The sequence below is a fragment of the Marmota monax genome, unplaced genomic scaffold (assembly GCF_021218885.2).
Source record: "Marmota monax isolate L192 unplaced genomic scaffold, Marmota_monax_Labrador192_F-V1.1 WCK01_AAM20220418_F8-fsc00299, whole genome shotgun sequence".
Taxonomy (NCBI): domain Eukaryota; kingdom Metazoa; phylum Chordata; class Mammalia; order Rodentia; family Sciuridae; genus Marmota; species Marmota monax.
This window is the reverse complement of record NW_026694371.1, coordinates 857,527-929,615: the sequence shown is the minus strand read 5'-3', so window position 1 is coordinate 929,615 and position 72,089 is coordinate 857,527. Positions and strand designations below refer to the sequence as shown.

Below are 72,089 nucleotides of genomic sequence, written 5' to 3'. Positions count from 1 at the left end.
GCCTTTCCTCCTGATTGGGGTATCCTAATGATCCTACCCTGCTGTGGACCTGTGTAGTTGATGATTTTGTGCTTCCAGGGGTAGGAAAACTTGTCAATAATAGATTCACTCTGCCCACCTCTTAAAGGTTAGCTATGCAGACATAGCACTGCAATTAGAGGCATGAGGGCAAGAACATTCTACGGTGTAACCTGCAAGCTACAAATTCAGCTCATTCTTCTCTACCTCCCTCTACAACCTCATTGTTTGACCAGAAGATTAAGAAAAAAATGTTAGTAGGAGAACTTTTTTTTTCTCTGCAGTGCCAGTTCTGTAGGTAACCAATAACATGTTCAGAAAAGAAACACAGTGAACTCAACTATATAAAAAAATAAGTTAATTTTAAAAAAACTGGGACTGGAAAGGAGGTGATGTCCTTTGTTGGTTAAAATTGCTAGTCACAGAAGTGAACACAGGCATGGCGAGGGTGAAGAGGCTGGAGGAAAAGGGATAGAGCTCTAAAGGACCAGCTGCTCTTTCCTCCTTCTTTCTCCTTTGCCATCTCTGTCCTTGGCTGCAGCTGGCTGATCTCCTTCCTGACACGACTCTCTCTCTCTTTCAGGAAGATGAGACAGGCCGCTGGTGCCTCACAGCACATTCCTTAAGAAGCTTTAAAGATACTCAGAACATCCTGAAATACCTATAGAGTATGTAGCATGATCTTATTTGTAAGGGAAATGGCTAAAATTTTTGAAAACTTTGAGCATTTTTTTTCCTTTCTGAGATTCACTTGTAGGGAATTTATAGTTTGCTTTCTTCCTATGTAGAAGATAAATTCTGAAAGATTAGATTCTAACCTACCAGAAAACTCAGTCTGCTTGCATAAAGAAAGAAGGTCAGGAGTCACTGGTGCCAATCAATTTTTCTGCTCATATTTATAGACAACAATGATTTAAAATAATATGTTAAGATTCCCAAGTCCTATCTTAAGGCAGCTGTTTGTTGAATGAGGTTCATGGTTATTAATGAGAGGCCCCGTTCAGAAGGACAGTGGTTCACAAGTCCTAACGGTGACTGGAAGGGCACAACCCCCACTTCTACATGTCTCTGATTCTGTTTTCCTGCTGCCTGCCACCCCATCCCACCAGCCTCTTTGCCTTTCCCTGCCCATCTGGGTTCCTTATGCCACTGAGAATTTTCAAAGGTTATTTCTTCTCCCTGGAACTCCCCACACAGCTCACTCTACTCCTGTAGGGGTCAGTTTCACTGTTATTGCAATAGGGCCAACCTACACTGGACATTGCATGAAGATTGTAACCACTCTCCTCAGTCCCAGTACTCCAGATCCCCTTGACCCATTCTTGGTCTTTTCTCCATCACACTTTTCACTTTCTAATTAATCAATATCATTGTGCTCATTGTTTTATTGTTTGTTTCCTATAACTAAAATATAAGATGTAGGAGGGCAAGATTATTATCTGCTTCCCGCCCACTGATGTATAACAAGTATGTATAATAGTGTCTGATATGTTAAAAGTATTACATATACTTTTACTGAATGACTGAATAAAGAGTACCTGTTTTTTTTTTTTTAATCTCTAGAATAAATCTGGAGTAAGGGCTGGGGTTGTGGCTCAGTGATAGAGCACTTGCCTAGCACGTACAAAGTGCTGAGTTCAATCCTCAGCATCACATGAAAATAAATAAATAAATAAAACAAAGGTATTGTGTCCAACTGCACTTAAAAAAAGATTTTGAGTGAGTTTCAGGCAGACTTGATGTTTTCATCCTACAGTACCTAGCATAGCTAGAGTGCAGAGAAAGTGCTCATATTTTCTGCTCAGGTTAGGAATCCTTCAAATGTGTATCTTCATGTCTTCTCAGGCATTCATAGAGCTCTGTGTAAGTTATCTCATTTGTTTTTGTGTTAGTTGTTAAATGCTTTTACTTCTACTTAGACATGAAACTATAGCACACCATGAAATAGATTTCAGTTTCCCACTAATTGTTAACTAAAGTGCAAATATAAAGAATGGATTACTATGGTATGAAATCCCACAGGTTCCCATATATATATCCCTTCTATGCCCCTTTCCTCCATACCTGTGCTCTGTGCTCTGGGGGCTTGGGATGATTGAGGCTGCCTCCACACCTCCCTCTACACCCTGCTCCACAACCCAGTCTTACATCCAGAAGCCACTGGGCTACCTGCAGTTTCTCCTCTTGGACCAGGGCATGGCACACACCAGGGATACATTCACTTGTACAGCACATGCAGGTGGAGGTGGGCATCTCCACCCCAGATACTATAAAGTATCAGTCCATATATCCAACTGCCAATTTAGCACCTACTGTAGCGTTTACTTTGGTCCTTCTCCAACAGTCCCCGACTCAGTCCATAGTACCACTTCCTTCCAGTTGTCTATGTCCAGAAACCTTGCAATGATCCATGTAACCTCTCACCCAGCACCCCATATCCATTTATAACACTATACTGTCCATTTTGCCTGCAAAATATTTCAAATAACTTTTATCTTTAACCCATCATTGCTCTGCAAACATCTGATCCATTCCCAGAGCCACAATAATCTTTTCAAGGCAAAGATGATTAAGCTTGCTTAAACATGTCTGGCTAGTAAGTCCTGAAGGTCTATCTTGTGCTTGTTTCTTATGTATTACTTTACTTCCCCCCTTCTGCTAGAAAGATTCTGATTTTTACATCCTTGGACCCTCTGTTCCCCTTCTTATAGGGAATGTAGTTAATCTCTGACCCATAGTATATTAGCTTCATGGGGCAGGGGCCTTATGCTTTTTATTGGTCATCATAATGCCTAGCCCAATATCTGCTATTAAGTGCCTTAAAAATCTGTCCAATATATGAATATCTGTGTTTGATCTACTGGCTGAAAACTTACTTGGAAATATATTCTAGGCAGTTGAAAATGCAAGAGATAAAAGTTAGACGTAGAAATGAGTTGGGGACCATCCTCATATACCTGATATCTGAGGAAGGGGAAAATGAGCATGAACCACCAGGGAAATTCTGTAATCAGAAAAAAATAAATTCAAAAATGGACTCTCAGTAAGACTCTCTTTGAATAGTTAGCTAGAAAGGCCAGAAAAGTAACTGTTATGTACTTAAAAGGAAAACTAACATTTGAGAGTGAAATTTTTCATAAAGGAAAGGTTGACAGTAGGGTCAGACACTATGATGAGACACAGAATATGAGCAATGAAGTAATGGATTTGGGAAGCGGATTGTCATTTATTAAGGGGACTGTGGACTAAGTAAAGTATACCGATAAGAAGTACCCCATGAAAGTTCTGGTTAAGGATATTAGAAGAATAAATAAATAACTGATGTGTGTGTCACACAAACACACACGTGTTCTGTTTAAAGTTATATGCCATCCTAGTTCTTTATTATACAGGTAAATTTCATTACTGCTTTCATTTTCAGCCAAATGCTAATAAACACAACCTAAGCAAAATATTCAGCACACATCTGTCCACTAGATTTTCACATAAGTACTTTTATCCTCATGGCAATCAATTGCTGTGTGAAAGAAATTATATAAAACAATTATATTGAGACTCAGATAATATCTTCTCCAGTGCTGGGGATGGAAACTTCTGCCTCCTGTGTGCAAGGTAAGTGCTCTACCACAGAACTATATCTCCAACCCTTCAGATCTTTTGAATCAGCTGCTGAGGGCCACCAAACCAGTGAGAGGGGGAGCGGGGTTTGAACCTGCTTTCTATCAATGCCTTCTGCTTTTGTGGGTGTGGGGGAGGTAGAACAAAAATTGGTACAGAAAATCTGTAAGAGCATTCCATTTAAAATCATAAGTTTTTAAAACCCCCGTGGGAAACAAGCGTGAAACTTATGACCCCCAGAACTGGAAGGGAGAGGTATGACTCACCTCAAAACTCTACGTCAGCCCATCGCCCATGCCAGGCATTTTGGTATCTGTATATCACCCTTGAGGTCCTTTCACTTGCAGAAACCTTTGGTTACTAATGAGGTCTGAGTTGTAACTAATTGTAGCCAGGCTTTCTGCCCTTCTTATTCTGTACTCTGGTGTACTCTGGTGCTACATCCAAGCAACATCACCCTCTCCCCAGTGCCCAAAACAACATACAGGGTACTGCAGGCAATAACATTTGTTGGGAGGACAAATGGTGGAAGGATCTCTGTCCAACAATTCTGAAGCCCCGGTTTTAGAGTGGCCCTGCTAATCAGCTGAATACCTTGAAATAGACCACAATCTCTCTGTAGATTTCAGTTTTGTCATCCAAAATGGTGGCGCAAAACAGTCAATTTACTATGCTCACAGTTTCTGAGGGTCAGGAATTCAATAGCAGGGAAATAGATGGGGACTGAAATCATCTGGAACTTCATCAGACTCATGCCTGGGGCCTGAGCTGGGTCTACCTGCAGGCTGGGCTCCCTGGGCAGTGTTGAACAGAGTGCCATTGTGTGCTCTCCCACACAGCCTAGGCTTCCTCACAACGCCTCAACCGGACCTCTTCAGACTTGGCCTTGGCATCATGAAGCATTACTTTGACACACTCAGTTGTTGTAAGCAAGTCAGGAGGGCCACTTCAGGCCCAAGAGGTGGGGCTAGACCATACTTCTTGATATCGGAAGGCCAGGCACACTGCAGAAGAGCAGGTTACACAGGCAATACTGGGGCAGCCAGAGACATTCCTTGAGGACTCCCAGAAATACTTGGAGGCAAGATACTTTTCAGTGGCCTAGAGTCTGCTTGTCATGCTGGTGAGATCAGATTGCCAACTAAAAGCCTCTGAATTAACCAGTTCTTCCTCCGAGGGAAGGTAATGGTTTGAATTATGTCCTCCCAAAATTCATATATCTAAGCCCCAGCCCTCAGTAACTCAGAATATGACATTTGGAGATAGGACCTTTAAAGAAGTTATTGAGTTAGAAATAAGGTAATTAGGATAGACACAATTCAATATGACTGTGACTTTGTAAAAAAAGGAGATCAGAATACAGACCCAGAGAGAGGAACACCCCTGTGAAGACACAAGGAGACCATATCTACAAGCCCAGGAGAGAGCCCTCAGGAGGAATCAACCCTTTCTACATCTTAATCTTGGACTTACAACCTCTGTAACAGTGATAATAAATATCTGTTTTTAAGCTCACAGTCTGCACGGCACTTTGTTAGGGAATTCCTAGAAAATGGATCTGGTGAGTGACTGGGCACGTTTTAGCCATGTGGGAACAGTCCCTAAGAACTGCCATGCATTAGTACCTTAGGATCTGCCATTCTTGCTTAAGGGACACCTTGCATGCCTGTGCTCTATGGCATTTATGACTCAACTGGACAGTTCACCTCAAATTTGCTTTTTAACTGTTGGTATTTTTTCCCTTACGTATGGGGCTTATAGTTCTTGGAGAGAAATTTAAGGTTTTGTGTATAGTTTTTACATTTTACTCTTCTGGTATATTCAATTAGGAACTGAAACAGAGTTTATCTACTCTATCATTCTGTAAAGGTACTAGCTAAAATAGGAATGTGAACTTTATATATGTGTCACTAGATAGATAAATATCTCCTTAATAAAGTTCATCTTATTTGCCCAAATTATGCTTTGACCAGTATATCTCTAAAATAAAATATCTCTAAATAAAAATGTCTACATGTATAAGAATGATTGTCTCTGAATTTTGGTAATAGGAATAAATACAGTTAACCAAAATGTCTTAAAGTATTATTATACATTATGGTTTACTGCTTCATGGGTACCATGGAATAATCTATATTTTCAAAGACTATCTAACGGCAAGGAATCATGGTGAAGATAGTGTAAGTGGCAAAAATTGTACACCATTTTTTTCTTACAAAATTTGGAATAAGTGGGTATATATTAATTTTTTAAAATATAAAATGTATGAAGGAAATTAAGGAAGAAGGGAAGGGAGGAAAGAAGAAGGATGGAAGGAGAGAAGAGAGGGATCAAATAATGGGACAGATGCAACAAGATACTTGTGGTGGTATTCCTGTATAGAATCATAGGTGGGTATTTCTTTAGAATTTTCCTTCACTTCTAAGAATTCTAAGGTGATGTGACCTTAAAATGTGTAAGTAAACTACAGAACATAAGAACTGTTTTAATGTGTGGGTGATGGTAGTAACTCTCTTCCTCCAGCTGAGGCTAAACTCATATTGAAAGGTGATTCCAGTGTTTAGAAATTCTGCCTATTCCCACCCTCTTCTTCCTCTTTCCTCTGCCTTTACATCCTAGAGAACGTTACAACTGAGTCAGCCTCTGTTCCTGCTGGTTTCATTCTGGGATTGACAATGGCAACAAAAAACATTTGGCGGGAGGTCAAAGAATCACAAAATTTTAGAGCTGGAAGAGATCTAAGAAAATATCTAGTGCAACAGAGCTATCCTGATGTTAGCTGAAAAGCAAGAAATGCACAACAGAACATATTACTTTGCCATCATAAGCAATTATAGGTCTCTGAACAATAAAGTTGCCTGCATGATTTTTGAAGCTATTTGTATTTTCACGTCTGTATCACTTTCATAAATCTGTGAGAAAAGCCTCCAAACTGCGCTATCATCTGGGAGCACATAGTGGTGGTCCAGAACTGACACTGGGTCAGTGTGGTGTGCAGGAGCAGGGACTGAATGTGGGCTAACTGACCACCACTGGAGCAATGTTTTCAGTTCCTGGTGGTACTGCTTATGAGAGATAGCCACAGGGAAGAGCAATTTTCATGTGACATGGTTGATGGAACAAAAGACGTGGAATAAAATGGGAAGATAGAAGGTGGATCTGTGGGATGAATTTAATCCCTGATTGTGTGAAGAAATTACTGAATTACCATAAGACTAGGGGGTGAGCCCTATCCTGTGGCCATTTGCAATTTAGTTTTAGGGAGATATTTTCTAGTATTTGAAGCATTCCATGAAAATTCTACTTTCGGAGGTAGTAAGTTCCCTGAAGGTGGTACAAGTGGAAACGTCTAGTTTTAAGGGATGTGACAGAAAAGAAAACCAACAGGAAGAATGTTGATTTTGAGCATGTTAAGATCCCTCTTAACTCCCTGTGTCTCCTATTTATCAACTCTGTGATAGCACGTATGGGTGCCATCACTGCATTCACTAAGTTCCCTTGCTTCTCTTACCTTTTATTCCTTCCCTACTTCCCCCGTATCACACAAAAACTTCAGCTAGTGTATGTTAGATAGAAATCCATTAACTACCTCTGTCATTACTTTTTATGTATGTATGTATTTTTGCATTACAATTCTCAATACACCTTTATACCAAAATTTATCATATCTCTGATTATATATAAGGTATGTTGACACCAAATTCACATCTTCATATATGTATTTTGTATAATGATGAGGGTCTCCTTTCACCATCCATGCTATTCCCCTTCTTCTTCCCTTTCCCTCCATCCCCTATTCCCTATCTACAGGTAATCTTCCTCCCTTGCTCTCCCTCCCAATCCCATTTTGAGTCACACCCCCCCAGCTTATATCAGAGAAGACATTTTGCATTTGTTTTTTTGGTACTGCCTAACTTAGCATAATCTTCTCTAATGCCACCCATTTCCCTGCAAATGCCTTGGTCTTATTATTTTTTATTGCTGAGTAATATTCCATTGTGTATAAATGCCACATTTTTTATCCATTCATCCACTGAAGGACATCTATGTTGGTTCCACAGTTTAGCTATTGTGAACTGTGCTGCTATAAACATTGATGTGGCTGTGTCCATATAGTATGCTGTTTTTAGGTCCTTTGGGTATAGTCCAAGAAGACGAATAGCTGGATCAAATGGTGTTTCCATTCCCAGTTTTCCATGGAATCTGCATACTGCTTTCCAAATTGGCTGCACCAATTTGCAGTCTCACCAGCAGTGTATGAGTGTACCTTTTCCCTGCATCCTCGCGAGCACTTGTTGTTGTTTGACTTCATAATGGCTGCCATTCTTACTGGAGTGAGATGGTATCTTAGCGTAGTTTTAATTTGCATTTCTCCGATAGCTAGAGATGATGGTCATTTTTTTGTATATTTGTTGATTGATTGTGTATACTCTTCTGAGAAGTGTCTGTTCAGGTCCTTCACCCATTTATTGATTGGATTATTTATTTTGGGGGTGTTTATCTTGTTGAGCTCTTTATATACTCTAGAGATTATAGCTCTATCTGATGTGTGAATGGTAAAAATTTGTTCCCAGGATGTAGGCTCCCTATAAACCTCACATATTGTTTCTTTTGCTGATAAAAAAAACCTTTTAGTTTGTATCCACCCATTGTGGATTCTTGGTTTTAATTCTTGTGCTATAGGTGTCTTATTAAGGAAGTTGGGTTCTAGCCCCACATGATGGATATTAGGACCTACTTTTTCTTCTATTAGATGCAGAATCTCTGGTTTAATTCCTAGATACTTGGTCCATTTTGAGTTAATTTTGGTGCATGGTGAGAGAAATGGATTCAGTTTCATTTTGTTGCATATGGATTTCAAGTGTTCCCAGCAACATTTGTTGAAGATGCTATCCTTTCTCCAGTGCATGCTTTTAGCCCCTTTGTCTAATATAAGATAGCTGTAATTTTGTGGGTTAGTCTCTGTGTCCTCTATACTGTACCATTGGTCTACAAGCCTGTTTTGGTGCCAGAACCATGCTGTTTTTGTTACTATTGCTCTGTAGTATAGTTTAAGTTCTGGTATAGCAATACCACCTGTTTCACACTTCCTGCTTAGAATTGGGTTAGCTATTCTGGGTCTCTTATTTTTCCAGATGAGTTTCATGATTGCTTTTTCTATTTTTATGAGGAATGCCATTGGGATTTTGATCAGGATTGCATTGAACCTGTATAGTGCTTTTGGTAGTATGGTCATTTTAATAATATTAATTCTGCCTATCCATGAGCAACATAGACCTTTCCATATTCTAAAGTCTTCTTCTATTTCTCTCTTTAGGGTTCTGTAGTTTTCATTGTAAAGATCTTTCATCTCTTTTGTTAGGTTGATTCTCAAGAATCTTATTTTATTTTTTGAGGATATTGTGAATGGGATAGTTTTCCTCATTTCCTTTTCAGAGAATTTGTCACTGATATACAGAAATGCCTTTGATTTATGGGTGTTGATTTATATCCTGCCACTTTGATGAATTCACTTACTAGTTCTAGAAGTTTCTTGGTAGAGGTTTTTGGGTCTTCTAGATATAGAATCATATTATCAGCAAATAGTGCTAATTTATGTCCGTCTTTTCCTATAGTTATTCCTTCAATTTTTTCATTTAATTGCTCTGGCCAGTGTTTCATATTTCTATGTTGAATAGAAGTGATGAGAGAGGGCATCCTTGTCTTGTTCCAGAATTTAGAGGAAATGCCTTCAGATATTCTCCATTTAGAATGATGCTAGCCTGAGGCTTAGCATAGATAGCTTTTACAATTTTGAGGTAAGTTCCTGTTATCCCTAGTTTTTCTAGTGTTTTGAACATACATAAAGCCATGCTGTATTTTGTCAAATGCTTTTTCTGCATTGATCCAGATAATCATATGGTTCTTATCTTTAAGTCTATTGATGTGATGAATTCATTTATTGATTTTCCTATGTTGAACCAAACTTGCAACCAGGAGATGAATCCCAATGGATCATGGTGCATGATCTTTTTGATATGTTTTTGTATCTGATTTGCCAGAATATTATTGAGGATTTTTGCATCTATATTGATTAGAGATATTGGTCTGAAGTTTTCTTTATTTCAGGTGTCTTTGTCTGATTTTGCAATCAGGGTGATATTGGCCTCATAGAATGAATTTGGAAGTACTCCCTCTTTTACTATTTCCTGAAATAGATTGTAGAGCATTGGAATTAGTTTATCTTTAAAGGTCTTGTAAAACTCAGCTGTATACCCAACCGATCCTGGGATTTTCATGGTTGGTAGTCTTTTGAAGGCTTATTTTATTTCCTCACTTGATATTGGTCTGTTTAAGTTGTGTATATCTTCCTGACTCAATCTGGGCAGACCATATGATTAAGAAATTTGTCAATGCCTTCACTATCTTGTATTTTATTAGAGATTAAGGTTCCAAAATAATTTCTAGTTATGTTCTGTATTTCTGTAGTGTCTGATGTGATATTGCCTTTTTCATCCTGTGTGCTAGTAATTTGGGTTGTCTCTCTTCTTCTCTTCGTTAGCGTGGCTAAGGGTCTGTCAATCTTATTTATTTTTTCAAAGAACCAACTTTTATTTTTGTCAATTTTTCCATTTGTTTCTTTTGTTTCAATTTCATTGATTTCAGCTCTGATTTTAATTATTTCTTGCCTTTTACTGTATTTGCTGCTGATTTGTTCTTCTTTTTCTAGGGCTTTGAGATGTAGTGTGAGGTCATTTATTTGTTGGCTTTTTCTTCTTTTAAGGAATTAACTCCATGCAATGAATTTTCGTCTTACTACTGCTTTCATAGTGTCCCAGAGATTTTGATATGTTGTGTTTGTGTTTTCATTTACCTCCAAGAATTTTTTAAAATTCCTCCTTGATGTCTTCTGGTAATGCATTGTTCATTCTGTAGCATATTGTTCATTCTCCATGTGATGTGGGAATTTTTCTTCCTTATTTTATCATTGATTTCCAATTTCATTCCATTAAGATTGGATAAAATGCATGGTAGTATCTCTACACCTTTGTATTTGCTAAGAGTTGCCCCGTGACATAAGATATGGTCTATTTTTGAGAAGGATCCATGTGCTGCTGAGAAAATAGCGTATTTGCTTAATGTTGGTTGATATATTCCATATGTCAATTATGTCTAAGTTATTAATTGTGTTATTGAGTTCTATAGTTTCAACTTTTTTTGGAATATCTGTCCAGTGGTGAGTGAGGTGTGTTAAAATCCCCCACCCATGATTATTGTGTTGTGGTCTATTTGACCCTTGAACTTGTGAAGAGTTTGTTTGAAGAACATAGCTGCACCATTGTTGGGGACATATATACTAATGATTGTTATGTCTTGTTGGTGTATGGTTCCCTTCATCAGTATGTAGTGTCCTTCTTTATCCCTTTTGATTATCTTTGGCTTTAAGTCTATTTTATTTGATATGAGTATGGACACCCCTGCTTGCTTCCAAGGTCCATGTGAGTGGTATGATTTTTCCCAACCTTTCACCTTCAGTATGTGTTTGTATGTCTTTTCCTATCAGATGATTCTACTGTAGGCAGAATATTGTTGGATCTTTTTTTTAATCCAGTCTACTAGCCTATGTCTTTTGATGGTGAGTTTAAGCCATTAACATTTAGGGTTACTATTGAGATATGGTTTGTATTTCTAGCCATATCTGTTTATTTCTGTTAATTAACTTGATTTGTCTTTCCTCTTTGATTAGTTTTTCCTTGTCTGTACTACCTCCCACTGTTGATTTTCATTGTTATTTTTTTCATTTCCTCTTCATGTAATGTTTTGCCAGGGAAGTTTTGAAGCGCCGGTTTTCTACCTGCAAATTGTTTATTTTTTGATTATCGTGCAAGGTTTTTATTTCATCTTCAAACCTGAAGCTTAATTTTGCTGGATACAAGATTCTTGGTTGGAACCTATTATCTTTCAGCATTTGAAATATGTTGTTCCAGGATCTTTTAACTTTCAGAGTCTGTGTTGAAAAATCAGCCATTAATCTAATTGGTTTATCCCTAATTGTAATCTGCTTTCTTTCCCTTGTGGCTTTTAACATTCTCTCCTTGTTCTGTTGTTGGGCATTTTCATTATAATGTGTCTTGGTGTGGATCTCTTGTGGTTTTCTACATTCAGCATCCTGTAGGCTTCTAGGATATGGATTTCTGTTTCATTCTTCATGTCTGGAAAGTTTTCTAAAAGTATTTCATTGAACAGATTGCTCGTTTCTTTAGTTTGGACCTCTATACCTTCCTCTATCCCAATAACTCTTAAATTTGGTCTATTTTTGTTATCCCATATTTCTTGGGTGTTCTGCTCATGGTTTCTTCTCAGCCTTTCTGAGCAGTGTACACTTTTCGAGATGATATACTTCTCTTCGTTGTGTGATGTTCTGACTTTTAAGTGTTCACATCTGCTGGTGAAACTCTCATTTGAGATTTTAATTTGGTTTATTATTTCCTTCATTTTCAGGATTTCTGTTTGGTTTTTTGTATAACTTCTATTTCCCTATAGAGTTGATATTTTGCTTCTTGGATTTGTGTATGTAATTCATTGTCAAAGTGATCTTTTATTGTCTGCATTTGCTGTCTAAAGTCTTCCTTGAGACTCCAGATCACCTGAATCATGTATATCTTCCGATTTTTATCTAACATTCTTTCTGCTGTAGCTATTATCTCCTCTATTGTTGAATTGCTCTGCCTTGTTTGTGGTCCTTTCTTTCCTTGTTTCTTCATGTTGCTTACTTTTCTTTCCAGCTCTGTGTGACTGTGGCATTTCTTCTCTCTTTTCCTCTCTCTTTTTATCATTCCTTTTTCTCTATCTCTTCCCCCATTTTCTTCTTCTTCTTTTTTACTTCCTCCTTTCTACCTCTCCCAACCTCCCAAGTGTTACTCACTCTACAATGTGTAATTTACTAAATGCAAGTAGGTGATTATCTCTATGCTTCTTATTGTCCTCCCACATTCTTAGCTACCCTAAAACACCTCCTGTCTATTCTCCTGCTAATAACACACTTCGAGGAGTTCTCCTCCAAAGTAGCTAAGATATATTAACCCCCATACCCTCACATCTTTCCCCCTAAACATTCTGTTTACTTTTCTTCCAGGAAGTGGTGTTGTGCATTTCAGGTTGAGTCTCTGCCCTCAAAGTTGAGGCAGCAATCCGATAGAGGCAGCTCTCCCTCCCCCTGCCGGGTGCCTCTCCAATCCGGCAGTCTGCGGTTTGCTCCTGGTCTCTATCCCCCTCACTTCTCGTGCCGACAGGCACCAATTACCGTGACTCTAGTCTGCAGCCCTGGGTCCACTCTGGGAATGTGGCGCTCTGGCTGCCCTGCGTTCCTGATCACCTGATCGCTATCTCTGTGTTGGGTAGTCACCAAGTCATCACTGCTGTGGAGAGGGGGAGTTGGAACCTGGCAACCTGTTCTGTCTTATTACCTCTGATAGCCATACCCACCAAGAATTGGCGAGAAAGATTTTGGGTTATCACAGCTGGGGCAGGGGTGTTGGAGATCAGGCACCTTTTCAGTTTCACTCAGCTCTGATATTCACACCCGCAAAGAGCTGGTGAGAAAGTTTTTGAGTTATCACAGCTTGGTAGAGGGGAGTTGGGACACACACACCTGTTCAGAAGCCAATCACGCTGTCTGTTACATATGCCAAAAGCTGATGTGGTAGATTTTCCAAGATGGTGGCTGCCCTTTTCTGTGCTAGGGTGTCCCGTGAGTTGGAGGGGGCTAGGATGTTCCGCTGCTGTGTCCAGAATTTGGTCCTCAGTCCAGTGCCCTGTGGTGACATGGGTCACAGTCTGCAATGCTCCAGCCCTAAAGGATCTATAACCCTGCATCTCCACACTGCCAGAACTCTGCAGCACTCAACTCCACCCATCTGCGGCGGGTTCCCAGGCTGTGTTGCTCGAAAACTCTGTCCTTTAGTGTAGCCACTTTAATCAATAATCTTAGCTCATCTCCTGGATAATCTGTTGCAGCTTCTACATCATGACTTTCTGTTTTCAAATATAGCTTCACTTCATGGGGAAACTCCTGCTTGCTCCAGCATTTCTTATGCAGCTCCTTCAACTCTCTGAGTCCTCCAAAATTAAGAGAATTAAGATCTGTGAAATCACTCTTTGCAGTGATCAAAATTGACAGATTTCACAAAAAGTTAAGTCTAGCTGAATTGATGGAACAAGGCTATGACTCCCTTCCCCCAACCCTAAGGATTCATTCTATTTTATGCAAAAGTTTGAGGTTGAATGCACATTTCAGAAGCCAAGTTTGGCATCCTGTTAGATTCATGCAGACGAGGTGGCTGGAAAATCTCAGTACCACGTGGACACAGAGTGCTAGCCAAGGCCATGGGAGTGGCTATCACCTGGGTGAGTCTGCCCTGGAGATGCACAATATCTTTGTTTTGTTCGTTAACACCAGTAGTTGAACATAGGCATTTTTATTTTAATCTTGAAACTGTTAAATTTGCAAAATTCTATCCATGTTTGCTTAAAATGTCTTATTATTATTAACTTTTTTTTTGCAGAAACCTGAACAAAATACTGCAATAGAGCAACACAATCTCTGCCTTTGCAGAGTGTAAGTGAAGGTCCTCCACCACAGTGCAGCTCGTAGCTCAGAGTCCAAGTGCTGCTGACCACAGCTTACATGGGCTGCAATTTCACATGATGAACATATTGGCAGTTTTTTTCCTCTTCAAAATTCAAATTAACAGCTGATTGTCAGGTGAAAGAGAATGAGAAAGAACTTCAAGATAGGTTAGACTCTAGGCAGGAGCCTGCACTGCAGAAAGTTTTTAATGCTGTGAATAGGCAGAACATCATTCTGGAGTTTGCAGTTCAATAAGGAAGTCAGTCTGGACGTGTCGAGGACACCCATGCCTTTGCCATTGCTGTTGCCCACCAGTAGCCAGGGCTCCTGGAGGTCCAGTGCAGCCAAGGGACGCTTGGAAGGGTCCTCCTGCAGGAGGAAGCACACGAACTCCTTGACCTTCTTGCTAACTCCTTTAAAGTAGTCATCTGGGAAACTAAAGTCTAATCGGCAAATATTCAGGCAGGTCTCTTCCATGATGTCATCCAGGAAGGGGGACACACCGCTAAGAAGCACATATGTGAGCACTCCAACACTCCACATGTTGGAGGTCAGGGAGACAGGGTTCCCAAGAAAGATTTCAGGGGCTGCAAACTCAGCGTTCCCCAGTAACTGGTGGGCATAGTAGGTCATGTTGAGCTGGACAGCGTCTCCAAAGTCAGCCGGTTTAATTGTTGGTGTGGCTAAATTCTGATCCACCAGGAAATTCTCAGGCTAGAATACAGAATAAGACAACTGTCATTTTCAAACATATGTGATTTTAAGATTATTCTGATTGTCAGCAGTCCATGGTGAGGTAAAAGGCACCTGGGAAGTTGACTGGGACACACTGCCTGTGCATAACACAAAGAACATTTTAGCACATGTCCAGGCAAAGAGGAAATGTGCTAACAGAGGAACTGCTGCCACAGCTCAGCACAGAGTAGCTCTCTGAATTCTTAAACAACAAGTACCCTGGGTGTTCAGTTTTCCTCCCAGCACTAAGAGCATTACTTTTCTCTTTGCAAATTAGCAGTGAACTTTGTCCCATGACACCTCAGTAAAATTCACAGGAACTTTTTCAAAGAAACATGAAAAGTAAGACTCAGATATTTACCTGGTATTTTACTGATTGTTTCTATCACTGAATGTAACTGTAAGAAACAGACCAGAGATCCATGATCCCATCCCCCTCCACTCCCTACCATTTCTCACAGGCCCCCAGAGCTCTTGGCTTGGCTCTGGAAGACAGGCTCCAGTGGTCATGTGGCCAAGCTGGTTGAGGTCAGACCCACACTTTTCCAGCCCTGGGCCTGCCAACCTGTAGGTCCAGGTGTGCTATCCTGCAGTTGTGAAGGTATCAGACAACTTCCCAAACCTCCCCCAGGTATGCTCCGATCTTCCCTTCAGTGAGGCTTCTTCATTGTACAACACAGTCCAGGAGGTGACTTGGTCAGCCCTACAGAGGTAGGAATGGTCATTTTCATAAAATGCTTCAAATTACAGACTTCCTCAGGCTAGTAAGAAATGCACCATGGATCTGCCCCCTGCCCCGTGAATGTTTTATCAGTACTTCAGGATTGTGCCTTCACTGTATGGTGTGACTAACAAGATGAGTGACGTGTGTGTGTATGTGTGTATGTGTGTGTGTATGTGTGTGTATGTGTGTATGTGTGTGTATGTGTGTGTGTATGTGTGTGTATGTGTGTGTATGTGTGTATGTGTGTGTATGTGTGTGTGTATATGTGTGTATGTGTGTATGTGTGTGTATGTGTGTGTGTATGTGTGTGTATGTGTGTATGTGTGTGTATGTGTGTATGTGTGTGTGTATGTGTGTGTATGTGTGTGTGTATGTGAGTATGTGTGTGTGTATGTGTGTGTAGGTGTGTGTAGGTGTGTGTATGTGTGTGTGTATGTGTGTATGTGTGTATGTGTGTGTATGTGTGTATGTGTGTATGTGTGTGTGTATGTGTGTGTATGTGTGTGTATGTGTGTATGTGTGTGTATGTGTGTGTGCATGTGTGTGTGTATGTGTGTGTATGTGTGTGCATGTGTGTATGTGTGTGTATGTGTGTGTGCATGTGTGTGTATGTGTGTATGTGTGTGTATGTGTGTGCATGTGTGTATGTGTGTGTGTATGTGTGTGTGTATGTGTGTGTGTATGTGTATATGTGTGTGTGTATGTTTTTCTGGGGATTGAACCCAGGGCCTTCTGCATACTAGGCAAGCACTCTATCAACTGAGCTGCATCCCCAGCCCTGGAGAGAGTTTTGATTCAATGTGGAGATGCAAGTATGGAAGGAGGTGTCTGGGTCTTTATAGGAATTGGGTGGTGGAGAGGGCTGGTCAGGGATTCAACCCTGCACCTCTCAATGGAAGATGATGCAGCATGCACCAGGCAGTGCCTCGCACACAGCCATACTCTAGATATCTGTGTTTGAAGTCAGAGGAATACCCTACCTCCCTCAGAATTAGTTTCCTTATCTGTAAACTGGGCAACATGAAGGATAGAAGAGGTGTGTAGTTAAGAGCCAGATTATAGGGAAACACAGCACCTACTCTGAACTCACTTTTCTTCCCTGCAGTGCTGGGGGTGGAACCCAGGGCTTACATGGGCAAATACTCTACCACTGAACTACACACTAGCCCTGAACTCACTCCTATATTGAAAAAACCCTCCAGATGTTTCTTGGAGATTAGAACACAGCAAGGGCTGGTGTCTGAGCCCAGCCGTATGGCATGGGGTGGGATGAGTCTTGGTTGGAGGCTGTCCTGTGCCTCTGCGGGCACCCCACCTCTGCTCACTAAAGCAAACAGCACTGTCTTCTGAGCTGCAACAAAGAATAAAAACAAAAACAAAACCTCCAGATGTTTCCAATTATTTCTGGAGGTGAAACTCCGCAGTGAGAACACCTTCTCCAGTGTCACAATCTTGAGCATTCTTTCTTTATAAATAGACGGAATCATTCTCTGTAACAGTACAACAGCACGAGGGAGGCTGCTCTGGCAGGGGCAGGCGTTCTCCAGGGAAAGTGCTCCTGGCCCTCCCTTTTTAACCAGCCCCCACTTGACAGGAGTCCTCAGAGGCAGGACTGGCCAGCCCTGAGCTGATGCCTGAAGGAGTGGCCACAAGCTGGTCTTGGCAAGGCCACTGCACCTCACTGAGCACACCTGCCCAGGCAGGTGTCAGGTGTCAGGTCAGCTTCAGGCCACCAAGAGAGGCTCAGTCTTCAGCACCCTGGTGGTGCTAGTGTCTGCACCAGACTTGACTCTTCTTGGACAGCACCCAGTGGAGATGGCCAATGAGGAGCGGGTGCTGGAGGTTCTGCAGATGTCAAGCTCATGGGAGACCTGGTAATGCTTCATCAACTTCTTGTTGACAAAATTTTTGTGGCCACTGTTCGTTTGGTTCCTTTCTGATCATATTTCTTAACAGCAGTGAATCTGCCCCTATGAAGAGACCGAGAAGAGCGTCTCCAGGGTACTGTGAGGTATGTGAAAGGACAGGCAGAGGCTGCCTTCATGGTACAGAGTCCCAACACCTGTGCATAGGCCTAAGAACTACTCAGTGATGCCCACGAACAGTTAGATACTAGGCAAACACCTGAGCCTTCTAACATTTCCTAGGCCATGCTGTGGGGAGTTTTGGTGTTATGAAGCCCCAATCCTGAGGGTGTCCAAGCCCCTTCATGGCATGGCTGTCGCTCCTTCCTCCTAGTGGTAGCCTCCATCTCTCATGCCTGTTCTGGACGTCTCTGTGGCTTCCTGACCACTGAATGTAGCAGAAGTGACAGCACAAGAGAGCCTTAGCCTCACCAGGCAGCTTCTACCATTGTCCACAAGTAGAGCTCTGGGAATGGTGTGCAGAGGCTGCAGATCAACTTCGTGGTGCCTCCTGAGCAGTGTGTTCCTCCCAAACTTGCTGAAAGCAACGTCTGCAGTCCTTTGCTTGGCCACACCCTGGTAGGACAGGCAGGCCATCATGCCAGCTCATGGTTTCTTGAGCTTTACCCAGAGATGCATCTGCCCAGGATGAACTTTGACTCTCTTTTGATAAGACAGCTCTGTACCTCAGGCCTAAGCTGCCATGTATGATGGGACCCGGGGGCTGAGGGAGGCTAAGCATACTCTGTACACTAGGACTATAATAAAACTGTTGTAGGCCCAGGGCAGGTTACGGAGCTTAGGGGTACCAATCCCTGTTTTCTATTTCTCCCCATGGGAGGTGGAGTGTCCCTCTCCTCCCCTCCCAGTCACTGGGTGGTTGTCTGGTGACTTGTTCTGACTGCACACTATGGAGGAAGTTCAGCCGTTGGTTTCTGACACAGAGCCTTAAGAGGCCTTGCAGCTTCTGCCCTTCAGAATGCTTCTGCCATCAGGTGAATGTCTGTGTGGGAAGAGGCCAGCAGCTCAGATGGGGCCTCAGATGTGTGAGTGAGGCATGGGCCTGCCAGCTGGCTGAGCCCAGGAGAAGCCAACAAAATGCCTTCCCAGTCAATCCAGAGTGGTATGAGGAGTAACTCACCACTACTGTTAAGATAGAAAGTTGGGGTGTGATTGTTACACAGCAATGCTTAACAGTCAGATAGACAACAGGAGACACTGGCATGTAGGACAACCTCATCGACTGTGGTCTGAGTATGAGATGTTCCTCCAAAGCCTCAGGAGATAATATAGCAATAATCAGGGTTAAAATGATTGGATTATGAGACCTATAACCTTATCAGCCAAACTTAATTCAAATGCAGTAAGTGGGTGGCAATGTAGGCAGATAGGACATGGGTGGAGGAAGTGGGTCACTAGGGGAGAGCCCTGGAAAGGTTGGTCTTCCCTGTGTACTCTTCCTCTCCTTCCTGGCCACCATGAACAGAGCAGCACTCCACCATGCCATTCTTTCCATTATGTTCTACCTCACCTTGCACCCAGAGCAATGGACTTGGACCACCATGAAATAAACCTCTGAATCCATGAGTGAAAATAAACCTTTTCTCCTCTAAGTTGTCCTCTTCAGGATTTTTGGTCACAGTGATGAAAACCTTACACTGCAGTCATGCTTCCTGACCTTCCTCTCTTGCCCATGGGACATAATGCTTGGACGGGGTGACTGCTGTGTACTATGACTAGCAGAGCCAGAGCTAGAAATCCTGGCTGGCTGTGGTATTGCTGAGCCACCATAGCCCTGACTGCCTCCGCTGGAGGAAAACAACTCTCTATGTTGAAACTTCTTTCTTAGTTTGGTCAAAAGCATACAGATACTCTTGTCTAATTATAATTCCTTTAAATCTCAAGACACAGGTGAAACCTAAGGACACTCAGCCCTTCTCAACTAGAATTCTATGAGAGAGTCAAGTCCCATAAGGAGCCCATGAGTGGTTCTCCCCTGAACTCCCCCAAGGGTGGTGCCTAGTAGCACTGTTCTAGGTGCATAGGCAGGAACCAAATTTATTCCATCAGTGATGGCTTATGACACTAGGCCTTCATTTACGTGGGAACCCCATCTGAAAACAGACTCTTTCCCTCCCCAGTGACCAACCAAAAGTAACAAGAGGTTACCCCTCACATACAAGACACCAACTTCTACTGATGGAAATACACCTCATTTAACTTTATAAATCTACTCTCTTGGAAGAGGCTTTGAGGTTTACATTGTACCTGCCAAGCTCAGCCACTTCACTGTAAAAAGAGTCAGAATTGTCTTTCAGGTCACCATGATCCCATCACTCCCTGGATCTGCAAAGAGAGTAGCATCTTCTCTGAGTTAGTTTTCAGCAGAGCCACATGGTAAGGAGTCTCAGACCCACATCTCCAACATGGCAGCCACATGTGGCCTCTGAGCATTTGAGATATGGCACATCTGAGTGCAGACTCATTGTGAGTGATGTAAGTACTGCATTAATGAGACTTAGCACGAAGAAGAAAGTTAAATTTCTCAGGAATACTTTATAAATCATTGATTTCTTGTTAAAATTAGGCCCCAACTTTCTTTGGCCCAAGAATTAAGATCAATAATCAATAAATGGGATGGTTTCAAACAAAATGTTTATTCTCAGCAAAAGAAACAATCTGTGAGGTAAATAGAGAGCCTACATCTTGGGAGCAAACATTTACTCCTCACATATCAGATAGAGCACTAATATCTAGGATATATAGAGAACACAAAAAGCTAAGCACCAAAAAAAAATGAAATAAAAATAACCAAATCAACAAATGGGCCAAAGACCCAAACATATACTTTTCAGAAGAGAATAAAAATAAATCAACAAATATATGAAAAAATATTCATTATCACTAGCAATTAGAGAAATGTAAATCAAAAGTACTCTAAGATTTCATGTCACTCCAGTCAGAATGGCAGCTATTATGAAGACAAACAAGAATAAGTGTTGGCGAGGATGTGGGGAAAAAGGTGCACTCTTATACTGCTGGTGGGACTGTAAATTGGTGCAGCCAATATGGAGAGCAGCCTGGAGATTTCTTGGAAAATTGGGAATGGAACTACCATTTGATCCAGCTATCCATCTCCTTGGTCTATACCCAAAGGACTTAGAAACAGCATACAACAGGGACACAGCCACATCAATGTTTACAATAGCACAAAAAATTTACAATAGATAAACTGTGGAGCCAACCTAGATGCCCTTCAGAAGACGATTGCATAAAAAAAGAGTGGCATATATACACAAAGGAATATTTCTCAGCAATAAAAAAGAATAAAATCATGACATTTGCAGGAAATGGATGGTGTCAGGGAAGATAATGCTGAGTTAACCAATCCCCAAAAAACAAATGCTGAATGTTTTCTCTGATACAAGGAGTCTGATGCGTAGTGGGGTAGGGACGGGGAGCATGGAAGAAATAGACAAACTCTAGATAGAGCAGAGGTGTCGGAGAGGAATAGAGTGGACAATGGGTAAGAAATGATGGTGGAATGTGATGGACATCATTATCCAAAGTACATTTATGAAGACACGAATTGGTATGAATATACTTTGTATACAATCAGAGATATGAAAAAATGTGCTCTATATGTATCATAAGAATTGTAATGCATTCTGCTGTCATATATAAATAAAAAATTAATAAAAAAGAATAATAAACTAGATATTCTGAATAAAATTACATATTTTAGTAAAATTAATTTTACTTTTATTTTCTAGGAAAAATGTAAATCTTTAATATATAAAATATAAATATTTTTAAAAGACATTTAAATTTTTATATAAAATATTTTATATAAAATATTTAATATATAAAAATATATAATTTTAATAATCTTCTGTTTTGCTCTCATGGGCAGTAATGATTTAGATAGTCCCCTCTTGGTCACAGGGCCACAAAGCCTCAAAGCTCTGTCTCTTTTTACAACATGAGAAATCATGGCTTCAGTACCTTTACTGAATGTTCACAGTTTTTATAGAGTTCATAAATTGTAAATATACTGAAAACACAGACATGATTTTATTGCACAATTGCCACTGAACATCACTTGTTAGTAATGAATCTAACATCATATATAAACAAAGGAAAGTAAGACATTCTGTAATTTTCTTAAAAAGAATCTTAAACCTATGAGTTGCAATCCAGAGACCAGCTGCCAGTGGCACCAGAACACAGCTTTCAGCATGTTCCCAGGACTTCTGCAGAGACCTGGCATTTTGGACCCTTGCTACCTGGGCATTCCCTACCTTAGCTCCTCCTTTGCCCTTTCACCTGCTCTGTGGTGCAGTCCAGCTAGAGCACCCTTGCTCTCATTCCTCTTTCACCTGAGTTTTCTCACCAGGGACGCACTTCTTGAAACACGTGCAATACACTTCGTCTCTCAAGGTGCAGGGGCTGAGGTGCCTCCTCTGTGTTCCTTTCTCAAGTCACTCAGGACTCAAAATCATTCCCAATGGCAAGTGGGCAGCACCTCTGCTGGAGGCTGCTGCTGTGGAGCCCTGTGGCTGCAGCTTGACTGTAAAAAATGCAGAAGTCTGACCAGCTCTGCGGCTCATACCAGAACAGTGTCCTAACCCATGACCCTTGAAGACTCGCTGAAGGACATCCTGAGGACCTGTAGACTTCATTGCCATCATTTCAACTGAGGACACACTCTGCTCTGGACTATTTTGTTAACACTTGCCCATTCTTACTCCTTTTAAGTGCTTGACAGATGCTGAGGCTGGTAATTCTGGCTGTGCCACATGGCTTGTGGGCTATCCCATTCCTCATCATAGCTCTCCCCACACTGGAGAACTACTGAGAATCTCATTTATGAAAATAAAATTATTATTCTACGCAGTTGTGAAACATGCAGAAGTTTGGCCTGGGATTCATCAATGTTAGTCCTGTTACTGAGATGTGCTTTCAGGTGTTTTGGTCAACACACCTCAGGAAAAGAATTGTGAGGTTTTGAAAACGTGCAGAAAAGAACAATGAAGAGGTTCATTTTATGCTTGTATGTTAAAAAAAATGGTCAGTATAGTAAGAACAAATAGAAAGATGAAATGTCAGTAAATTAATAAAAACAAACACCTGCAAATCATCTATTTCATTGGATCTTATGATAACTGAACCAGAAATCAGCCTGACATCTGCCATCTCCCACATACCACTTTGAGACTGGTTTGTGATTTTTCAAAAAACGAAGCTTAATTCATTACACAGCATATTTTAAATTTATAAAATTTATAAGATTGCAAAAACTAAAAAATATTTTAAGATTTAAGAAGCATTTAAGTCACTTAAGAATGAAACAGACTGACCAAATGTAAAATGTAATGTAAATATCTGTAGAGACAAATTATGAGGAATATTTGTCTAGATACCCTTATCAAAAGTTCTCAATGCAAAGCAGGTGGGTTTTTTAAAAACAGAATTAAATGATGCTTTACATTTTAATTCTAACATTCCTACTATATTTCCAATGTTTTTAGGGCACATTTCACCAGCAAAATTACATTAATGTTGGATTAAACAACTACTTATTTGATTTACTTAATACTTATGACAGGCTAAATCCATTTCTTCTAGTTTAATCTTCTTGTCAATAATGTAGATCTAAATTTATAAAAGTGAAGGTGATGGCTTTGAATTAGGTTCTTTAGTGGCTAAGAACAGGAAATTTCAGGGTACTAACATTGGACATATAGTGACCAATTAGGAAAACGATGAGGGGCATTGTGACTAGGAAACGGATTGCAGCTTTGGTTCTGTCAATGTAATATCTAAGACATCATTTAATCACAACACTAGAATTCATTTCACAGTCACATCCTCCTTCATTTTATATCCAGTGCCCTAGTCCACTACCTAAGTGAGGGGCAAACAGGAGAACAGAGATATGTGGTGGTCTAAACAAGTATCACCAATACCTTCTGCTCCAATACCCTCTGTATGCAGAAAAATCCTCATGGATGGAAGGTTGTTCTCTCAAAATCTATTCCTATTTAGAAGCTATGAATGGGATCTGATATGGAAACAGTGTCTTTGCAGAAATAATTGAGGTAAAATGAATGAATGAATAAATTCATAAATCTAATTTTCCTGGTATGCTAAAAAGAAGAGGCACATTTGGAAACACTAATACAGACTCCCAAAAGTGAAGACAAGAGGTAGAGGTAAAGTGAACATATACATGCCAAGCAACTTTTTTAAGGAGTAGGGTTTGACACCAGAATTGTTTGACACAAGAATTGTGAGAGAATAGAATGCCACTGTGTAAAGTTAGCACATGTATGGTACTTTGTAACAAGAGTTGTAGGAAACTAATACTCCTTCCTAACTGGTTTTCAACTTCACCTGTATGTTCTCCATTCCATATTTTCTGTCAATAATAGCAAAGTAACATGGAAATGTAATTTGAATCAATGTCTCTTTTCTTGAACACCCATTAATAATTTCCCATTCCTTCTGGTCAGGTATGGCAAGTGAGCACCACATAAGTAGCTCATTCAAACTGACACAAGTTAAGTGTCAAATACGTATTGAATTTTGAAGAATTAATATCAAAAACTCTCATTATAAAATATACTATTAATGACTTTATATATATTACATCTTAAATCATCCTATCATCCTATTTTTGAAATAGTAATTTAAATAAAATGCACTTGAAATATTAAATTATAGAAGTGACCACCACTTATGGCTTGTTTTTTATTTCCATTGCACAGTTTGGCTCTATAGAATAATGAATTAACCTTTAAGCACCATGTACAATCCTTGCCTCCTATGGCCCTAATATACTCTGCTAACTTCATGTCATACCACTATTACACCTGCAAATTTACTCCCCTCCCACTAATCTTTCAGTTCCTTGATTGGACTAAAAATTTTCCAACATGAGAAACGTTAACATGCCATTTCTTCCATCAGAAATGTTCTACATATTAAATGTTACTGTCTCGATTTTGTGTGTGTGTGGTTCTGGAGATTGAAGCCAGGGCCTTGGGCATGTGAGGCAAATACTCTACCAACTGGACTATATCCTCAGCCCCAGAGATAAACTTTTTTTTAAGCATATTCCCCTCTCTATATTATTCTCTCTCCTTCATATTCATATTCTCTCTCTCTCTCTCTCTCTCTCTCTCTCTCTCAACCTAATGACTTTCCTTTAACTGGCACCTATCTCTTCTAATCATCTGTTTTTCTATACTTAGCTAACTTTAGCATGAGCAGTAAGTTCCTCATAGCAAGGACCATCTAATTTTCGAGCCATAATAACTCCACACTGTTCTAGGTACATTCTGGGTTCTGGGTACATTCTAGGTGTTTAATACTTTTTTTGAGTAAATGAAGAAGTAGGTGAATGAGAGAAGATGAAGGAGCTTTGAGTGGCATCTGAGATCAGATGGTGAACTTGACACTTGCTGGCCAGGAGTTGATATCGTTGAAGTAACAAGTCCAGTAAAACTTCTGGCATTTATATGGCATATAAATTTGAGTAAGGACAGACTGGAAAAGAAATATGAGCTAAGGAGTTCTTCTCATAATTCTAGGTTGCACAAATGTCTTAAGCTGAAAGAAAAGAAAGATAGAACACTAGTATTGTGGGAAAGGGGAAGACAATAAAGAACAGGTACAAATTTTACATGTGTCTTTGGAATCAATGCTATCACATCAAATGAGAAAGTCATGCATGGACTATGATTTCTTTTATTTGAAGAGAATCTTACATACTCCATTCTCATTCTGCTTGAATTATTATGAGAAATTAATGAGTTGAAGGTAATGGGGAAAATAATAAAAGTAAATGTCTTTTTACAGTAAATGGTCTTCTACAGGATCTAGGGCCCGGACCAGCAGAATATTTGGATACATCAAGTCCCAAACATTCCTACATTGTCAATATCCTGCTTTGAAAACACACATTCTATTTTTAAGGGGAAATTTCCAATACCATTGTACTTATTTGCATGAGGTGACTTCTACAAGAAGTACATTTGTAGTTTTCATCTCTATCTATTACTCACTCCTCTTTATCTAAAAACTGGTAAGTGAATTTGGGTTAAGGTAACATGTTTTGCATGTTATTGATATAACCTATGCACGGGATGAAATCTTAGGCTGTCTGTGCACTAGCTTATAGACTCTTGTCCTGGAGGAGTGTTCTACAATTTTCCCGTTGTGTCTGCAACTCCAGCGGGTAACCTCAGTTTGAAAAATATACTGGAAGCTCATACAGTTGTACTCTAATCCAGATTTTGATTGCATTATGATTTAATGAACTTTCTCTGAATCTTCTAGTTTGCAATTTTTTTCTTCTGTTAGTCAACTTTCTGTCAGTAAGATAATAAACTGAAAAGGAGGAATGGTTTAGTTTGACTCAGGTTTCACTCCACACTTTGGGGCCCTGTGTTTTGGGGACTGTGGAAAGTCAGGACAGTGAGCACATGGTGAATCAAAGCCTCTCATTCTCAGGGTAGTTAAGAAAGAAAGAGAAGTGAAGGGGCCAGGATACTAATACATTCTTTAGGGCATGCCTCCAATGACCTAGCTTCTTTCCACTAGGCCCTACCTTCTAGAGGTTCCACCACCACCCCAAAGTGCCACTGTCTGGCAATAAAGCTTTTAGAATTTAGGCATTTAGGGAAAATTTAATATCCAACCATAATGTTTCTGAATTTCAGAATGCAAAGAAGACTGTTTATTTTCCCCTTTTAATCCTCAAAAAATGTGTGTTTGTGTGTGTGTGTTTGTGTGTGTGTGTGTGTGTTTGTGTGTTTGAATAATTGAACCTAGGATAATTAATAGGAATGACCAATAAAATAAGTGTAAATCCCTAATGCAACCTTGAAAATTCTTTCTATAGAAAAAAACCCTGTATTACTGAAAATAGAAACCAGTCTGAAATGATAGTCTGGAAATATGGCAAAGATTCTTGAAGTTCTTTCCTGATATTTTTATTGAGGAAGACAGAATATAATACCTTGCCTATTTTATCACAACTGTTTAAAAGAAAGACTTTTGTTTTGAAGAAGATTCATTCTATGGGATTGTGAGTATTTTTATTTTATGGAATTGATTAAACTTGAATCTTTAAAAAAATTCTCATAATAAACTATGAAGTGACACAAAATTCTTTAATGCAGTCACTCACTAACATTCATTTAATTCTGATGACAGCATTGCAGAAGCACCAGCATAAGGGAGACAAGAAGAAGATCACTAACCACTTGCAGAATCAGCACAGCCTGACAGGTTGATAGTCAGCTAGCAAACCATGATTCCACGAATCAAATTTCACTAGAAAATTCATGCACACAGATAAAATTTTACTGGTAAACTCAAGAAGTTCTAACTGTGATGAAATGCATTATCCACCATTTTTTCTTCAACACACTCATAAGCAAAAGTAAAAATATACATTAAAATAAAATGCCACCTCCATATGTATAGAGCAAAGTCTATATAAATCTATATCTAGTATGGCAGATATTAAGAGACTGTTTGTGATTAGTGGAATTATTTAGTTGCTTTTGATATCTGTTTATTCATAATAGAAGTGGTATGCAAAGACATTTAAAGCTGAACTTAATTGACTGCAACAAATATTTAATAAGCATATATATTTTTTATTCATTCACCAGTAATCATACTATATTTCACTATGGAAACTAAACTGAGTTCATTATTTATAACTGTGCAGATATACAATAAACTTTTATTTTGCTTAATATCTGTTGTATTATTTTGTACATGGATGCTTCTCAACTTATGATGATGTTACATCCCAAGAAACCTAACTAAGTTGAAAAGTTTGTTTGAAAAAAAAATGCATTTAATTCCCCTCATCCACTCAACATCACATTCTATCAATACATATATTACACTATGGGTTGTTTACCCTTGTGACTGTGCAGCCATCTGTGAGCTGCAATTCACTTCTATTGCCCAACACTGTGATACTATCATATTGCATACCATTAATCCAGGAAATTATCAAAATTCAAATTTTAAAGTGTGGTTTCTACTGAACACCAATTGCTTTTGTACCCTTGTGAAGTCAATAAATCACAAGGAGAATGCCCATAAGTGTGGGACCATTTGTATTTTAAACTTATTATTTCTAGGACACTTTTGGCCAATTTTTCATCGTGAGTCTGTTTTGAATCCAACTACTGAGAAGGACTCCTATCTACTGTGCAGCTAGTGGAGAAGAGGTTCAGGCTCTGTACAAAGACAGTGATGCGTACTCATATGTAATTGCTGTAGAGGGTGTGATAATTAAGTGCTCCTGTCCTTGCTGTTTTATTGCTTATAGTTCACAGGATAAAAGACTTCCAATGAGGATGCATACATTGGTCTACAGCTACAAATTTTTATAAATTATACAAAGGAATGTGAGCAAAAAAATAATTGAGAACTGTATTAGACAGAGGGATTGGAAAATGCTAGGGAGTTGGAAAATGGGGAAAGAGTTTTTTCCTCCCTTGACAAATTGATGAATGTATGGATTGAACAGAATTTAGATGGGGAGTTTCAGAATTATGACAAGTTCTGCTAAGTACTGAATTTCATGTGTAGATCAGTGGGAAATCAGAGAAGTGTTTTATATGCTTCATTCTGGTTGCTGTATGTAAAAGAAAATCGAAGTTGGAAAGAAGAGAATTTCGATAATACTGTCTAGAAGAAATCTTTTGGCAAGAGGAATAGAGTCCTTCATATTTTATTGTCATGAAAAAATTAAAAACTAGTCATTAATGACATGAGTAGGTTAAAGAAAAGGAACATGCCAAGATTGACTCCAAATTTCCTATTCTGAGCAATGGGAGGCTGACTGGTGGTGGCTTTTCTGGTATGGGAAATGCCTTCAGAGTGGCAGGTTCAATTGGAGACAGAAGTACATAGGAAATAAAAAACAGGACAAACTGAGAATGAAGGTGAATGGATGATTGTAACTATATTGAAAAGTGAGAAAACTGTGAGACATTTTAACAGGTATTTGGTAGTCTAAGTTGGTGGGACACATTGCAGAAAGGTATAAATAGTGCTACTAGCTGGGGTAAGAACACAAAATATCTTTACTTGAGTGCATTCATCTTCCAGATGAACATGGACTCACTAGATTTCTGCTCAGCACTCCCCATTGCTTTGTTTGCACAATATTTCCTGTAAACTTGTTCTGCTTCCTAAGCCACATGGCTATTGCCAGAGCTGCCACGCAGGAGGGTACAATCAACTGTCAAGTTTCATTGATTTTTATGGAATATACCCTTTTCCCAAATTGGAATGTAATGTTTTATGGCAATTTTGGTAAAATGAGTAAGAAAAACAAGTGAAATCCCTTTTGTGTCACTTGGCTATAAAGTAATAAAGTGTGAGAATAAACCATAGCTAAATTTATGCTCATGAAAACCAGAGAACCAGATGATTTTGGTTTCTAAAAATACAAAAATCAAAGAACAACAGAGAGGAGAGTGCTGAGAAAGAAAATTAACATAATTTGAGTTAATAACAGTTGCCACTGGGGTCCAGCCTCAGTCTCATTCTTGGTTTCCTAAGCCACTTCAGTAGTCATTTAATAAGTTCCCATTATTGTTAAGGGAGCACACACTCTCTTTCTGACAATATACAATCAAAAGATACCCAGGAAAGAGAAAAATGATTGCACAGAAATCACGAATTTACCAAAACACAATAAATAGTGGTAAGATCATGAATAGCAGTTTTCAAACCAGTTTTGTTTCCTGTTTTAGTAAGAAAAAAATCTTGTTTATTTTTGTAGTTAAGTCTTAGGAATTAAGAAATCAAAAAACAAAAGTTTAAATATACATGTTATGTGATCAGAATCCATGTATATCCATATTTCTAGTAAATTTACATGTTGACTATTGTCCTTCCTATTTGTGTCCAACTGGAGTACCCACACAATGAGCAACATTGAGATCAACAGTTTTACAATTCTCTGACCATCTCATTTACTAAGCATCAGAGACTAAACATAATTTCTTCAATAGAGTTTGTATACATGCACATGAGTCCAATTTTGCTATTTCAGCACTGTAAACAATATATAAAAAATTAAATCTCAAATTGCAAAAGAAGTTAAAGAAAAATTCAGCTGATATAACAATTAGTAATAGGAAAATGTATTAATAATTCACAAAAAACAGTTTACCCATTATTTTTCCTAAGAGAATCATATATAACTATTCTGTCACTTGAATTTAATAACTTCATAATTTTTTGGCAATTTTTTAAGCAAACTGACACATCAGAATACAAAACAGAAAAATATCAATTTAAGCAAAGAAAAATTATAAGTCTTTTCTACAAAAGACTTATAAAGATCTAAATGGCTATAATTCCTCTATCTATTTGCAGAAACACATAATGGAATCTTTATAAATCTGCCATGTATATCAATATCTACATAAATATACACAGATATAGATACGACACATTAATGGCAAATGATTTGAACTGTGTGTGGGATCAGCAGAGCTTATCAGACCATGGCATGATATGTACCCCGCATTTTTAAGAACTGAATGATGAAAGACGGTCCCCTAGCAACAATCTGAGGTGGAAGGTAACTGAGTGGACAGTTCTCAATACTCATGGTTGTAAGCTTGCTGCAGAGAGCCAGCTCAAAAGGAAGGCTATGTAGGTTAGGGTTGTCATTCAAATACAGTTCTTCAAGGTTTTCCAGTGTACCTGTTTTATTTTTAAAATCAATAATTAAAAAAAAAAACATTAGTCACTATACAAAGGTGCTAGTGGGAATTAATATATAATACATATTTCCCACTCTTCTCTCCATTTTAAGACACTTAGAACCATCAGTCTCAAACTTCACTACATATACAACTTATCTGGGGAGATTTTCTAAAACCCTGATGACCAGGTCACACTCCATAACAATTTATTCAGAACCTCTTCTTTTATGCTTGGTTTTTTGAAAATGCTCCAACTCTAGAGATCTTTTTGAGACAGTTTGGCATTCATGTGTGTGTTGGTGTGTGTGTGTTTGATATAGATCTTTCATGAAGAAAGTTACCACATATTTGGTAGGTAAATCAAAATAAATTCATGTAGTCTTTCAAAAAGTTTCCTTACACGATTATGGTTATTTTTACACATAAGAAGTTCCAGTCTTCCAGCAAGAGTTTGTGTAGATTATTCAAAGACATAAAACTAAAAAGTGAGAGATTCAGATTTTAAATTGCTAAAAATCTCCCAAACCATTGTTTTTATTGTTGTTGTTGTTGAACCTTTGTTTTTTATATATTTATATGTGGTTCTGAGGATCAAATCCAGTGCCTGACACATACTAGGCAAGTGCTCTGCCACTGAGCCACAATCCCAGCCCCCCAAAAATATTCTTAATTACTAATCCAATACTGTTTTAAGCACATTATAGATGGCAGGACAGTATACATAGAATTATTAATTTAAGAACTCACAGTTATTTACTATGTGACCTTAACTAACTCTGTGTAAAACAGTATTACAACCTTCACTTATAAAATTAAAGGTGGTCATAATTATATGAGATAATGGATATAAAAAGATTTAGCAAAATTCTAAAATGCACCCAAATATTAATATTAATCAAATATTATTATTGAGCCTAAATCCCAACAATAATAATTTGTTTCAATTCTGTGTGATTTTTCAAATTTAGCAAAAACAGAAAATAATTCTTTTAAATTAAGATTTCATAAAACACACCTTATTGGAAATATAAACATACCATACTATATTCAAAAATACAATATTAATCACAATACCCCATGGTGAAACAATCAAAGCACCCACTAACATTAAGTATCAGTACTCCATAAAAAAAACTCACAAGGCTAATATAACCTCAGCTTACAAAAACAGATTTATCTGAAATACTGTGTGAAAATACAACAGTAGAGTTAATAATACATAGGGGTCCTACCAATTTCCTTAGGAAGATGATTAAGCAGGTTATCTCCAAGGCTTAGATGTGTGAGATTGGTAAGGTAACCAATGCTTCTGGGAAGAATGGTCAACTGGTTGTTTGTCAAGACTAAATTCTAAAAAAAAAATAACAATTAAAAAGTTATATACACATTTCCTACAACTATATAAATTTAAAATGATACTTCCACAAAAAAATAAAATAACAGGGAAATTAAATCAGATGAGACTTAGTAAGTTACAGGATCTTCTTTCAAAAATTATCATTTGCTAGAAATATAAAAGGAGATTATGTGAACTTAAAACTCAGCCCTAATCCTATAATAGAAAAATCTATCTGGTCCAAGAATTAAAAAATGGTGAAGAATTAGAAAGATGAATTCCAAAAACTCCAATCATATGCTTATAAAGCCCCTGACATGATTTACCTGTAAATCTTTAAGATAACCAATTTCATTTGGCAAGGATTCTAATTTGTTCTCCTCTATATCCAACTCTCTTAACTTCTTAAGGTTTCCAAGACCTTGGGGAAGCTTCTTTAGAAGATTGTTTGATAATATTAGAACCTACAGAGAAACAATTGACAGTTTGATAAAACATGATATGGAATTATATATATGTGTGTGTGTGTGTGTGTGTGTATTTCATTTTTATACCGGACATATATATGACAACTGTGTGACTTAAAAATTTATAAGCAATGATAATTTTCCAAACAGTAAGTATTAGGATAGGTAACATTTGATTAAATTACATAAAATATTTAATTTACTACTCTAAAAATTTTCAAACCCAGTAGAGTTATTGGAAATAATCTTTTAATGTCAAAATTAAACTAAAAATTTGACTATAACTAAATGATAAAAAATTTAAAAACATTAAATTTTTCATGAATATCATATATTAATCTATCTGATACTGACAAGTTGCAAATGTCTATGAAACCACCTGTTGTAAACAATCACTTAAGGAAGGTCACAACTGACAATCCACGGTATTTATAATTTGTGGTATTTACTACATTTCAGGCATTCTAAAAAAATAAAATTGGGGGATGGAGGAAGATGTCCTTGTTTTCTAATAAATTATAAACTACCAGAGGAGTAGGAGTCAGTAATGCAATGGGGTTTTGAAACAAGCACTAAGAAGAAAGGTGTTCAGAGACTTCTAGCTCATTTTATATCTTCTTATTTCACCCATGCTTTCAATCACACAATACTATTTCATCTTACCAAATTAAATAAACAAGATTTAAAAAAAAAACATGATATAGGAAAAATTTTTAAAAGTTGAAGTACTATTAGTAAGCTTTACTCATCAAAAAGATGAAAACTTTAGGGACTCAGGCAACAGTGATTATCCCTGACTAAGAAGGTGAAAATAAGATGGATATTTATTTATGTGAATGAATTTTTAAAGAAAAAAGAGGATGATAAGAGTTAGATGCTGGAAACAACTGGAATAAACATACAGACCTGAAAACATGCTAGATTTCCAACAAATAGCAGGTGAGTGATTTAGGATGGAAATTAGGTCAACATCATACAGTAAAAGGTTCTAAATGCCTGTCTCATGTATCCATAATTATTATGGTAAACAAGATATGGTTTTTAAAAAGAATTCAGAAAAATGGCCTAAAGATGCTGAATTTTAATACCCCTTCCTTCAAAGTTATATTAGAGCATTCAAACCTACCACCTTTTAGTGGGCAATGGTAATACTGAACCTAGACTAACTCATTTTCAGTAGTATTAAATATTAATGATTAGTATTCAGAAGTATTGAGTCTAGACTAATTGATCCAGTCCTGCATCATCCTAACAAGGTCATATGTTTAAGAGAGTTCTTATTATCATCACTTTTAATTAAGATCTTCAAAGAGAAATCACTTATTTTATATAAGTAGATAATTGAGAAAGACTGAGAAGTTTAACATGCTCACTAATACACTCACCTGAAGAGAAACAAGACCAGATAAATCCTCAGGGATCATTCTTAGCTGATTATTGGCTAAATTCAATTCTATCATGATGGTCCAAGTTCCAAAGTCCAATGGAAGTAATGTTAACTGATTGTCCTGGCAAAGACAAAACGCAGCATTTCATGTGGAACCATTAAAACAAAGCTCCATGTGTACAGTCTTTTGGAAAAAAATCTTAAACCTTATTCCCCTTCTCGATATCTAAATCAGGGATTTACAACCAGCAACTAAAGCATCGATTTTCCAAGATTTTTGCATAGTACAGAGATTTTGCTTTGAAGTTAAAAAGGAAGTTTGTTTCCTATGTGAATGAGTAATGGAAATATAAAAATACTACACAGAGAAACCACTTCAGAGTTCAAAGATAATAGTCATAAATTTGATGTTTTATTTCACAATAATGTTTAGAAACCATTGGACAAAATGTGACTGTTCAAATTGAGATATGAACACCATGAAAGAAGATACATGGCCGAAAGGAAACCCAGGCGAGCTCAGGAATAGAAGAGATGTTGAGCAGAAAAAAAGAGAAAAGGGATGGGGATACGGCTCAGTTGGTAGATGGCTTGCCTCCCAAGCACAAGCCCCTGGGTTTGATCCCTAGCACACACACACCCTCTAAAAAGAGGAAGACAGAATTCATTCATCACTAAATAATAAAAACATGATGGAGTGCCATGATATTAATTAAGCATTTTAAATTACCTTTTCCCTGCTTTTACATGTTCACTTTTTTATATTTTGGATTGAATCCAGGGGCACTTAACTACTAATCCACACCCCAGCTATATTTTTTTTTAAATTTTATTTAGAGACAGGTCTCACTGCATTGCTTAGGGCCTCAGTAAGTTGTTCAATCTTCCTATATCAGCCCCCCAACCTGCTAGAATTACAGGTGTGTGCTACCATGCCCATCAAATTCAACCCTAAATAAACTATTACAATGGTAATGGAAGGAAGAGGGTGATATCCCCCTTGTCCCAGTTGGGTATCAATGTGTCAAGATGTTAACCAATTGGTCATGGATTTCTTTTACATTTTTTTAAAAAAATATTTTAGTTGTTAATGGACCTTTGTTATTTAATTTATTTATATGTGGTGCTGAGAACCAAACCCAGTACCTCCCACATTAGGCAAGCACTCTAACATTGGGCCACAAACTCAGTCCCATCTTTTATGTTCTTTTGTTAGTGTATATTTCTAATTTTTTTCTGCAACATTTATGGATCCTTGTGTCTTTTTACACAAAATCATCAATATAAGAAATCCCAATCAGTGAATATATATTTAAAAATCCAGTTTATATTTTCTAAATTGAAATTTATTATTTATTAAAAATATTTAATATTATCTATCCATGCCCAGACTACCAATAGGTACAGTATGATAAAGTATTTTTATTAAGAAATATTTACTATAGGTGCTTATATGAGGAAGAATACAACAAGCTTCATTTTGATTTTTTTCAAAAGAAAGTTTTGTGTAACCTTTACAAGTTTGAATAGAAATTTAGAAAAAGTGCTATAAAGTGTTTTACTAAAAACAACAATCCTTTCCAAGCTAACATACTGTAATAATGTCAAACTCATAAAAGTGCATAATCAAATATAAAAACTAATTAATATTGGGATCACTATGTTCTAAATCTATTATTACAAAATGAATACACAGAATTAATCTTATTTACCACTACATTACTGTTACTGCATATATTAATTATGTAACTATATTAAAATTTTTGTTTGTAATAGGATTTTGAATTTATACTACTTCAGTAATTATGTGCTTCCAAATTACCATAAAAGATACATACTATATTTACGACAAAGTATAGACAGAGTCAAGAAATTGTAAATTTAAATTATAAAGAACAATAATGTGTGACTGGCTCATCAAAGACAGAAAGATATTGAATGATATAATATAAAGAACCCTGTACCTAGATTAAAAAAATCTAGGAAGCTGAATTCCTGCCTCAGCCATGAAATAGCTGTATGGCCAAATAGACTGTTTTCTCTGTGTAGAAAGTTTACTGAAAATTAAATCACTGGACTAGATAAACCACCATTTCTTCACCTCTTTCACAATAAACTATTACAAATGTGAGATCCTTTCACTGGACAGTATAGAGATAAGAAATAAAAAGAACTGCAGATCAGAATTACTTATGGGTGGTCTTTAAAGAGATACATTTTAGAAAACACTGACTATATATGTACACATAAATACCTAAGTATTTACTGTATTTAATCATACTCTAAACAGCTTTAAACTGTATGTATGCAAATAATTTTTATATGCTGTGACTTCCTAATTCTTAATAAACTAAGAATATTGTAACTGGTATTTAATATTCTTCTAAATCTGAGCATCAATTTTGGTGGCTCTGCAGTATTCCACTTTAAAAATTTAAATCCCTAAGAGTAATAATAATTTGGTACCTTTAAAACTGTTCTGCAATAAATATACCTACAAATATACTTTAATAAATCCTCATGATTAATTTTTGAGGACAAAATCCTAGGGTATTATACACAATTCTAAAATACTTTTTATCTGATAAAAACTGTCCCCAAGCGGCTGGGGTTGTGGCTCAGTTGTAGAGTGCTTGCCTAACATATGTGAGTCATTGAGTTTGATTATCAGCACCACATATAAATATATAAAATAAAGGCCCACTGACAACTAAATATCTCCCCCCACTCTGTATGTGTGTGTGTGTGTGTATGTGTGTGTCCCCTAAGTAGACTTCATCAACAAAGTAAAATGACACATAACCCACATCATTAGAGACAGTAGAATATCAATGCATTCGTAATTCCTCCTTTCCTCCTGATACAAAAAGTTTACCTTCATATTTAGTTTTCTTAATGCTTTTGCTCTAGAGAAAATTCCATATGGGATTTTATTGATTTGATTGTGTTCCATGTTGAGGGAACAGATGGTGAAAAACTGAGCTGGACCACCCACTGGATATGACTGGAAGTAATTTCTAGCCAAGTTCAAATTGTTCAGTTTCACAAGACTGCATAAAAGGCTCTGTTAAAAAAACCAAGCATAAATCTAAATTAGAACTGAAAAAAACTTCATTTGAACAGAACAGCAAATTCCAAACACAAATGCTTCAAGGCCTTGCAGGTAAGGATCTACAGAAACAGGTTAGGCTGGTTCTGTGACACTTCCTCCAGATAGTCAATACTCAATTCCAGCAAGCCGTTGTCTTGCCTCATGGAAATTGTGAAGTCAGTGCACTCAGATTTTTCAGATTTCACAAGAAATCAGGAATTTTTTCCCTTTTTTTGAATTTTTGGCTTTAGTTTATTTAAATCACTCTATAACATAAAGTACACATTGGTGACTGAGAAGTATCACAAGGTGGCTAGTTTGAGAGTGCTATGCCACTTACTGTAACAAACCCTATATAGGTTTTAGTTATATAACTATATAAATTAGTAGTAAGATTAACATTAGTATTAAGATTAAGCTGGAGTTTTAGCTCAGTAGTAGAATACTTGCCTTGCACACATAAGACCTTGAGTTTGATCCTCAGCAGCATGTAAAAATAAATAAAAATAAATAGTAAAAAAATTCACATAATTCCTGTCACAGTATAAACCATTATTCAATAATTTAACGTTCTTTAGGAATACTAAATTGAGAAGCTGATTATACTTCTTGATATACTATACCACATTCCTTTTTATATGGTAAAATTTGAAGGAATACAAGTACCTATTAAGCAAGTACTTACTAAACACGTAAACTCATATGTTCCTACTTTAGTTTCCCACTACATAAATAAACTGCTAAGTGTGTAAATATAAAGAAATCTCTGCCTTTAAGAACATTAAACATTTTTAGAGATATAAAGCACAGATAGGAAGCACTTAGAAAATAATGCACAATTGGTATATCATCAATAATAAATTACACAGAATAGGTGCTCATTATTTAGGCTGGATCAAGGAAGAGCAACATTAGTAACCCCTGGAAGGGCATTAGAAATTGAGATTCTAGGCTGACTCCCACAGAATTAATATGCATTACAACAAACTACTCTGTTGACTTGCATACCAATCTTTAAGAAATACTGTTTGTTATTGGTTATTCAAATAGTTTTGAATCAGTCTTGCCTTATCATTTAATAGCTTGTGATTTGGAGCAAACCATTTTTCTTTCTTCTTTTCTCTCTTTCTTTATTTTCTAGTACTGGGGATTGAACCCAGGGTTCCTCCACCTATGAACTATATCCTTGGCATTTTTCTTTGAAATTATCTTAGAGTTTCACTAAGTTGCCCAGGCTAGCCTTGAACTTGTGATCCTGCTTCAGCCTTCCGAGTAGCTGGGATTGCAGGTGTGCACCACTATTCCTGTTTGGGTAAACTGTTGTATTAATACTTGGTTTATTCACTTTTGAAATGATAATGCCTTACTTTATGGGTTGTAGTGAAGACAACGGAGACAAAATACACAAACAGTTTTACCATACCAACATATAATAACTGCTAGAATTTTAGAACCCCTATTTAATTCCAAAGTAAAGAAGAAATACTAGAATACTTAGAAATGCAGAAAATAGACTGCAATGAAATTTTGAAAGATCAAAAAAGAAATCAGAATTCAGAACAGGAAAAAAAAACCAATCTAGATTAAGTAAAAATATAAGCAAAAAGAAACAAAGCCGACTGAGAGTATGTGGGTTTAAAATACCATTCAAAATTCAGCTGTTGGTCCTCCATGAAGGCATGGTACCTGAGATGTCAGTTATGGCAATATAAAAGGAAGGAAGAAAATAACCATAGAATTGAAAGGAATTATCTATTTAATAAATATTTTATTTTCACACTAAACATTAAAAATCTATCCTTAGCATCTATTTTTGCACACAGACAAAATGTGAGCACAAGAACAGTGCTTAAGAAAACCTTATATGACAATTCAAGAAAAATGTCTTTAATCTGCTTTATCACAAACAAGTTTTATTGAGACTCATTGCAAAAATGTTATTCTTAAACTGACAAACTGCTGAACTGATATTCTTCTATGACAAAATATTGATATTTTATTATACTAAGAGTACAAGAAGACTTCTCTTCAACACATTTAAAAAAAATTTTGTAGTTATAGATGGATAGAATGCCTTTATTTTATTTATTTTATTTTTATATGGTACTTAGGATCGAACCCAATGCCTCACACATGCTAGGAGGCAAGTGCTCTTCCACTGAGCTACAGCCCCAACCCTCTTCCATGCATTACTTATATCACACTGTGAAACATAGGTGTTTATCTTTCCTTTACAGTCACATATATCTGGATTCCTATCTTAGGTCTTCTACTCATCAACTTTGGTAAATTGATTAGATAATATCTCTCCCATATTTTCAAAAAAATGTTTATGGTAACAAATCTGACTAAAATAAAACCATCTGTCTTTTCCCCCTATCTATTCAATAAGAATATTCCCAACAAATCATAGGAAGATACTGAATATAAAATAATACATGTAGAGCTCCTAGCTTCATGTCTTGAGCATATGTGCTTAAAGTTATAGTTTCATTTCCTTATGTGCATTTAATCTTGCTAAGTGAAATATGCTAGTCTCAAAAATTAAAGGGTCTAATGTTTTTTCTCTCATATGAGAAAGCTAAAGCAAAATAAGGAAATGAAGGAAGAGAAGATTAGTTTCATAAAAAAAAGGAAAGATCAGTAGACTAGAAGGAGATTGAGAGGGTGAATGGAGGGAAGGGAAAGGGGTATGCAAAGCAATGTTAAAGTCATGCTATATACACACATAAACATAACACAAGCTATTTCAATTTTATGTATAAGTAGAAAGAACCACTCAAAAGTGAACAAGTACGTGAGCAAAAGAAAATCACTAGCATACAGGAAGGAAAATGGGGGAAGGGGCATGGGATGTAAAGGGGAGGAGCCTGAACTAAAATCGAGTTCCATGCATGTATGAGTTTGTCAAAAGTAACCCAAGTACAGCATATAATTGTAATGGGGCAATGCGTGTGCATGCACAGACACACACACATACACATACACACACACATATATACGTATATATATACACACACACACACACATATATAAGCTTCCCCTCACTGACAATAAAACTGGGGCAATATATACACACACATTTAAATTGAATATCCACTTTTTGAATTTTGATATAGACCCAGTCTTTATACTTATGTATATGGATATATATTAAAACCAGTCATTCTTAATTAAGCTCACAAAACATGTCCAAATATAATCTCAAAAACAACTAGTCAATGTGCTAATTACTTACCCTCTTATGGATACAAGTCATTCATTAGCAAGAGGGGTGACATTAAACAAAAGAACCTCATACATTTTGATCATGTGTAAATTACTATGATCAAAGACAAAAATCCAGATATTCTGGTTCTCAGAGCTGTATCTGATATCTGTGGATTTACTCCTTATCCCATTCAACCTGCTGCCAGCAGAAGTACTCTTTTGTCATAGGTAAGAGACTGTTATAGTAGTCTTAATGAACTGATGCAGTCTAGAAACTGCAATTGTGGGAAACTCATTTCCTCTCCACCCACCAATACTACAGATTGAACCCAGGGGCGTTCTTACCACTCAGCCCTTTTTATTTTTTTTTAAATTTTGAGATAAGATATCATTAAATTGCCCATGCTGGCCTTAGGCATGCCATCTTCCTGCCTCAGTCTCTGGAGTAGTTAAAAACAAGCACCACTTTGCCTGGTTGAAATTCATCTTTCAACCCTGGCCAAGTGTTTCATGAAAATTCAGATACACAAATTTACTGTATGTGTGTGTGTGTGTGTGTGTGTGTGTCTACATTTTTAATCATTAGGGAAGAAAAAAATTTGCAAAAGATCTATCAATTATTAAGTCTACATTCCATTCTTTTCTTAGATTATTATGCTTGAATAAACATAAGCAAACATTTATGAGTAAAATTCCCTTTCATTGTTGAGAAACACAGTTTAAAAGAGTGTTATATTATACACAATTACTACCAACACAAAATAAATAAAAATGATTTAATATATACAAACAAGCCAAGTTAAAAGTAACATTTATGTAACAAAATGAAATTAAACCTGTCTCCCTCTGTACAAAATGAAATTAAACCTCTCTCTCCCCCTCTGTACAAAACTCAAATCAAAGTGGATTGAAAACTTAGGCCTTAGAATACAGACCCTCATCTTACTAGAAGAAAAAGAAGGCCCTAGTCTTCACCATGTTGACCAAGGATCTGACTTCCTTAACAAGACCCCTAAAGTGCAAGAAGTAAAAGCAAGAATCACTGAATGAGATAGACTCAAACTAAAACATGTCTTCTCAGCAAAAGAAACAATTAATAATATAAAGAGAGATCCTAGCGATTGGGAAAATATCTTTACCGTGTGCATGTACAATAAAGCATTAATGTCAAAAAACTTACACACAAAAAAATAACCCAATCAATAAAAGGTCTAAGACACTTCTCAAAAGAAATACAATCAAAAAATTTATGACAAAATGTTCAACATCTTTAGCAATTATAGAAAGGCAAATCAAAACTACTTTAAGATTTCATTTCACTCCAGTCAGATCGACAATGATCAAGAATAAAGGCAAGAAGATATGGCAAAGAGACAGTGAAAAATGAACACTCATACATTGCTGGAGTGACTGTAAATTGGTGCAACTACTATGGAAAGCAGATGGAGATTCCTAAGAAAACTTGAAATAGAACCACCATTTGACCCAGCTATAGAACTCTTTGGTTTATACTCAAAGTATTTAAAATTAGCATCCTACAGTGACACAGCCATGTCAATGTTTATAGTAGTTCAATTCACAATAGCTAAACTGTGGAACCAATCTAGGTGTCTTTCAATAGATGAATAGCTAAATCAAATGTACAATGGAATATTACTCAGCCCTAAAGAAGAATGAAATTATGGCATTTTCCAGTAAATGAATGGAACTTTAGAACATCATGATAAGCAAAATAAGCCAATCTCCAAACACCAAAGGCCAAATGTTTTCTCTGATACGTTGATGGTAATTCAAAATAAGGAGGGGGCACTAGAAAAAGTGCGTTAGTTCACCTTAGATCAGGTAGATGGGAGTAAAGAGAGGGGAGGGGAGGGGAGATAGGAAGGACGACACCAACATCACTGCCTTATGCACACATATGTCTCTATTCCTGATGGGATTCTGTAACACGTAAAATCAGGCTGTGGCTGTGGCTCTGTGGCAGAGCCCTTGCCTGGCACATGTGAGGCCCTGGGTTCAATCCTCAGCACCACAGAAAATAAATAAACAAAAATAAATGTACTGTGCCAGTCACATGGAAAAATCAGTAAGATGATGAATCATACCTACCTGTGTACATAAAAGTGCACAAATGCATTCTACTGTCATGGAAAACTAATTATTTTTTTTCAAAAATTAAAAAGTAATGTTTAAAAATGAAAGATTTTGGTGATTCTAATATACGAAATACTTTTAATATTACTGCATTGATAAGGGTGATAATTTGTGTCACATTAGAGTTGCAGCTAACATTAATTTTAATAACAAGTAGTATGTTCTATCAAGGTAGTTCTTGCCATTTATCATCTTTCTACAGTACATTTTTATAAGGAACTGAGCAGGATAGATGAGATTTTAAGCCAGCCATACAGTTTTTTCTTAATATTTTTACTGCCATTGCCCAAAATGACATAAGAATGATTTACAGTGCTAAGGGAACTATAGCACACTGATTTTCCTTCTGATTTTTACCTTATTTATATTAAAAAAGCTTCCATGTATCCTTTCTTTCCTCTTTTGAATTCTATTTTAGTGGTAGCTATATAGGATGCTTGTTATTTAAACAATTTCAGTCACCAAATTATGTCCCCAGCTATAAAGATTGGTTAGTTTTCCCTAAGTTATCTTGAAGGCTTATTCCAATCCAGTCATGTTTTCTCTCATACAATTCTTACCTCTGGTAAAGCAGAAATGTTATTGTTCTCCAAATTTAAGTCTTCAAGTGCACTGCAGTTTGCTAGTGATCTGGGTATTGCTGACAGTCTATTGTATCTCAGACCAAGACGATACAAATGAGACAGGTTGCCTGGAAATATAAAACGAACCTCTTTACTGTCACAGGCTATCCACTGGATTACAAGATTCTTATCTTCTAGAACCAAGGAACTTGTATAAGAAAAATAATCAAATATGCAGTTATACTGTGTTAAGTGTCCTATTGAAAATTATTGTCATCTTTTAACAACTTAATCTTCAGAACCAACTTGTGACAAGAAGTTACACAGATTGGGCATCTCTAATGTGAAAATCTGAAGTTCTCCAAGATCAATAACTTTCTGAGCACCATACACAAATACATCTACATTAATGAAATCTAAGCAAATCCTGCTTAAGAACATATTAGCCACTAATGAGTACATTAAAAATAGTGTTTTATTTTCCAGGTATTTCTAGTTTTATCGTCAGTACGAGAATACACATGAGCTACACAGATGGATATAACGACATCTACTATCATAAAAGATTCAAATCAAATTAAACTTACCAAATAACATATATAAGAAAAAAAGTTCCTTTGATATAACTGTTGCTGTGACATTACTACATAGGGTAGGTTAAAATGTCAGATGTTGCCTTTACTTTTAAGTTTTCTTTTCCAATGTTAGAAGACATAGAAATGATTGTCTGGTCTCTAGGTCACACTTATGTTTTTAGTGACAAATACTTGTGGGCTTTCAATTTTCAGAACCTTCTAGTATCTGTCCATTTCTTTCTTTTGGGTTTGCTCATTTTTAAAAAATTGTTGTATGATAAACTTTCTTTTTGATGTTTATAATGCTTGCATAAATGGATGATAGCATACATTAAGTTGATGGCATAAATTAAGCCTTGGAACTTAAGAGGACAGTCATTATGCTTCATAACCTTCTTTCACTCATTCATTGGTTTCTTTCCCTCTTGCTGAAGAAAGTTACATAAAAATGATTAATTGGTACAGTTTTACTTTCTACATTTATAAAAATTAGTCATTGACAGTAATAAAAAATCTCATGAGTCTATACTATAAATCTAGTCAACTATAATGCAGAAAAGCAGCAATGATCTCAGTTCTTCCCAGTATAACTATTGTTAGGCTCATGCGCATCACTTTCCTTCAACAGGGTTGGTAAACTGAGCCCGAAAGTATTCTAGTTCCAATTAAGTAATATTCCAACAGGAATAAAATAGTATATAAAAATCAAGATTAAAAATTACCATTTAGGAAATATTAAGTGTGTTTTGTCTTTAATGTATCTTCTCAATTAACTAAGGAAATCCACTAGCATCTTTTTTATGACACTCTGGTAAACTGCATCCATTTTGAAGGGGAGAAGGGAATGGAGGGCTTGGGTGACTTTTCAAAGCTCCAGGGAAGTTAGTGGTTAGTAATACAGGCAAAATATTTACTTCAAGACAGCAGTTGTGTATTATTATTTTCATAATATGTTACACTTTTGAAGTGCTAAGCTAGCAGAAAGGTGAAAGGAACAGAATCAAAAGATACATTTCTATTAAGTTCGTGAATACTGTTCAGGTGTATCATTCTTCTCCAAGAGATGACAGGGAGAATCGCAAAAGTCAATTAAGACTGCTGATATGTATAACAGATCATGATTCAAATGTTTAGATTTTCACCAAAACTCAGGCTTCTGCTACATGATACAGGAGATAGGAATGATGGGAAAAAAAAGAGAAAAAAAATTATTTTAATAAACACTGTAAATGAGAAATAACTGTGATTCATAAAATTTTGAAAACATAGTACTTATTAACTTCCTTTACTCAAAATAGGAATGGTACTATATTTGCTGACCACTAGCAAATCATATAAAATAATGGCAATATTTTTCTTTGTCTTTATTGATCTTTAAAATATTACCTGACCTTGAAGAAAACGTTATACATGAAGCCATGTGTTTTTGATATGTCATCTGAATTACAAGATATTTATTTATAATGAAGATAAATGTTTTCATATTCATAATATAAATTAAAATCAGAAGAATCACTTCTAGTAAAAAATGAAACATAGAATGATTAAGGAAACCAAGACAGAGAAGGATACATAAAGAAGTTACTTTGTGTCAAAGGAAGTGAACCCAAAGGACCCTTGTCCTACTTTCTGGGAGATTTTACCATCTAGCCCCATCTACATTCTCTCTGTGGGCCAAAACCTTTCTTTTAGTGCTCTGATTGCATCACCCACTTACTAGTCAATAAGGATACAAATACATGCTCAAAAATACAAAACAAGAAAATATTGTTAAAATGTTAGAATGGATAGGGTCAACTGCTGACCAAGCCCCATGTATCCATTTGATGAACTGTATGAATAAGAAAATAATATCAATGTTTAGGAGAAAGGAGGCCTAATCAGAGATACAATAAATATAAAGACCCTGAGGCTAGAATTTGTTTGATAAGCTCAAGTATCAATGGTGTATAGCATCCACAATATTCCAAGAATTATACAGTGTCAATAATTAGAAAATCCTAAAATTCCACTAAAAGATTGCTAGAGCTAACAAACAAATTTGACGAATTAGCAGGATACAAATCCAACATACAAAAATCAATGGCTTTCCTATATACCAACAGTGAATCCACAGAGAAAAAAAATCATAAAACAATCTCACTCACAATAGACTAAAACAAAAAACAACAAAAAACCACCAACTGACCAACCTAGCAATAAATCTAACCTCTACAATGAAAATTATAGAATATTGAAGAAATTGAAGACCCCAGAAGATGGAAAGACCTCCCATGTTCATGGATAGACAAAATATTATTAAAATGATCCTACTCCAACAAGCAGAATATAGGTTCAATACAACCCCCATCAAAATACCAATAACATTACTCCTAGAACTAGAAAAAAAATTCCTAAAATTCATTTGGAATAATAGAAGATCAAGAATAGGTAAATCGATGCTTAGCCAACAAAGCAATGCTTTAGGCATCACAATAAATGACTTCAAATTGTACTACAGAACGACAGTAACAAAAACTGCATTGTACTGGCATAAAAAGAGACATAGAGGAATGGTACAGACTAGAAGACACAGAGGCAAACCCACAGTCATCTGATACTTCAAAAAGGTGCTAAAACATGCATTAGAGAAAAAATAACCTTTCTAACACTTGGTGGTGGGAAGAATGAAACTAGACCCTTATGTCTTACCCTGCCAAAAACCAACTCAAAATGGATCAAAATCCTAAGAATTAGACCAGAAACTGCAACTCCTAGAAGAAAATACAGGGTCAACACTCCAGCTTTTAGAACAGTCAATAACTTTCTCAATAGAACCCAACAGCCTTAGGAAATAGTGCAAAGAGTTAATAAATGGGACAACATCAAATTAAAAAGCTTCTGATCAGCAAAGGCAACAATTAGGAATGTAATGAGAGAAAGAACACACCTGAGAGAGAATCACTGCTCTTCTCCTGAAATAGTGTTAACAGATAAAATAGGAACTCCAAAAACCTAACAAAATAACCCCAAATAACCCCACTAGTAAGTAGGTAAATAGATACTTCTCAAAAGAAGAAGTACAAATGGCTAACAAAGTGCATGAAAAAAAAATGTTGAACACCTTTAAAAACTAGGGAATGCAATACAAAACTACACTGACACTTGATCTCATGGCAGTCATGGGCAGGTACAGTATAGAATGCTTGTACCCCAACTGACTCCAGAGGCTGAGACAAGAAATTCACAAGTTCTTGGTCAGCCTCACTGATTTATTGAAACCCAACCTCAAAATAAAAAAGGGATTGGGGTTACAGCTCAGCAGTAAGTGCCCTTGGATTCAATTCCAAAAACAAAATAAAAAACAAAAAACAACCAACAAGAGCAAAAACTCAAAAATACAAACCATGATAAATGCTGGAGATGATGTCGAGAAAAGAAGAAACTTTTACATTGTTGGTGGGATTGCAGATTAGTACAACCACTGTGGAAATCAGTATGATGGGGCCACAAAATCTAGGCATGCAAACACCATATGACCCAGTTGTACAATTCTCATCAGTACTTTTTCTCAAAGAATTAAAGTCATTAAAGCTTTAATATTGATCCATGTATACCCACATTTATAGGCAGCACAATTCGTAATAGCCAAACTATGGAGTCAACTGGCTGTTCATCAACAGGTAAATGGATAAAGAAAATGTGGTATGTGTTCACAGAGGAGATTTATTCAGCCATAAAGAAGAATAAAATGTATAATTTGCAGAAAAAAAAATAGATGGAATTAAGACCATTAGGTTAAGCAAAATAAGCCAAATTCAAAAGGTCCAAGGTTGTATATTTTCTCTCATCTGTGGGAGCTAGAATAAAAAAGGAAAAAGAAAAGAGATGGGGAAGAGGATCAATAAAAATCAAAGGGGAGACAGTAGAGGGTTAGACAAGGCTGTGAGAGGCCTGAGGAGCCGGGTAGTGATAACTGGCCAAATTATATTGTTATATCCTGTGCAAGGACAAATATGTTACAACAAATTCCATCATAATCTACAACTAAGATGCATCAATAAAAAATGAGGAAAGAGGAGATCCAACATGGCGGCGGGCGCGGAGACATCAAGTCTCTGACCTCTTCAGCTGCGCGGGCATAGGGAGCTGTAAATTGTCTAAATGCTGTTTGTTCAGGATCACTAGGCAATGCTGAGCTGACGTGGATCTGGGGTGTACAGTCTGGGCCCCTCAGAACACGCACACCGAGCCCGGATCGGCTGCATTCAAGCTCCGGTTCGCCTGCTTCTCGTGACTCAGCACTAACGATCCCGCTGAAATAACTGGTTGGCCCTTCTGAACTTACAGAGGTAAAAGCCAACCGAGCCTTCATAGGCAGTGGCCACAGGATTGAAACGGGGCTTGGGAGAGACAGTCAGGACCCACCCGTTGCATTGGTCACCCGGCAAAGGGAAGGAACGGTCACCATTTGCATGGGATACCACCTTGGCAGAGAAATGGCGTCACGGGCGGAGGAGATAACTTCATTGAAACCAGCGCGACAGGTGTGTAATCCCCTAGCCATCTCTCTCCACACAGCGGGGAAACCTTAAGGGCCCCTCCCAGCTCTCCTGTGAGTGCGATAGCCAGACCGAGGGAATCAGGAGTGGCGCGGGACTCACGGCGCAGAACTCCCAGCTACCGCTCCCACCAGTGCTGACAACTGAGGTCTCTTGCACCAGCTACCGGGGGCGTGGCTACCAGAGGACAAGCAAATTCGCTGGGGGTTCTCAGCCCCAAGCTCTACAATCTTAGGGTCTGAGGGAGGCAAACAGGGAGAGTGTGCCCAGGCGTTCATGAAAACAGGGCTCCCAGGAGCAGCAGACCTGGCATGTAGCCAGTATTGTGGTGAGCATCACAGGTGAGCGGGGCCTGGCGTGAGGAAACACAAGACAAGGCCCTAGACACTCAGGATTGGAGACCCGCCCAGTCCGGGAGGAAGAGCTGCTGCACAGTGAATGGTTCCCACCTATTGAGAGGAGAAGCTTGGCCCAGTGGGCACAGCTCCACCTACTGGAAGAGAAGTTAATAGAACTCTAGGACTGCATTTATTATTATTATTATTATTTCTTTTTCTTTCATTTTTATTTTTGTTGTTGTTGTTGTTGTTCTTTAACTTTTTTTAATGTTTTTAATTTTTTTATTTTTTATTTTATTACTATTATTATTATTATTTTTTTTTTTTTAATTTTTTATTGTGGGTTGTTCAAAACATTACAAATTTCTTGACATATCATATTCCACACTTTGATTCTAGTGGGTTATGAACTCCCACCTTCACCCCATACACAGATTGCAGATTCACCTCAGTTACACATCCATTGATTTACAAATTGCCATACTAGTGTCTGTTGTGCTCCGCTGCCTTTCCCATCATCCACCCTCCCCCCTCCCCACCTCTCCCCTCCCCTCCCCTCCTCTCTCTCTACCCCCTCCACTGTATAACCCTGAGGGTCTCCTTCCATTACCGTGCAATTTACCTTCTCTCTCCCTTTCCCTCCCACCTCTCATCCCTGTTAAATGTTAATCTTCTTCTCCTGTTCTTCGTCCCTACTCTGTTCTTAGTTACTTTCCTTATATCAAAGAAGACATTTGGCATTTGTTTTTTAGGGATTGGCTAGCTTCACTTAGCATAATCTGCTCTAATGCCATCCATTTCCCTGTAAATTTATTATTATTATTTTTAAATTTTAGTTTTCATTTTTTTATTATCATTATTATTTTTGTAAAAAAAATGTTTTTCTTTCTTTCTTTATTTTCTATTTTTTGTTTCTTTTGTCTTTTCATTTCTTTAAAATTTTCTTATTCCCCCTTCCTTGAATTCTACCTGCCTACTCTCATTCTCTCTAGTGACTTCTTCCCTTCCCTTCTAATATCTTTCCTCCCAAGCATCAAATAAATTTATAAGAGTAAACAGAAACTCAGCAGTCAAACAGAACAAGAAGTAACATGAGCAGCATAAAAAAAGCAAGGAAGAAAAGGAGTACAAACAATGCAGGACAGCCTAAATATTCAGGAGGACCTAGAGTCAGCAGAAAAATGGTCATATAAAGAACTCAAGGAATACCTTAGACAGATGGAATGGAACCTTAAAGAGGATACGAGACAGCAAATCCAAACAGTGAAAGAACTCATTGAAAATGAATTACATAAACAGATAAAATAAGAAGTTAAGCATCTTTATCAGGAGATAGAGATTATAAAAAAAATCAAACAATAATTCTACAAATGAAGGAAACGATAAACCAAATTAAAAACTCAACTGAGAGTATCACTAACAGAGTGGAGCAAGTAGAAGCCAGAACGTCAGATAATGAAGACAAAATATATCATGTTGAAAAGAGCCTAGCCAACTCAGAAAGGCTGGTAAAAAAATCACGAGAAAAACATCCAAGAGATATGGGATAACATAAAAAAACCAAACTCACGAGTCATCGGGATAGAGGAAGGTATAGAGGTTCAAACCAAGGGAATGAGTAACCTGCTGAATGAAATAATTACAGAAAACTTTCCAGAAATAAAAAAGAAAACGGATATACAAATTGTAGATGCATACAGGACACCGAGCACACAAAATCACAGTAGACCAACGCCAAGACACATTGTTATGAAGATATCCAATATACAGAACAAAGAGAAAATATTAAAAGCTACAAGAGAAAGGAGGCAGATTACATTCAGGAGTAAACCAATAAGGTTAACAACGGATTTTTCATCACAGACGCTGAAAGCGAGAAGATCCTGGAACAACGTATTTCAAACACTGAAATACAATGGATGCCAACCAAGAATTCTGTATCCAGCAAAATTAAGCTTCAGGTACGACAACGAAATAAAAATCTTTCATGATAAACAAAAGCTAAAAGAATTTGCAGCCAGAAAACCAGCATTGCAAAGCATCTTGAGCAAAACACTACATGAGGAAGAAATGAAAAACAATAACCAAAACCATCAGTGGGAAGTGCCTCTGTAAAGACAGAGGGCGGGGGGAAAGCTAACCATGGAGAAACAAACTAAATAAAGAAAAAAGAAGAAGATAAATAATCAAACATGGCTGGAAGTACAAACCATATATCAATAGTAACTCTAAACATTAATGGCTTAAACTCTACAATAAAGTGACATAGGCTGGTAACATGGATGAAAAAAAACAAATCCAACAATATGCTGCCTCCAGGAGACACATCTGATTGGAAAAGACATACACAGGCTGAAGGTGAAAGGTTGGGAAAAAATATACCACGCACAAGGTCCTCGTAAGCAAGCAGGGGTGGCCATCCTCATATCGAATAAAATCGACTTCAAGACTAAATTAATCAAAAGGGATAAGGAAGGACATTATATACTGTTACAAGGAACCATTCACCAACAAGACATAACAATTATCAATATTTATGCACCAAATAATGGTGCTGTGACGTTCATAAAACAAATTCTCCTCAAGTTCAAGAATCAAATAGACCACAACACAATAATTACGGGTGACTTCAACACACCTCTCTCACCATTGGACAGATCCTCCAAACAAAAGTTGAATAAAGAAACTATAGAACTCAATATCACAATCAACAACCTAGACTTAACTGACATATATAGAATATATCAACCATCATCAAGTGGATATACTTTTTTCTCAGCAGCACATGGATCCTTCTCAAAAATAGATCATATATTATGCCATAGGGCAACCCTCAGTAAATATAAAGGGGTGGAGATAATACCATGCATTTTATCTGATCATAATGGAATGAAACTGGAAATCAATGATAAAAGAAGGAAGGAAAAATCCTACATCACATGGAAAATGAACAATATGTTACTGAATGATCAATGGGTTACAGAAGACATAAAGGAGGAAATCAAAAAATTCTTAGAGATAAATGAAAATACAGACACAACATATCGGAATCTATGGGACAAAATGAAAGCAGTTTTAAGAGGGAAATTCATCGCCTGGAGGTCATTCCTCAAAAAAAGGAAAAACCAACAAATAAATGAGCTCACACTTCATCTCAAAGCCCTAGAAAAGGAAGAGCAAAACAACACCAAATGCAGCAGAAGGCAAGAAATAATTAAAATCAGAGCAGAAATCAACAAAATTGAAACAAAAGAAACTATTGAAAAAATTAACAAAACTAAAAGTTGGTTCTTCGAAAAAATAAATAAGATCGACAGACCCTTAGCCATGCTAGCGAAGAGAAGAAGAGAGAGAACTCAAATTACTAACATACGGGATGAAAAAGGCAATATCACAACAGATGCTACAGAAATACAGAAGACAATTAGAAATTATTTTGAAAACCTATATTCCAATAAAATAGAAGATAGTGAAGACATCGATAAATTCCTTAAGTCATATGATTTGCCCAGACTGAGTCAGGAGGATACTCACAACTTAAACAGACCAATATCAATGGATGAAATAGAAGAAGCAATCAAAAGACTACCAACCAAGAAAAGCCCAGGACCGGATGGGTATACAGCGGAGTTTTACAAAACCTTTAAAGAAGAATTAATACCAATACTTTTCAAGTTATTTCAGGAAATAGAAAAAGAGGGAGCTCTGCCAAATTCATTCTATGAGGCCAACATCACCCTGATTCCGAAACCAGACAAAGACACTTCAAAGAAAGAAACTACAGACCAATATCTCTAATGAACCTAGATGCAAAAATCCTCAATAAAATTCTGGCGAATCGGATACAAAGGCACATCAAAAAAATTGTGCACCATGATCAAGTAGGATTCATCCCTGGGATGCAAGGATGGTTCAATATACGGAAATCAATAAATGTTATTCACCACATCAATAGACTTAAAGATAAGAACCATATGACCATCTCGATAGACGCAGAAAAAGCATTCGACAAAGTACAGCATCCCTTTATGTTCAAAACTCTAGAAAAACTAGGGATAACAGGAGCATACCTCAATATTGTAAAAGCAATCTATGCTAAGCCTCAGGCTAGCATCATTCTGAATGGAGAAAAATTGAAGGCATTCCCTCTAAAATCTGGAACAAGACAGGGATGTCCTCTCTCACCACTTCTATTCAATATAGTTCTTGAAACACTGGCCAGAGCAATTAGACAGACGAAAGAAATTAAAGGCATAAAAATAGAAAAAGAAGAACTTAAATTATCACTATTTGTGGATGATATGATTCTATACCTAGCAGACCCAAAAGGGTCTACAAAAAAACTACTAGAACTAATAAATGAATTCAGCAAAGTGGCAGGATATAAAATCAACACACATAAATCAAAGGCATTTCTGTATATCAGCGACAAATCCTCTGAAGTGGAAATGAGGAAAAACACTCCATTCACAATATCCTCAAAAAAAATAAAATACTTGGGAATCAACCTAAAAAAAGAGGTGAAAGATTATACAATGAAAACTACAGAACCCTAAAAAGAGAAGTAGAAGAAGATCTTAGAAGATGGAAAAATATACCCTGTTCATGGATAGGCAGAACTAACATCATCAAAATGGCGATATTACCAAAAGTTCTCTATAGGTTTAATGCAATGCCAATCAAAATCCCAACGGCATTTCTTGTAGAAATAGAGAAAGCAATCATGAAATTCATATGGAAAAATAAAAGACCCAGAATAGCAAAAGCAATTTTAAGCAGGAAGTGTGAATCAGGCGGTATAGCGATACCAGATTTCAAACTATATTACAGAGCAATAGTAACAAAAACATCATGGTACTGGTACCAAAACAGGCGGGTGGACCAATGGTACAGAATAGAGGACACAGAGACTAATCCAAAAAGCTACAACTAGCTTATATTTGATAAAGGAGCTAAAAGCATGCAATGGAGGAAGGATAGCATCTTCAACAAATGGTGCTGGGAAAACTGGAAATCCATATGCAACAAAATGAAACTGAATCCCCTCCTCTTGCCATGCACAAAAGTTAACTCAAAATGGATAAAGGAGCTAGATATCAAATCAGAGACACGCCGTCTGATAGAAGAAAAAGTTGGCTCCGATCTACATATTGTGGGGTCGGGCTCCAAATTCCTCAATAGGACACCCATAGCACAAGAGTTAATAACAAGAATCAACAAATGGGACTTACTTAAACTGAAAAGTTTTTTCTCAGCAAGAGAAACAATAAGAGAGGTAAATAGGGAGCCTACATCCTGGGAACAAATCTTTACTCCTCACACTTCAGACAGAGCCCTAATATCCAGAGTATACAAAGAACTCAAGAAATTAGACAATAAGAAAACAAATAACCCAATCAACAAATGGGCCAAGGACCTGAACAGACACTTCTCAGAGGAGGACATACAATCAATCAACAAGTACATGAAAAAATGCTCACCATCTCTAGCAGTCAGAGAAATGCAAATCAAAACCACCCTAAGATACCATCTCACTCCAGTAAGATTGGCAGCCATTATGAAGTCAAACAACAAGTGCTGGCGAGGATGTGGGGAAAAGGGTACACTTGTACATTGCTGGTGGGACTGCAGATTGGTGCAGCCAATTTGGAAAGCAGTATGGAGATTCCTGGGAAAGGTGGGAATGGAACCACTATTCGACCCAGCTATTGCCCTTCTCGGACTATTCCCTGAAGACCTTAAAAGAGCGTACTACAGGGATACTGCCACATCAATGTTCATAGCAGCACAATTCACAATAGCTAGACTGTGGACCCAACCCAGATGCCCTTCAATAAATGAATGGATAAAAAAAAATGTGGCATTTATACACCATGGAGTATTACGCAGCACTAAAAAATGACAAAATCATGGAATTTGCAGGGAAATGGATGGCACTAGAGCAGATTATGCTTAGTGAAGCTAGCCAATCCCTAAAAAACAAATACCAAATGTCTTCTTTGATATAATGAGAGCAACTAAGAACAGAGCAGGGAGGAAGAGCAGGAAGAAAAGATTAACATTAAACAGATACAGGAGGTGGGAGGGAAAGGGAGAGAAGAGGGAAATTGCATGGTAATGGAGGGAGACCCTCATTTTTATACAAAATTACATATAAGAGGTTGTGAGGGGAATGGGAAAATAAACAAGGAGAGAAATGAATTACAGTGGATGGGGTAGAGAGAGAAGATGGGAGGGGAGGGGAGGGGGATAGTAGAGGATAGGAAAGGTAGCAGAATACAACAGTTACTAATAGGGCATTATGTAAAAATGTGGATGTGTAACCGACGTGATTCTGCAACCTGTATTTGGGGTAAAATTGGGAGTTCATAACCAACTTGAATCTAATGTATGAAATATGATATGTCAAGAGCTTTGTAATGTTTTGAACAACCAATAAAAAAATGAGGAAAGAGAAATAGAAATACACAGTGACTAAGAACCAATGAGAAGAACCTAACTTTTAAACATTTTGAGTATCTTATCTTTTGTTTTTCGTGTCTAATCTGCAGAAATAGTAAAGAAATTTTCTGCTTCTCTTTTGAAAACTAAACAAGATTTTGTATTTGATGATAAAATTTATTTTCTGAAAATGGAATTCCACTGAAGTTATCATGCTGAGATTCCACATTATTTTTCCCTTTACCATCCCAATTAGTTGGTTGTTCAAAGTAAACTTAAAGACACACATTTCAATGTAAGAACATATAACAAATTAAACATGTCATTCTGTATTCAAAAAGTATACTGAAATAAAAATTGAATGTATATGTTGACTGGGTGCATAGCATACCAGGGACATGCATCCTTGGGGGAAAATAAAACACTAGGAGATAAAATCTAGTTTTTGAATTTCAGAAATAAAGAATAATCTTTGAGTAGCCAGGCAAATATATTAAATCATTTACAATGAAAAATACTGGACTGGCCTTGTAGTTTTGATCATTCAATTCCAAAGAACAGAAAAACTACCTTTTAGGTCTACTAAGATCCTCAAGAAAAGGAAGTCAAATATAATGATTTTAAACTCATTCAACCTATTCAAGTAAAAAGGTCATAAACACAATAACAATAGAGACACTACTATTCCCATAAACTATGTTTGAAATACTACAAGGATTGACTTTAACCAAAGGAAAACTGACTAAAGCAACTATGGTAACAGTCCTGCTGATGACCATTAGGACTTAAACAAAAATGAAGATCAGGGATTGGCACAGCAGTGTACGTTACCTGTCCAGACACTATAAAAATTACAAGGAAAATAGACCCCAAAAAGCAGGAAGTAGAATAAATTCACTGATTGCCTCATCTGCACAAAAGTTCATGACTGACATTTACAAAACCACAGACTCATCAAATGTAGAATACACATTCAAATGCTCACAGAATATTTAACAAGATAGACCTCATACTGCACCATACATTTTGAATACATTAAAAATAATTCAAGCCATACAAGGTCATGCTTTTCCCCACATGGAATAAAATTATAAATCAATAACAGAAAGAAGGAACACATGGTATATAAAAATGTGTGAGGTGCTAACTAAAGCAATCCTTAAATGGAATATCATAGCACTACATATCTTTATAAAAAAGAAGGAAGATCTAATCAATAACCTCAATCTCCTACCATGATAAACTAGAAAAACAGCAAATAAAATTCAGAGTAAGCAGATGAAAGGGAATAATGCAGTTCAAAATGGAAATCAATGAACTAAAAATCAGAGAAATAGGAAAAAAATCAATAAAACCTTGAGAGGAGCGATAAAACTTACAGTTTTGATAAAGAATATTGGGGAGGGAGAGACAAGACAATTTACCAATATCAGATTCTGTATATATTAAATATAAGAAAATGTTATAATTTTATGTCTTTAATAACAACTCAAATGCAATTAACTTATTCCTTAAAAAAACACATGACCAAGTTTGCTCAAGAAGAAAATAATAACCTGAACAACCCTATAACCTTTAAACATATTGGAAATGTTCTAAAAAGCATTCATATAAATAAAACCCCTGCCCTAGACATCTTCATTGGAAAACTTTATCAACAGTAAAGGATGAAATAATGCCAATTTCATATAAATTGTTCCAAAAACAAAAGAGGAACAGCATTCCCAACTTACTATATGTTGGCCAGCAGTATCTTGAGACCAAAACTAAACAAAGATGGGTTGTAAAATTTTATATGTGAATATATTATTTATTCTAAATAAGTCAATGAATATAATTTTAAAATTAAAAGTACCCTTTTTGATAATTTGTTTGGAAAGCAATTTTAGTCTTATCTTTATTATCTGGGTTTTAATCAGGTTTAAGAAATCAGCATATTTTAAAATTATATTTTATAATTTTCTTCATTGGATTACTCCAATATTATCTATCTAGTACTTCTAGCTTTATTTCTCATAATATAATTTTTCACAGGATTTACATACATTCCCTTCTTTTTGTTCTAGATATGGAGGGAAATTATACTTTATCCTATAGATCACTATTTTTGGTGTTTGTGTTCACTATAGTATATAGCATTTTCTATTGAGTTTGATTTGGGAAGACTTGTATTTTATTCATGTTTCCTTTTTCAGTTAGTCTGATTTTGTTTTATATACAATACATATTTTCTATGCTTTTTTTCTTCCAGGATCATTTCTCTTTGTTCATCATTGCCATTTCAGTTGATTTTATTTTCTTAATTTTAAGTTGTAGTTGGACACAATACCTTTATTTTATTTATTTAGTTTTATGTGGTGCTGAGGATCAAACCCAGTGCCTCGCACATGCTAGATGAGCATTCTACTACTAAGCCAAAACTCCAGCCCCTTCAATAGATTTTAAAGAAAGAAAATTAGGAAATAGTTGTTCTTGTTTCCTACTATATTGAACCATGAATATAAATCTCATATAGAAAATTTATATAAAATATTCACTATGGCTATAAGAACAATTCATTGTGTGTTACAGATGATCTTGCCTTTCAGAAAAACATTTAGAAAATGCTTTTAACCCATTACCACTTCAAATAAGAATATGATATAAAGACCCATGGCAAGAATTCAGGAAAGCATGTGTTCAATGGACAGTAACTATAACTAAGTCTCAGTAAGCTTTTCTGTATAGAGTTGAGCCAAATAACTGGATTTTTAAATTCTTTAACAATTTCCTTGGGAGTTAATTCAAACCATACCCTTAAAAAACTCTAAAAACCATCTTCCAAAATAATAAAAAAGAACTAACAAGAACTAAATAATAGACCATAAATAAGCAAAAGGCTGAAGAGTTTGAGAGCACTTTCCTAACCTGCAGCTCCAAGACTGTCATTCTGGCAAGAGTCAAATCTAGGGCCTGAGCAGAGTGGGACCAATCATGACTACAACCAATAATATAGGTGAATTAGAGATAAAACAGTCCTCTAAATAATTTGTAACAAACTTTGTATTACCTAATGGACCACAAAAATATCCAGCTATGAATATGTATTGATTATAGTGATTCCATTAGGTACCTGCCACAGGCAATCAAAAATCTTTCTAGAGAAAGATAAGACAAACCTACATCTCAAAAAATACAATAGCATCTCAGAAATATTTTTAATGAAATTATATGAATATTTTGCCAAATAAGCACTATAGTATTCTTATATTACACTAATAACTAAAAAGCATTATGTTTTTAAAATTACCTTTTGTGTTTGTAGAAATGTTTGGGCTTTTGGAAAAAAATCTACATAAATATAGAACATTACCTTGGTAAGCTCAAACTTTTTGCAGTGTGATGTATGAAGTCTTTAAGACATGTCTTTTCTTACTACTCCCTCAACACTACAAATGAGCAACCTTTAAACTATACTGGCCATGTTCAGAAAACTAAACAGCAAAGGCTTTATTTTTTAATATTGCCTACTTTAGCAAAAATGGACCTCCTCCATGTAATATGCTGAAATAACAATACCAAAAATCCATCATTTTATAATAAGCTATAAATAATAGAGTATATACATGAAACTTAACATTCTTTTAAACCGACTGAGTTAATTTCCTAAAATTTAATTTTATTTTCCTGAAATAGAAAAAGTTTTCAAACACTGTCTTAAAATTCTTATTACTTATATAGTACTTTGATAATTTCTTTAATTTGTGTTACCAAAATGGATCAAAAATAACCCTTTAAATATCTAGGTTGCTATAAATAATCATCAATATCTTCTTTCTCCTTTCATACCTATAGTATCTGGGAGGTCTAGCAGTTCATTGTGCTGCAAGTCAAGGTTGGTTATGTGTGTGCAGTTTCCAATCTCCTTTGGAAGGTGTTCAAGTTGATTATGAGCTACATCCAGCATAATGAGGTTACATAATTCACCTGTAAATTGACCAACATAGTGATTTAATAAGCATTATTAAATAATATCTCAGGTGATACTAGGATGCAAGGGAGTATTTTTTATGATTTTGAAACATAATTAGAAATATAATATTATTACATAGGCAACTTTTTTTTGAAAATGGAAAAATCAAAGAACATACTTGAATTGTAAGTTAAAAACCTGGTTTTCCCCAACATATTTACATTCTTTCTGAAAAATATTAAAATTGAACTCAAAATTTGAATCTATTATTTCAAAATGACATCTAATACCATGAAAATATTGCTTGTAAAAGATTACTTTATTAATCTGTGTCATGTGGGGTTTTCTTCTTTTGTCCTAATGATTGAACTCAGGGTTTCACACCTACTAAGACCATATTTTACCACTAGCTACATCCAGGGCTCCATGTATATATATTCAAGTAGCAAATTTAACCACAAATGCTGGATGACATAGTCCAGATTTTAAAAGCTGACAAATTTAGCACAATCATATCAAATACATGTTGAGTTCAGATGGAGACATGCCTTACACCTCAAAATATACATGCTTATTATACATGCTTAATACAGGCATATAATATGATGTTACATAAATACATAATTTTTTTTAATAAATAAAAATAACTTCTCAATTTAATAGAAATTTAAAACAATAGACAATGAAGACAAAGCTGGTATGGCTATAATTTCAGACGAAGCAAACTTCAAAGCAAGGAAAATCATCTGGAATATAAAAAACATTACATAATAATAAATGAACAGAATAATCCTAAGACATAGCAATCCTTAGAGCATAAGTACTTCCTCATCTTCACTGTGTCTGTTTGGTGCTTAGTAAAAAGCATTATATTAATTGAAAGAATAAAGATAATTAAGGAAATTTTGGATACTTCTACTCTTCACTTCAGAATAAAACTTAAGATCTGTCATCATCTTTTCAAAGACATAATACCTGAAGTCGTTTCAATTCCATGATTTTTTTTAGAATTAGAAATTTAGGAATAAAAGACAAAAGTTAGGTAGCTGCAAATATGAATCATTTAATGACATAAAATATGCCAATTTAAAAAGTTATGTTCAGGGGCTGGGATTGTGGCTCAGCAGTAGAGCGCTCGCCTAGCCTGGGCTGGGTCCAGGTTCTGTCCTCAGTACCACATAAAAATAAAGGTATTGTGTTGTGTCCATCTACACTAAAAAAAGAAATATTTAAAAAAATTTAAAGTATGTTCAATTTTCAGTAAAAATGTTGCATGTATACTCTCAAGAACAAACTGAAGTTAAATTTAAAATCCTGTTAAATAATTCCTCATTCAACAATAGTATATTAATGTCTAGGTAATTTGATAGCAATGCTATAGAAAGAAACCCTTACAGAATGACTTGTGAATTTAAGTCAAATTTTTTAGGACTAAGTATATCACAAACACAAAACAACAATAACAAAGAAAAGCAATAATATCTCATATTTCCATACAAAAATTCAGCAGTTGGCTGAGCATGGTGGCACATGCCTGTAATACCAGTATCTCAGGAGGCTGAGACCAGAGAACAATGAGTTCAAAGCCAGCATCAGCAAGGGTGTGGCATAATGCAATTCAGTGAGACCCTGTGTCTAAATAAAATTCAAAATGTGGGGTGGGTGTATCTCACTGGTCATGCGTCCCTGAGTTCAATTCCTCGGAAAACAACAAAATATTCAGTATTTGTTTTTCTAAGTCTATACTTCTATCCAACAATAAGCCATAAATGCAGGTCAAATTTTGACAATATGATACTAACAGCAGTCATTCTACAATCTCATTTCTATGGGACCATATGTAATAAATCATTTCCACATAGAAATTCCTGGGAATATTTTAATACCTCTTGAGCAAACTATACTTACCTCATACATACCATGTATTACTTGAGAAAGTCTATAACAGATAGTCTTGAGTAATCTGAAGTTAAAATTAATATTTAAGTGTCTAGACTTAAATCTAACAAAACATGTTATCTAAAAGTTTAACTTCATTTTAAAACACAGAACATTATCTTCCTGAAAAGCTCCAGAGCCTAAAATCAGAAAATTTCCTTTATCACTAACAAGATCTATACTGAATCAAGAATATATTTAATTCATCTTTGTGTATTTTGAATAAACCTTTCACAAAAGAAAAGCTTCCCTTTAAAAATAAAAATATACCTTGTATTTTGATTTTTTAAAACTCTTACAAAAACCCACAAAACTGTAACTTTAATTTCACAAAATTGATGCCAATAAATTTCTATATTCAAAATAGTTCAGAAGTTTTCCCATAATTAAAAATAAAGATAATTCATTTCTTTTTTACTGACATTACACATCTATATTCATTACTTTTTTTCCTACTACCATTCTCTTAAAACATTTGCTTTACTTTCTTACTATTCAGCTTACTATAAAAGACAAGAATGAGTGGTATAGAAATGCTAAATGTTGGTTTACAACAGATCTCTCTTCTTCTACTTTTCTGTCCTGGATTTTTTTTGTTTGCTGTTTTGATTTCATTTTTAATACAATATGTTGCCCAGGCATATCTGGAAATCTTGGGCTCAAGCCACCTTCCATGCCACAGCCACCCAAGTAGCTGGGATTATAGGTATGTGGCACCCTGCACAGCTACTATGTTCGATTTTTTTTTCTATTTTTTAATTGCATCATATTAGTGATACATTAGGATTTGTTTTGATGCAATTATAAATGCATGGAGTATGATTTGCTCAAATTCAGTATAAAATAATTGCCTTTATCCACCCCCCTCAGATCCTCTTCCCTTTCCTTTATTGATCTTTCTGCTATTTAAGTACATTAGTTGTTTTTTTTTTTTTTTCAATTAATGTCTTGTGGACATACATGATGATGAGATTCACTCTAGTATAGTAATATTAGAGTTTTAAATAAAAATTTAGGTACTACCAAAATTTTTTAAAAAATGTTTTTCTATTTTCCTATGGCACTTCAGTTTCACAAAGGTATAATATGAAGATCTTTAGAAATACACTAAGTAGAAAGTGATGTGAATTTAAAGCCTTCAGATAAAAAAGGAAAGTTAGAGAATGGGCACCTAGAGCCTTAATATATCTAGTATAAATATATTGGTGCTTTGAAAACAGATGACAACTTAACAATTAAGCAAACATCTTTCAAATTCATTTTTTTTCCAATCAAAATCAGAGCTGACTGTATTTGTAACAAAGGTCTAATTACTTAGAAACAAATATTAGGAATTTTCTGATATGGAAAAGCACTCAACAGAATTATTAAGCATAACAAATAGAAAAATCGATAGTAATAACCCAAATGTTCTTACCAATTTCAGCAGGTAGTTGTTTGATTTTGTTCTCTCGCATGCTAAGCGTTCTGAGTTTTGACAGGTTTTTTATGTCCTTTTCCACAGTAGTTATGCGATTAAAGCGAAGGTAGAGAGTGGTAAGAGAATCTAACCTATACACCACTGAAGGAATTTCTTTCAGTTTATTATGCCGTAAATCAAGCAACTGCAGCTTCTTCATGTTATCAAGAGAGTCAGGCAAACTGGTAAGTGAATTTTCACTTAGAGCCAGTATCATGAGATTTACTAGACAGCCCACCTCTGCTGGGAGGGACTGCAGCTTGTTACTGTATAAATAAAGTTCAGTTAATTGAGTCAAGTGTTTGATCGATGATGGCAATATGTGCATAGACCTCTTGGATAAGTCCAAACGCACTGAATTCTCTTCCAGGCACTTCTTGAGCTCTTCAGTTACTTCTGCATTACTGGATTTTTTCCCAGTCCCACGTGCAGGACTTGGCCGCTTGATCGTATTGTCAACTAAAAAAGCCACCCCTGGTTGGGCAGCACTGGAGACCCTTTTTCCATCTTTGGCATCTTTCCCTTTGGTTTTAGGTTCTTTTTCATGGCTTTCTGTCCCCAAATCTCCAGAGGCCTTTGAATTCTTTTCTCTTTCTTTGACTGATGGCACATTCAGATCTTTCTCTTTAGAGTCTTTTTCTTTCCCTAAATTACCACTCATGGTGACTCAAGCTTGAAAAAAAATACATTAACTTTTACTTTATTTTCTAGCAATAAAATTCAACATTGAACAGAAAAACACCTTACACAATCAAACAAGTGTTGGCTTGAAAAGGTAATTAGCATGGAGTTACACCCATCTGTCACATGTCGGATCCAAAAGTACACTGTCCATTTCTGAAAACTCATTCGAACTGGTAAAATGGTGCTGGACAATCAATGATTCATTAGAATTCCTGAAATATAATAGAGAGTATTAAATCACCTTATGTTATAATTAATATGAAGTAAACAGTCTCAGAAAAACTGTCTTTCTGTGAACTTTGCTGTGAAGAGTGGTCACAGAGAATGGGAGAACACTGTCTGGGACTAGTGTCTTACATGACCTCATGGCTGGGGAACGCCTGGTAGACAAGAATGTTTCTTTGCAGAGGTGCAGAATGCCTACCTGCTGTTGTAATGCCCTCCATGAGGAGACTCTGTGCTAGAGTTTTATCAGCCTCAAATCAGACACACAGCTCCTGGGAATAGAGGAAATCTCTTGCTAGAATACCACAGTGTTCCACCAGTTCCGCCTCTCCTGAACCTGCCCACCTAACAGTAAGTTCAGACAATAAACTTTGAGAGTTACACAAAGCTCCTAATGTTCCACACTGCAACTGTGGATTGTGGAATAGTGCATGATGTTGCTAGACCTATAAACATCTGAGTACAAAGAATAATGCTTCTAGAGGCTCTAACCTGAAAATGAGGCATATATAAATAAAGAATAGTGGCATAATTCATTAGATCATCTGGTTTTTCAGAGAACAGCACTGCACCAACTCCAGCTTTACCTTCAAAAACATCTGTCTATATGTGAGTCTTTTTTTTCTTATCCCTCTTTGCCCCTCACCAGAACCTGCTAGTTTGGCTACACTGGTTACAGGATTTTGCCATCTTCCTATTACTTGATACAGTATTTACTGAAATTTAATGAATTGAAAACTTAAAAAATAAGGCAGGCTCTCCCATCAAGGAATTTGGAATCTGATAGAGGTATATGATTACAAATCACTCTGTTGCAAAACTTTATGGAAGTTAAAGTGAGAGAAATCACAACAGCAGCTAACATTTATTAAGTGCTAATACAAACACTGAAGAATTTACAAATATTTATATATTTTACGTGGATATATATAACAGCACTATGAGATGAACTATTATCCACATTTTCTACAAAGGGACACTGAAACACAGACGTACTTTTAGATAATTAGCTTTGTTATCGGGAAAGTGAAAAACAGCCAACATTTTAAATCGGCATATATCTACAGGCTATATTCCTAACCAGCACCCTAAAACTGCTCTACCTGCAACTAATTATAGCTTTAGAAAACAGGAAGGGTTATAAAGTTGATAAAAGAATGGACCAGCAGTGCGGCAAAAGAACAAAAGGAACAAAATTATATAGATGGAAAAAAATTTAAAATAAGGGAAAACAATATTAAACTGTGTACTTTGTAAGCACTCTATTTGATTCTCATACAGGTTAATCAGAGGGATCACCCTTGAGAATCCATGACACAGCAATCTCTAATGATCTCTATATTCTTGGAAAAGTGAAAGATGAATAGCACAGGAAAAGTATAAAAATTTCACTGGTGAAGAAATGGTACGGAAAACTTTTGTGGAAGGCATCAGTTCTCCCAAACTTTTAAATTTAAAATACACAATTCTTGTTTTTAACTCTTGTTAGCTTTAACTGATGATACACATTGCTTGGCATGAATAAGGACTCTGGCTTTGATCCCAGGAACAGGAAAAATTGTAGGCTATGGCCCCTCACCCACACAAGTTTACAGGTTAGAGTGTCAGAACACTCAAGATAACTAAGTAACTAGGTAGTGTGGTATATTAATTCCTCATATGAGTGACACAAGCTATAGAACGTTTGGGACAATCATTATCAGTGAAGACAGCTGAGATGAACTTAGGCTAATTCTCCCATTATTAATGGAGTAGAGTTCAAACAAGGAGAGGTGGGTGGTACATCAGGAAAGGGGACATTTTGCCTAAAATAAGAATGAATGGGCTTACTTTGCATATGATAGTGAAAAGGTAGGAATTTGATCAAACAGGAGACTTGCAATGATAAAAGCAGTTGGCTAGGGAATGAAGGATCTATAATTTGAACCTGCAAAGTATGAACTTACAAGGGTAAATACAATTAAATAAACGTGCTATTATTTGCTACCATACCAGGAAAGCTCTGGCTCATGCCATTCACCACTATGGCCCCTTCAATCCAATGAAGTGCTTTTACTTCAACAATACAACAATTAATAATGGAAAATATGCATCATTTCAGGGATACAGCATTGCTTACATGTACTTAAAATGTCATCATGAGCCAAGCATGGAGTCACATGCCTGTAAATTCTAGTAGTTCCCCAGAGGCTGAGGTAGGAGCATCACAAGTTAAAAGCCAGTCTCAGAAATTTAGTGAGGCCTTAAGCAACTTTGCAAGATCCTATCTCAAAATAAAATAATAATAATAATAATAATAATAATATAAAAAAGCCAGGGAGGTGGCTCATTGGATAAGTACCCCTGGGTCCAATTTCTGGTACTAAAATCAAACAAACAAAAAGCATTGAAAGAAAGGCGATCATACTAAGTTTCTGAAAATTCAGTTTTTATTTAGATACACACACACAATTTAGAAGGAAAACTCCAATGTCCCTGTGTAAAAATAAATAATATTTAAAAGTGCAAAAGCTGAGGCTCCATCTCAAACTACTCAATCAGAACCTTTTTGGAAGAGAGTCCAGGAAATCTAAAACCTAAAACAAAGTGTCTGCATAAAAGCTTATCAAGTTTGGGAAACATTTGATCTGACCAAATGTGGGATCTGAAAACCAGTAAATGTATTCTCAAGTATCATTCTAAAACAATGAAGGTTGAAGGTCAAGGACAGTTCCTGAAATAAGTACATTAATGAAAAAAAAAAAAACATTCCTCATAATTTTAGGGTCCTCCTGAAGTCTAAAGGAGTTCCCTTAGTTTATTAACATCATCCACTATATTTGAAATTCAGACTACCAATACTTGAGCTATTTCAATGATTTTACTCTAGCCATGATGGATTTGAGCTGAGTCACATACCCATCCTGCAGCTCCTGTACCTAATGAGATTTGCTACTACACAGTTTACTCACAGTTCACCATGCTTTTATTCTTTAATTAAATAACCAGGCTGGACTATTAACTAAAAAGTTCACATCTAGTAAAATACATTTTGTTCAGGCGAACTGATTTGACAGTCTAATGGTAAATTCTCAATCTATTTCTGAATCAATTGAAACTGCCAAACTTTTTAAGGGAAAATGTACTCAGAGTAATCTTTGATGTTGCTTGAAAATAAGATATTCAAGAGTCTGGGCTTTATGTAATTACTTTAATTGTATAATGTTTGGAGGGACAGCTACATTTACAAAAATTGAGAATTTTGTATTCATTCATGCAGTAGTATACATAGTACTCAGTCTCAAATGCTTCAAATCCATTTGAGGAAGAAATCCTAAAATTGTATCAATAATGAAACTGATGCCAGCAATGTGTTTTTATACTGAGATAGTCACCACCCCTGGTAACTCTTATTTCCAACCATCTAATAACTACTGTAAAGAGAGCACTTTATATGAGATTTTAATATATCTTATTTCAAAGTCTCACAATCAGATCCTAAGGAAGATGTTAAATGAATCCCATTCTTATAACCAAGTTAACTCTCTTAAATCCATTTTACTATTAATCCAAAATGGCATCAAACCAGAAAATGGCACTGATTCCCCCCCACCCCCTTGCAAAGGTTTAGGTTGAGGTAACTTTCATGAGCAAAAACAATGTTACAAATTATGAAAACAATTTTGAATTTCTAAGTTGAAAAGCGACTCTATTCCCTATGTATAAATAAGAACAATGACACATCTAATAAGTGGAAAAATTTTTAAAAAAAGGATGCTGGATTTTAAATTCCATGTGTATCCTTTGCCTTATAACATGCTCAGTTACAAAGATAAGTATCCATATCATAATTGCATATGGATGTTGATTAATTTAGACTTCCAATATCTTCTAAGTCAGGGTTCTGTCATGAAGCTTTCTGTTACTGTGATAAAATATCAGATAAACAACTTTAAGGAAGTAAGGATTGTTTTGGTTCATATTACAGAGGTTTTGGGCTATGGTTGCTTGGCCCCATTACCTTTGGGCCTATTGTGAGGCAGTACATCATGGCAGGGAATACACGAGGAGCAAGACTGCTCTCAACATGCTTGCCAAGAAGCAAAATGGGAAAAACATCCCAGAGTCTCAATATTCCCATTAAAGGTGTGCCTCTGAAGACCTAAATTCCTTCCACTAAATTCTACCTCATAAAAGGTTCCAAAGCCTCCCAAATGGGCCATAAGGTGGGGCCCAGGCCTTCAAGACACGAAACTTTGAGGTCAAAAACTTTTTTGTAGAGGGACATAGGCTTTGCAGACCAAATTAAGTCTGTGTGGCAGGAACATGAATTCTGTTATTTCAGTATGAGAGCAGAAGAAGACCACACACAACAAACAGGAGTAGATGAGTTTCAACAAAATTTCATAGCAAACCAGGCCTCAACCTACGTTTGGCCACTGGTCCATGGTTTAACAAGCCTTATCCTATCACTGTTTCAAATTTTAAATAATTATTTCATAAGTCTCAAGATGACCATGATAAAACTAAAAAGAAAACTCATAAATATTCATCTATAATTGAGGATTTCAACACCCCCTTCTTTGCCAATTACTCAAGAGACCAGAATGAGTGGAGGTAATGGTTTCTAAATTGGTCACAGAAAAGGCAACAGAAAAACATAATTAACTAATAACTGATAAAAATCACAGGAACAAAAGGTGACAAGAAGCAAGACTCTGTAAATTTGAATGTTAATAAATTTCTTATAATACATAAGCAATACCTAAATAATGCACTAACCATCTCTATAAAATTACACAACTATATAAATCACTATATTTACATATACTGTATATGCTAAATCGTATGTAATATCTCCCAAAGTTACATGTAGTATACTTTATAAGCATTTACAGAAGTTTGAAGGAGATTTTGTAATTATAGACTGTTGTTATCATATGTGCTGGTATTGGGATGTAAATTCCAAAAATGTGTCTTCCTCATAATGAGTATTTTTTTTTAATCTTTTTAAAATAAAAAAGTATAAATTTATGTGAGAGTTACACATCTATATAAGAGCACAGAAGAACTAAAAAACTATACACCTAACTTACCTGCTTAATCTCTCCCAGGAAAAGATGTGGGAGTTGAGATGATGAGGCGGGAGGGGGGCGGGAATTAGGGCATAAAGTTGAACAAGGTAAAAAATTTGAGGCCAGATTCTAAAAGGCTATGGATACTCCATTAAAAGAGTCTATACCCTGCCACAGATTCCTTGTTAAATGGAGATATCATTTAACTAATTTCCATCTCAAAAGGAATGTCCTCAAAAGAATAATACATAAATGAAAATGCAGTAAAAAGAAAAAAAAAGACAACAAAAGATCTGGAACTGGGGTTTTGGTTCTCAATCCCTTGATGAACTGAAATATGATTTGAGCAAAAAATATATTTCTGGGCTTCAATTGTTTTATAAGAAAAGTAAGTCTTGAGGGTACATTAAATGATTTCATAGGTTCCTTAAAACACCAAAATTTCTACTACTAAGTCTTAATAGAATGTAGTTCCAAAAAAAAAACAAATGTTTAATACATAATGTTGAAAATCAATTCTAATAAAATTCTTAGGATTATAGAAATATACCCTTGACAATAGAAGACACCAACATTATTAATTGTTCTGAGTATATTTACACACTGAGATATTTTAATATTTAAAAGTATATTAGGTCTCTATGGCCTTAGGTAACCATGATTGTCTCCAAACATATATTTATGATTATCCTAACAATATATTAATCTGAAAATATTCTGTAATACATTCTCAACATCTCCCCAAAATGTATTTCAATATCCTCTAGTTTTAATGGTCAAAGAGATTTGGGATAAAATGTGTTTCTAACATCACTGTTGATTGCCTTTTCAGAAGAAATTATTTGTGCTCTTTATATTTTTCATGGGGTCATCATTACATTATACACAAAAATTCTAAAATTTATGAGGATAACAAAACATTTTATCAGGAATATCTATTAATCTCATAATATTTTAAGCATTCACAGTTCCATTTCCTGGAAAACACGGGTCATTTATCAAACAAACTAGAACACTGATATATATTTTTAAAACCATTAAAATTTTGAGATTTTAAAAAGTATAAAGTTACCAGTAACTGGAATGATAAAGAGCTGAGATTAAAATTTCCAATAATCTACCAAATATTAAAATATTCTGTGATGTTGTCAGATGTACTTTGTTTGTAAACATGATATCATTTTTAATACCTTTATTTTCTTCATTTATTTACTTTTTATGTGCTGCTAAGGAATCAAACATGATGTCATTTTTAATATCTTTATTTTATTCATTTATTTACTTTTTATGTGGTGCAAAGGAATCAAACCCAGTGCCTTGCTCGTGGTAGGCAAGCACTATACCACTGAGCCACAACCCCAGCCCTGTCAGATATATTTTTAATTTGGAACTAAAAAAGTAAACTTGTCATTGCCTAGGAAAAATTAAGGGGAAAAACACTTATATCCTCCCAACTGCTATACTGCTCTTGCAAATCCAAAATGACAGGGAGAATGGAACTGAGTCAAATGAATATATCCAAATCAGAGAACATAAGGATTTTAAATATTTATTTTAAAAGTATCATTAAGTGAGAAAAACAATTGGCATTTTCCTTTGAAAACAAAATGTCATTCAGAAAAAATATATTGTATAACTACTGTTATTATATCAAGGGTCTTAAAGTAAAATTATTTGAGTGGCAGAATCTAAAACATCAAAGTTAAATTTTCAGATTCAGTTAAAAAAGGAATCAACAGTAAGACATACTAAAGAACTAAAAACCAATCTAATAATAGTGCCTGACTATATTCTCTAGTATCATTCTTAATATTTTCTAATAAAAGGCTTCATGATCACAAATTGATACAATCAAAATAATACAGTAGGGCTAGTGTTGAACTCATTCATGATCCTCCTGTCTCAGCCTCCCAAGGCACTGGAATTACAGGCATATGCTACCATACCTGTCATGCTTTTTTTAAATTACAATGATGTTTGTTATTAACTTTTATACTTTATGTCAGGAATTTTAAGTGTTAACCTTTTTAGAGCTTGATTTAACATTTGTTTCTTCAACTTAAAATATATTATAGCCCATGCACATAGATCTGATGCATGGTAATTATAAGTACGCATATTCAAAAACATTTAAGATCTTGAAATAGTGGTGCACATCTGTAATCCCAGCTACTATGGGAGGCCAGGGTAAGAGGACTGTAATTTCAGGGCCAGCCTCACAACTGAATGGGACCCACTCTCAAAATGAAATAAAATACAATGGGTGGTGGATGTAGCTCAATGGCAGAGTGCTTGCCTCACATGCATGTGGTTCTGGGTTCAGTCCCTACTACTGCATAAGAAAAAAAAAACTTTTTGAGCTCTGACTTGAGATAACCATTGATGAATAAAACCAACATAGTGATAAAATAGCTTTTCTGATTTAAAAAGTTTTCAGAGCAAAGATCAACTGTCTCCATGTGATCTCCATGAACTTCTGAGTTGCCAGAATGAAGGATGATTTGCCAGGTGTTGGTACACAGTAATCACAGTCATGGCCATTTGGAAAAGCAAGGCTGCTTCAAAAAGAAATAACAAACTTATTTCCAAGATGTGTTAAATGACCAGTATATGATCTTAGTGTAGCTGTGACTATAGAGTTGTTACAAAAAGTCTTCATGGAGGGAGTCGGATTGAGGTATATCCTAAAAGATTTGGATAACAGAAAGAGCAAGGATGATAATTAATAGAGGGACCATAAAGAACTCCAAATTTCTTGCTCTCTTTTAGGTTATATTGCCCTTAGGCTGGAAAGTTTCTTGAGTATGGAAAGTGTAATAATATGTGTCAATTTTGGGGAGATTATTAGAGTTTTTAGATGATGGACTTGAAAGTAAGCCTTATCTTGAAGGCAGTGGACCATCAACAGTTGAGCTCATTAATCACATCTGATCATCTGTTGGCCAAATGTGTTTCACGCTCTTTTGAGTTACTTATATTTCCTAACCCTAACAGGGTAACTGTGCTTCAACATGTTTGGCAAGTCATTTAAACACTCTGAAACTTAGTTTACTTATTTGTATGAATGGTAAAATAATTACCTGCCAGTCTTGTGGGTAAACGACACAGTATAGAGTGCAATGCTTAATAAATAATAGATTTTCTGGAAACATGAATTTATCTCCTTTTTTCAAGATTCTTCATTTTAATATTTTTAATTGCTTAATTATTTTTGCTCCCAAATGTATAATGATTTTATGATGTTGATATTAACATAGATGTTGTGATCTAAACATGAGATAGCATATTTTAAGGAAACCTTGTTCATTAAAATCAGTGTTTTAGTTTACCTTTCTTGATAATGGGAAATGTAATCTGATTCAGTTGTCAATTATTAGATTGAGACATTTCCAGTTTGTAACTGCTATATTAACAGTTAGAAATGGTAATTTCACGAGAGTCACCCTAATTAAACTTGGGACATCACCTGGTAGGCCAGTGGATGCTTAAAATACTTATTTTTTTAATTTCCTTTTTGCTCTTAAAGGTCCTGATAAATTCAGTGCCTTTCTATTTTTTAATGATGAAGAAAATGCTGTTACTGAGGCAATAAATGACAAAAAGGTGGTTTAAGTACTAATATTTTGTCAATACATACCTCTACCGCAATGTTCAGCAGATATTGTAAAAAAAAAAAAAAAAATCTCTCTTCCATTTTGAAATAAATTCTGCTTAGTTTTATTCCTGGGAAACCAGTACCATTTTTATCTATTTTCCACAGATACACACACACACACACAGGTGTGTGTGTGTGTGTGTGTGTAAATAGAAGTACAGAATAATCATGATCATGACTGTAGGGTTTTACTATCGAATGGCCTGCACTTGTCATAAATCTCTACTCACCTATTGGATTTACACTCAGTATCTGCTCATTTTCTACATTCATTTTTATACCGGTCTTTCATTTCACTTGCACTGATTCAACAAATTACCAAAAAGAAGACTTCCTTTAGAATCTATTTTTTAAAACACAAAATTTTAACATGTTCTAAACTGATAAAACTAATGTAAATCCATCATATTTAAGAACATGGTAAAAAATTACATAATTCTATTTTGGGGGATCACTGATGATTGAATTCAGGGGTACTCAACCACATCTTCAGCCATATTTTGTATTGTTTTTTTAGAGACATGGCCTCACTGAGTTGCTTCGTGCCTTTCTTTGCCTGAGGCTGGTTTTGAGCTTGTGGTCCTCCTGCCTAAGCTTCCTGAGCCACTGGGATTACAGGTGTGCACCACTGTGACAGGCTCAATTCTATTTTT

The 72,089-nt window shown here is 36.0% G+C and overlaps 1 protein-coding gene across 2 annotated transcripts; it reads right to left on the bottom strand.

The window, feature by feature from the left end:
- Positions 1–30,155: 30,155 nt before the first annotated feature.
- Positions 30,156–62,479, bottom strand: LOC124109261 (leucine-rich repeat protein SHOC-2-like). 2 transcript variants are annotated; one of them, XM_046467775.1, is made up of 8 exons: positions 61,777–62,479; positions 58,298–58,435; positions 42,572–42,702; positions 36,432–36,620; positions 33,555–33,677; positions 32,029–32,166; positions 31,599–31,716; positions 30,156–30,364 (listed from the first exon to the last, which is right to left on the bottom strand). In XM_046467775.1, exons 1-8 carry the CDS (start codon positions 62,477–62,479, stop codon positions 30,156–30,158), a joined length of 1,749 nt encoding a protein of 582 aa, XP_046323731.1. The 2 variants fall into 2 exon arrangements, with proteins under 2 accessions (XP_046323731.1, XP_046323733.1); XM_046467777.1 differs by lacking the exon at positions 58,298–58,435.
- Positions 62,480–72,089: the final 9,610 nt, after the last annotated feature.

Coding starts and splice junctions, on each gene's coding strand:
- LOC124109261 (XM_046467775.1), bottom strand. CDS start 62,479: ATGAGTGGTAATTTAGGGAAAGAAAAAGACTCTAAAGAGAAAGATCTG. Junction 33,678..36,431: donor TAAGAAAACTAAATATGAAG/GTAAACTTTTTG, acceptor TGTCTTTGCCAG/GACAATCAGTTAACATTACT. Junction 31,717..32,028: donor GTTATCTTAAAGATTTACAG/GTAAATCATGTC, acceptor TTTTTTTTTTAG/AATTTAGTCTTGACAAACAA.